The 67620-nt window shown below is 50.4% G+C and overlaps 6 protein-coding genes across 15 annotated transcripts; 5 read left to right on the top strand and 1 right to left on the bottom strand.

Moving 5' to 3' along the window:
• Nucleotides 1-14392: 14392 nt before the first annotated feature.
• On the top strand, nt 14393-26926 carry Alox12 (arachidonate 12-lipoxygenase, 12S type). The gene is made up of 14 exons (XM_028869537.2): nt 14393-14737; nt 15269-15470; nt 16457-16538; nt 16642-16764; nt 16859-16962; nt 17213-17373; nt 18236-18379; nt 19605-19814; nt 22253-22339; nt 22570-22739; nt 23178-23299; nt 25938-26038; nt 26154-26324; nt 26430-26926. Exons 1-14 carry the CDS (start codon nt 14603-14605, stop codon nt 26607-26609), a joined length of 1992 nt encoding a protein of 663 aa, XP_028725370.1. The 5' UTR covers nt 14393-14602; the 3' UTR covers nt 26610-26926.
• Nucleotides 26927-29164: 2238 nt separating this feature from the next.
• On the top strand, nt 29165-31129 carry Rnasek (ribonuclease K). Its single transcript, XM_028869536.2, has 3 exons — nt 29165-29350; nt 30006-30082; nt 30783-31129. Exons 1-3 carry the CDS (start codon nt 29273-29275, stop codon nt 30922-30924), a joined length of 297 nt encoding a protein of 98 aa, XP_028725369.1. The 5' UTR covers nt 29165-29272; the 3' UTR covers nt 30925-31129.
• A 109-nt stretch (nt 31130-31238) lies between these two features.
• Nucleotides 31239-34085, top strand: C8BH17orf49 (chromosome 8b C17orf49 homolog). Of its 7 annotated transcripts, none has more exons than XM_028869530.2 (6): nt 31335-31479; nt 31638-31732; nt 32304-32405; nt 33077-33264; nt 33478-33582; nt 33823-34085. In XM_028869530.2, exons 1-6 carry the CDS (start codon nt 31459-31461, stop codon nt 33825-33827), a joined length of 516 nt encoding a protein of 171 aa, XP_028725363.1. In that variant the 5' UTR covers nt 31335-31458; the 3' UTR covers nt 33828-34085. The 7 variants fall into 7 exon arrangements, with proteins under 7 accessions (XP_028725368.1, XP_037056451.1, XP_028725364.1 ...); XM_028869529.2 differs by having other exon boundaries at nt 33819-34085; XM_028869531.2 differs by lacking the exon at nt 32304-32405 and having other exon boundaries at nt 31322-31479; nt 33819-34085.
• Nucleotides 34086-39453: 5368 nt separating this feature from the next.
• Nucleotides 39454-45181, top strand: Bcl6b (BCL6B transcription repressor). 2 transcript variants are annotated; one of them, XM_028869527.2, is made up of 9 exons: nt 39454-39536; nt 40079-40269; nt 40548-40769; nt 40877-41230; nt 41584-41708; nt 42286-42450; nt 42526-42656; nt 42744-42881; nt 43216-45181. In XM_028869527.2, the coding sequence occupies exons 2-9, from the start codon at nt 40091-40093 to the stop codon at nt 43330-43332; spliced, it is 1431 nt and encodes a 476-aa protein (XP_028725360.1). In that variant the 5' UTR covers nt 39454-39536; nt 40079-40090; the 3' UTR covers nt 43333-45181. The 2 variants fall into 2 exon arrangements, with proteins under 2 accessions (XP_028725360.1, XP_028725361.1); XM_028869528.2 differs by having other exon boundaries at nt 39485-39536; nt 39992-40269.
• Nucleotides 45182-48988: 3807 nt separating this feature from the next.
• Nucleotides 48989-52273, top strand: Slc16a13 (solute carrier family 16 member 13). The gene is made up of 4 exons (XM_028869526.2): nt 48989-49208; nt 49360-49503; nt 50380-51117; nt 51783-52273. The coding sequence occupies exons 1-4, from the start codon at nt 49010-49012 to the stop codon at nt 51986-51988; spliced, it is 1287 nt and encodes a 428-aa protein (XP_028725359.1). The 5' UTR covers nt 48989-49009; the 3' UTR covers nt 51989-52273.
• A 1067-nt stretch (nt 52274-53340) lies between these two features.
• Slc16a11 (solute carrier family 16 member 11) lies at nt 53341-56123 on the bottom strand. Of its 3 annotated transcripts, none has more exons than XM_028869522.2 (5): nt 55513-56123; nt 55053-55263; nt 54665-54808; nt 53703-54470; nt 53341-53618 (listed from the first exon to the last, which is right to left on the bottom strand). In XM_028869522.2, the coding sequence occupies exons 1-5, from the start codon at nt 56026-56028 to the stop codon at nt 53389-53391; spliced, it is 1869 nt and encodes a 622-aa protein (XP_028725355.1). In that variant the 5' UTR covers nt 56029-56123; the 3' UTR covers nt 53341-53388. The 3 variants fall into 3 exon arrangements, with proteins under 3 accessions (XP_028725355.1, XP_037056792.1, XP_028725358.1); XM_037200897.1 differs by having other exon boundaries at nt 55053-55260; XM_028869525.2 differs by having other exon boundaries at nt 55053-55399; nt 55513-55966.
• Nucleotides 56124-67620: the final 11497 nt, after the last annotated feature.

Below are 67620 nucleotides of genomic sequence, written 5' to 3'. Positions count from 1 at the left end.
GAAGAGTCAGTTTTGATCAGAGAAGGGGCTCTTGTAGGACATTTATGCTCCCATAGATGGTCCTACACCCATGCACATAAAGATAATATCCATTGAACTCCGTAAAAAAGTCAACATGAAGTTGAGAGGAGAATGTGGGGGATTGTTGGGGAGAAGTTGGGGGAAGAACGGGGAGGGGGTGTTGGTATGATCAAAACATGTGTATGAAATTCTCAAAGAATAAAGATTTAAAAAACACAAAACCTTTTAGACAATAATCACCCTATGCCTGCAAATACCAGAAATCAACCATAGCCCTGTTACTTCATCAGCCAGTGGGGAATCAGACTCCTATCACCTACGACAAATCGTGTGTACAATTTTCTTGCCAGTGCAGTATCAGGTAAGACTGAGTGGAGATCCAGCACTTCGTCTCCACCTGGTAGTGATGAGAAACATCCTTCAAAATGTCTGGGAAACCATTTGGGGATCCTTGACTTCCATTCCCGTGAATCAGGAAGAAGGTAGTAGGCTCCCTTCTCAGAAAAGTCCGAGGAGGTCCAGTGGGAAGCTGACCCTTTCCTGTGTCCCAAGGCCTCTTCCAACCCTGTGCAGCATCCGTGGAGGCCGTGTGGGAGCAGTGACCAGGAACTGCTTTTCCATCTCCAGACAGAGCGGTTTCAGAGAGGCCGTTTGTGGAGTTGAGGGTATACAACATTTGCCTAGCATGCATGAAGCCATGGGGTGGGGTGGAGAGAGACAATAGACAGGGCATCTCAGCCAGAAATAAAGCATTTAAAATGTAAATTTCAGACCAAAACACATGATAACCAAAATCTAACATACAAAAAAAAAAAAAAAAAAAAAACAAAAAAACAACTTCCATAGAATAAACTCAAAGAAATCTACACCAAGACATATAATGATCTAATCCCTAAAAACTAAACATATGTTTAAAACAATGTGTGTGTGTGTGTGTGTGTGTGTGTGTGTGTGTGTGTGTGTGCGCACACGAGAGAGAGACAGAGAGAGACAGAGAGAGAATTACACATACAAAGAAAATCATTTGACAGTGGACCTTTTTTTCGTCAGCACCACAGGCATCAGGGAAAAAGTAGCACATTGTTTTTCCTATACTAAAATAAAGCAGCTAGGGAAATGAGTCGAGTGTTTGCTGCACAAGTGTGAGGTCCTAAGTTCAAATCCCTAGATCCCATGTAAAAGCCAAGTATGACAGAGCATGTTTGCAACTCTGGTGCTCCTATGGAGAGATGGGGGGTAGAATTGAGAGAATTCTCAGCTACTCGTGGGCCAGCTAGCCTGGCCTACACAGCAGCCAGCAACAAAGAAACCCTGTCTCAAACAAGAAGGCAAAGACCAACACCCAAGACGGCCTTGACTTTCACTCAGTGTGCTATGGGATAGGTGCATGCCCACACTCATACACAGCTGAACATGAACACACACATAGGTGCAAACCCATCACACATAGAAAGAAAAGAAAGAAGGTGTGGGTAGATGGTAGGAGAGTGACCTGAAATATCCTACCCAATAAAATTATCCTTTAGAAATTAAGGAGAAATTTAAAACAGTGTCGGAGAAATAAAAACAGTGCTAGAAAGAGGAGACAGAGTCTCATTACGTAGTCCTGGCTGGCCAGGAACCTGCTGTGTAAACCAGGCTGACCTCAGACTCAGAGACCTGCCTGCCTCTGCCCACGTGGGTGCACAAGCTCGGGTGCCCCAGCCTCGAGACCATCCCCCAGGGTTAGCACTCTACTTATGCACAGCTCTCACGCGTGTGTACCAGAGCGGACTCGAAGTGAATTTTTGTTTTAAAGTCATGCACTGGTTTCTATAACTTAAAAGGCTGGGGCTGACCTGAGTGCAGGTACAGCTAGACCAAGGGATTCAAATTACGTCATCTCCTCCCTCTCCCCGCCTTCTCTCTCCAACCTCTTTCCCCCCACCTCCCCTCCTTTAAATGTTAGGGGAAACCGCCTGGGGTCCCTTGACTTCCATTTCCACTAAAGCGGGGACAAGGTGCTGAAGTCAGGACAGGAAGCTAGAACTTGCCCTGTGCTCCTGACAGGCCTCCCTCTGGCTTCCCCTCTTCTTCCGGGTTTTCTGTCCTCTCTGGCAGGCTCTGAGCGGGGAGAGAGCCAACTGGACCCAACACAGCATAGTCTACAGGCTTGGCAGCTGTGGTGGGAACAAAGGCTTCATTCTATTTCCATCCAAGTTCCAGAAAATGCCGCTCTGGCTCTAGCGAACCCCTCCGGGCCACGTGTCCACCTTACACTATCCTAGAGGGGGTGGCACCTTCGTGGTCCAGTTTCTGTGGATTGCTGAGCAGGAGGTGGACAAACCCACCAAACAGCCAGAGTCAACAGCCATGCCAGTGTGAGCAAAGTTGACACCAAGAAGGGTTCTCTGCTGGCTGCGCGGGTCTTCAGACTTCACTCTCCCCAAGATAATAAGCACCTCTCCATTAAACCTCATGAGGCACCCTGAGGAACCTGTCGTGGGTTAATATTGTAAAAATCACTTAAAAGATTGTCCGACTTGGCCAGGAACGGTGGTCTACGCCTTTGATCGGATCTCTGCTGGCTTGAGGTCAATCCGGTGCCCATGTGAGTTCCAGGACAGCCAGGGCTACGGAGTGAGACGCTGTCTCAAACCAAGTCTGATTCCAAAATAATTGGCGTAGGTCTGGAGCTTGCAGGGTGCATGAAGGAGTCTGGAGAAAGAACGAGGCACAGCCCTTAAGGAGAGAGGAGGACAGAGCAGTTTTCAAAGAAGTGTGACCTGATCTGTACCAACCTGGTAAAACACGACCTACTGGTTGAACTACTTTTTGCTGTTTTGATTCATAGTTTAACAATCACAAGACTGTTTTGAAGTGTCTTCTTAATCAGGAATACCGATTTAAGTATAGAACACATCTTCAATACTGGTTACAAGACAACTGCTACACCAAATTCTAACTATAGAAACAACCAAGAGAGGCAGAGAGATGGCTCAGTGGTTAAGAGTACTTGCTGCTCTTGCAGAGGCCTGTGTTCGGTTCCTAGTCACCATGTCAGGTAGCCCACAAGTGCCTGTAACCCCAGCTTCAGGGGGTCCTATGGCCGCAGCAAGCACCTGAACACACGGTACACTCACAGACACAAATTTTAAAAAAAATCTTTAAAAAAATAATTAACAACAAAAAGAATATTATAAACTAGTCGAGAGTGTACTGCCAAATAGAGATGTTTCCTGGAATGCATCTCCATTAGGCTAACACAGGGAACCGAAGCCCAGCACAAAGGGAAGACAGAAGATTTCCTGTCCAGGTAGAAACAGGACTATGCCCTGGGGAACAGTAGCCACAGAGGCCCTGCCCACAGGGGAAAAGGGACATTTGCACCTGGCACACAAACTCCCCAAGTATCTCACAGCACAACCCACCCAGTCCCAGCTTTTGGTGGAAACAAAGATGGCGTCAACACCCGAAGGTAGGATCGCCCCCTCCACCCACGTGGACTGTGAAAAACAAGACAGTATTTAAAATTGCATCAGCCATGAAAAGGAGCACACACATACACACACACATAACACTACCTTAACTCCTTCCAGGAGACCCTATGTCCTCTTAGGCCTCTAGGCACTGCTCATATGTGGTACACAGACATACATGCAGGCTAAACACCCATATACATAAAATATTCAAACATCAAGCATTTGTACTCAGAACCAGGAATGCACGAACCATTAACCCTTGAAGGTGGGACTACCACTGTGCATCGTGGGGCTGGCTGAAAATGTGCCTGGAAATGAAATGTCCATCATCTCCCCATACCATCCCACCAGGTCAGCCAATTCCTCCTCCCCCTCAGAGGACTAGAAGTCTATCCTCTAATATAGAAGAGACTCTGGCCTATGTACATCAGCAGACATTGTCCTGTTGACCACAGAAAATCAAAGGAGAGCCACGCACTGATGGTCAAGCTTCTGTGACCCAAACAGGCATCTAGAAAGTTGACCTCTGGAGAAACCAAGTGTTCCAGTGAAAAAAGACCTGCTGATCCTGGCCACAAGTGATATCACACCAAATGACTGACTCCCTGCCCAGAACCCTCACCAGTGATCACAGCTACCTTTCTCAGTGACTCATTCTTAAATGCAAGGAGAAAGCTAAGGATCACCAAACAGTAAAAAAAGCCATTTCTCCAGCCGCCTCATAGGCAGATGTTTCTGACCCTACAGCCAGTTCCCAAATAACCGACACAGAGGCTTAATATTAATTATAAATGCTTGGCCGATAGCTCAGGCTTGTTACTAGCTAACTCTTACACTTAAATTAACCCATGTTTCTTTTTCTTTTCTTTTCTTTTTCTTTTTTTTTTTTTTCTTTTTTTTTTTTTTTTGGTTTTTCGAGACAGGGTTTCTCTGTATAGCTTTGCGCCTTTCCTGGATCTCGCTCTGTAGATCAGGCTGGCCTCGAACTCACAAAGATCTACCTGCCTCTGCCTCCTGAGTGCTGGGGTTGAAGGTGTGCACCACCAATGCCCGGCTAACCCATTATTTCTTATCTGTGCTTTGTCACATGGCTTGGTACCTTTTCTCAGTACAGCATGTCCATCTTGCTTCTCCCTGCATCTCCTGGCAACTCCTCTTGACTCTGCCCTTCTTCATCCCATCATTCTCAGTTTGGCTTTCCCACCTAACTTTATCCTATTCAGCTATTGGCCCGTCAGCTTGTTTATTAAACCAATCATAGCGACACATAGTCACATAGTGTATAGAAGGATTATTCCACAGCCGCCCCTGGCAAAGTGACTTTGAACAAGATCACCTAAAAAAAATTAAAAAGTTCCCATTGCTTTGTATGCTGGCCTGAAAAAATAATTTTAAAAATGAGCAACTTACAAACGAGCTTGGGAGTGGATTCATGACAGTGACGGGACAGACAACAGCAGTGAAGGGTCACAGACAGAATGAATGATGTGCACCGAACTCTCGACAGACTCTACGCTGTTCCGCCTTTGTGCTGTGGATTTTGACAGGAACCCCTCTTCAGCTCCGGTGTCTGGGTATACAGCTGGGATGGTAACTCGTCAGAAATTTGTAGGAGCAAATTAGACACACTGATTTTCTTCATTCAAATAAAACCTGTGTAGTTTTTTTTTTGTTTGTTTTTAAGCCATGGTCTCAAGCCAGGCTGGCCTTGAACTCCTGATCTTCCTGACTCTGCCTCCCAAATCCTGGGATTACAGGCATGTACCACCCCCCCACACCCTGTTCAGTTTATAGACACTGGGAGGAAACAGTTAACACCAGAGAACTTGATTTTGGAAAATCACTGGTTTTGCTGTTAATGAGGTAAGTAGATGGCCCATATTTAACTTGCCTTGAAGACCATCTTGGTTTTGGAAACATGGGAAGCAGGGCAGACCTTAAAATAGAAATAAGATTTTTTTTTTTTCAAGACAAGGTTTCTCTGTGCAGCTTTGCGCCTTTCCTGGAACTCACTTGGTAGCCCAGGCTGGCCTCGAATTCACAGAGATCTGCCTGCCTCTGCCTCCCAAGTGCTGGGATTAAAGGTGTGCGCCACCACCGCCCGGTGAAATAAGATTTTTTAAAAGGTAAAATGTTAAAAAACATTAAAATAATATTAGGACTTGGGTATAGTCCAGTGGTAGTGTATATGCTTAGCATCCATGAGGCCCTGGGTTTGGTTCCTGGCAGAGAGAGAGAGAGAGAGAATATTAATTGCCTTCAGTAATGCCATTCCTGAGGAGAAGACCTGGAAATAAGCAAGACAAAGTAAAGCGTCTTTAGGACAAGACATCTCTGGTGTGGGGAATGTGGGTGTGGTGAATCCAGTCAGCCAGAGGGATGTCCCTGGTTACAGGAATGCTTCAGAACATCCTAAGAATATGGATGGCAGCTGGGCATGGTGTGACGTTCTTCTGTCGGTCTCTCAGGAAACACAACCCAAGCCGCCGGACAGGTTACGAGTGCCTCCCTGATGTCCTGTCTACTGACACTCTTGGGTATTCTTTGTTTCGCTGTCACAGGGCAGGCCATTGTCTCCCCTGTCCTTTAGGACCCTGTCTCTCCACCTTCCTTCTATCATTGCCCTGCTCCAGGAGTCTTTAAGACATTTTCTAATTGTTACCTGTGCCTCCTCATAAATGTTTAATACCTTCACATACGTTTACATTCTGTGCTCTGGGGGGGGGCACAAACCACTGCAGCAGCTGTTTTTGTCCTGCCCCCCCCCATGAGAATGCAGCACAGGGAGCCCGTTTTCCACACAGTCTCAGAATTTTCTTTCCTCCTACAGCAGTGGTCTCAACCTGTGAGTCACAACCCCTTTGGGGTTGAACGACCCTTTCGCAGGGATTGCTTATCAGAGATCCTGAATATCATATGTACATTATGATTCCTAACAGTAGCAAAATGTCAGTTAGAAGGAGCAGTGAAAATAATTTTATGGTTGGGGTCACTACAACATGAGGAACTGTATTAAATTAAGGTCGCAGCATTGGAAGGTTGAGAACCACTGGACGACAGAATCTTCCACTCCTTCTCCAGCATCTCGGCCTCCGCCTCTTGCCAGCCTTCCTGATTGCTCTCTCCAGCTCTCCTCCCTTCTCCCCATCACAGAGTTACTTCCTGGAAGGCTTATGGTGCTTCTGGCCGCCTTTTGCCTCTGTCTCCACTGAACTGTCTTCCCCATGCAGAGAAGAGCTCAGAGTGCTGCATTGCCCATGCAGACTCGGCCATCTGCGCTCCCAGATGAAAGAATGGTAGCTGTGCTACCCAGGAGAAAGCAACACCAGGTGCCGAAGGAAACTTTGACCCTGCTCTGTGGAGGCATGATGGGAAAATGAAAGTTGTATGTTTTAATAGGGCATGTGTGATGGTTATGTATACGTTGTGAAATTATTGCTGTAATCAAAATAATTAATGCTTCTCCATCTCATCTAGTTACCATTTTATTCTACATATACCTGTTATTATTTATATTATGCTTATTTTATTGTGAATACTTATTCGTTATGAGAACACCTGAACTCTCTTAGTAAATTTTAGGTATACATTGTTATGAACTGTGCTGTGTCCTTGGTTCCTACTCATCTCATAAGTGAGGTCTTGTATACTGTGACCAATATTTCCCCTCTTCTTCCAAACCCTAGGTGCTGGTTAGTTTTTGTCAACATGACACAGAGTAGGGTCATCTGGGAAGGGAAAACTTTAATTGAGGAATTATCTCCATCAGATTGTTCTGGGGGTATTTCTCTGGGGCATTTTTTCTTCTCTCTCTCTCTCTCTCTCTCTCTCTCTCTCTCTCTCTCTCTCTCTCTCTTCCCCCTCCCCTTCTCTTTTTCTTTTTGGTTTTGGTTTTTTGAGACAGGGTCTCTCTGTGTAGCCCTGGCTGTCCTGTAACTCGGTCTGTAGACCAGGGTGGCCTCGAACTCACAGAGATCCACCTGCCTCTGGGGCATTTTTTTGATTGCTGAATCTGAAGGGAGGGCTTAGCCCACTCTAAGCAGTGCCGCCCCTAGTCAGGTGGCCATGGATTCTACAGGAAGACAAGCTGAGTGGGCCACAGAAAGCAACCAGCGAGCAGCTCTCCTCCGTGGTTCAGCCTCTGCTCCTACTTCAGTTCCTACCGGCTCCCTCAATGGCCGACTGTGATCAGGGCATAGAAGGAAAAAACAAACAAAAAACCCTTTCTTCCCCAAGTTGCTTTGGGTCAGTGTTCCATCAGAGCAACGTAAATCAAACAAGGACCTGCCAGCTCCCAGTGGCCACCATTTTACTGTTGGAAGTTCAACTTTTCTTAGGTTCCATATAAGGTGGAAAGCAACTAAGGGAGTCACCATGGTCTGTCTTTGGCCTACACACCACACACACACACACACACACACACACACACACACACACACACACACACACACACACACACACAACACACACACACACACCACACACAACACACACACACACCACACACACACACACACACACACACACACACACACACACACACACACACACACAAACCAATTTTAAAAAATAAATAAATAAGATGTGTAACTACAGAGCTCCAAAGATTTCTATAAAATGAGTCAGGTCACGCACAACCCTTTGTCTTTGAGACAAGGTTTTACTATATAGCCTAGGCTGGCCCTGAACTCACAGAGACATATCTGCCTCTGCTACCTAAGTACTGGAATTAAAACTTTGAACCAACCATGATCTCTAAGAAAGCTACAGAAAAAAAAATGCACACAGTATAGCACAGGGTTTTTTCTTTCCTTTCTCTTTTCTTCCCATGTTCATTATTTCATTTACCTCTCATATATTCCATCCTGACCACAGTTTCCCCTCCCTCCTCTCCTCCCCCCATCCGCTCCTCCTCCATTTCCCTTCAGAAAGGGCAGGCCTCCCTGGGATATCAACCAAACATTGCTCTACCAGGCTTATTTCTTCTGGTTACCAACCAGCTCCCAAATCATGACAGAGACTCTTCATTAGGTCTGAGTGCTCAGCCTAGCTTAGGCTCATTTCTGGCTAGCTCTTTCAACTTAAATTAACCTGTTTCTCTTCATCTACCTTTAGCCTCAGAGCTTATTACCTTTCTTACTTCTGTACATCTTACTTTAGCTGCGTCTCTATGTCTGTCTGTCTGGTATTTGCCTGGTTTCCCACCCTGGGCATGTCCTTCATTCTCTCCTCATTCTTTCTCTCTCTCTTCCTCCTCTCTCTTCACCTGAGCCTGGAGTTCTCCCATTTATTCTCTCTGCCTGGCAGCCTCGCCTGTCACTCTCCTGCCTAGCTATTGGCTGTTCAGCTTTTCCCTAGACCAATCAGGTGCCTTGGGCAGGAAAAATGAAACAGATGCGGCACATCTTTACATAGTTCAACAAACGCAGCATAAACAAAAGCAACCCACCTTTACACAGTTAAAGTAGTGTAACACATCTTTACCTAGTTAAAATTACACTCTACAACGCATGGCATACCAAGTCAAGAGTAGGCACCTCCTCTCGTACTGAGGCTGGGTGAGGCAACCCAGTGAGTGGAAAAGGGTCCCCAAATCAGACAAGCGTCAGAAGCCACTCCCCCTCCCACTTTAGGAGTCCCACAAGAAGACCGAGCTATACAGACATATAAAATAATTAAAACCATCCGTCCTGAACAAACCCCCCTGGTCTCTTCCCTGGGACTTGAGTGTCCCCCCTTGTACACCCTCCAAAGACAAACAGTCCCCTCCTTCCTGGTCTCTCTTTTCCATGCCTCCTTCTCCACTCCAACACTCCCGTCACATAGAGTTGAGGGCGGAGGACAAGGAGAGAAACCCTTTACATTGTGCAGTACTTAGTCCTCTATGAAAGGTTGAGAGGGTCTCAAGAGAAGACTGCGTCAGGAAAAGAACTCCCATAATCCCAAGGGAGAACCCTCCATGACTAGACCCTGCTCCAAGCCTCAGGGTCAGGACACTGAGGATGGACGGACAGAGCCTTGGCACAGCCACCTAGCACCACAGTCACGCTTGGGACCCTGTGTGAACCCAGGGTCCGGAAGCTCTAGCTTGCGTCACTGCTGGGACCTAGGCAAGACATCCCAGAAGCATTAGGAAATGACTTTCGTAGATTTCACAGGACAAAGCGTCTCCTGCCACACCACAAGACACCAATGACCACACTCAGAGAGGGAAATCCTGGCCAGCCTGCAAATAAAGACAGGTGGGTACCCAAATTAGTAATTAGAAAAGTAAATGTTACATTATCTGCCTTGAAATCATAACCTAAGATCACACACTTAAAATTACATGGTTAATAATGACTTTCTTATGAGTAAATGCCTCAAGAAACTAAGATGAGTTTATATAGCCCCATGCCATACATGAGCTCCAAGTAATAACGCAGCAGAGACAATAGAGGCATCATCCCCCCAAAAGTGGCTGCAGAATGAGGCACAGTGGCTTGGGAGAAACAGGGATGGGATTGTTGTGTTCAGAAAAAGTTTCAAGAAGCATCTTTGGCTAGGGGATCCAAGGGTCACCTTGCTCATCCACATCCCCGGGGCATAACCCAGTGAAGGGAGCTTTGATCAAGAACTTAAAAGTTGCAGAGACAGGTCATGGGAATGTAGGAGTTGGCTTTTGGCACAGACATCAGGCACTGGAAGTCTGGACTGAGAGAGTTTAACTTTGAAGTGTGCACCTGGGCCAATGTGAACTTCCCACTGCAAAGGGCTGGACAAAACAAGGCCTTGATCCTTCTTGTGCCGTACGTAGGGAGACTATAGCATCAGAGGACAGATTTAAGATACGGTGCTGAATTCTCTCCCTTAAAAAGCAAGGAAAGGAGCTGGCGTGGTGGTGCATGCCTATAATCCCAGCACTCTGGAGGCAGAGACAGGCGGATCTCTGTGAGTTGGAGGCCAGCCTAGTTTACAGAGCAAAATTGTCTCTCAAAAAAATAAAAAGAAGGGAGGGAGGGAGGGAGGGAGGGAGGGAGGGAGGGAGGGAGGGAGGGAGGGAGGAAGGAAGGAAGGAAGGAAGGAAGGAAGGAAGGAAGGAAGGAAGGAAGGAAGGATCTGGGAGGATGTGTTATGAAACTTGCAAGTTCTCCATCTCTGAGGAACTTGTGTGAATCTACGAACCTATACAAGCCTTGAGCCAACTTTATTGCCCAGGAACGTGCGTCTCCAGGCCCTGGGAGATTTGCAGCATGCGTGCGAAGGGAGACAGGGTCTCTAGTCTAAGCTTCAGTGCAAGGGTGAGATCCTAACTCAGATGGGCACTTTCTTTGAATTGAGAGCTAGTCTCCTTTCAGAAATATAGGAGGAGCTTGTTTGTTCCTCTGATTAAGCCATTTAAGCAAACACTGATGGTCACTCCAGTTCCCAAGTGGTCTAGGATGTACTATGTATGACTCAGGGCACCATCAAGTCCTCTTACCTGAGGCTTGGGGGGGTGGAGAAGGAGGTTCATTTGTTTTGTTTAGAATTTGTTGTTTGTTTTAAACTTTGTTTATATTTTATTTTATGTGTATGAGTGTTTTGCTTACATGAATATCTGTGTACCATGTACATGCCTGGTGTCCACAGAGGCCAGAAGAGGGCATCAGATTCCCTAGGACTTGAATTACAGATGATTATGAACCATCATGTGGGTGATGGGAATCGAACCCAGGTCCTCTGCAAGAGTATCCAGTGCTCCCAACCTCTGCGCTGTTTCTCCATTACTTGTTTGTTTCTGAATCAGGATCTCACTCTGTAACCCAGACCAGCTTGGAACTATGTAACTGGAGCTGACTTTTAAATTTTGACACTCTAACCAGGCGGTGGTGGCACACGCCTTTAATCCCAGCACTCGGGAGGCAGAGGCAGGCGGATCTCTGTGAGTTCGAGGCCAGCCTGGTCTCCAAAGCGAGTTCCAGGAAAGGCGCAAAGCTACACAGAGAAACCCTGTCTCGAAAAACCAAAAAAAAAAAAAAAAAAATTGACACTCTTTCTGCCTCAGCCTCTCAAATACTGGCATTATAAAAGGGAGCCACCATACCTGCCTTGAGATTAGTTATGATTTACTTTGGGGACTGCAGTGGGCTGTACCTGTGTGTCTGCCAGAAGGAGTTCCTCTTATCTTCACAATTTCTTTACGTGTGATATACATCACACTCTGCTTTAAGGCTCCTTCAGTGATAAAGTTGTTTTCTTTCTCTGCTACCATTGGGAAGAGGTTTTTAGGGTTGGGAGAAGATTTTTATTTTAAATATATCCTCCTTGACTTGGGGTGTAGCTCAGTGGTAGAATGCCTGCCTAGCATACTTGAGGTTCTGAGCTCAATACTCAGCACCTCAGAATACAATTAAAAATTGGATGTATCTTCCCAATGTACCACATGTGCTTAAAAAAAAAAAAAAAAAAAAAAAAAAAACAGCCAGGGCTGGAGAGATGGTACAGTGGTTAAGAGCACTGGCTGCTCTTCCAGAGGACCTGGGTTCAATTCCCAACACCCACATGGCAGCTCACAGCTGTCTGCAATCCACTTGCAGGGGATCTGACACCCTCACACAGACAAATGTACACGTAAGTAAATAAATAAAATATTTTTTAAAAAAACCAGTGAAAAATGAAGGCGGGAGCAGGTCTTGAGGATGAAGCCCCAAGTAGGATGTGGGGGCTTGTGGAGGAAGCAGTGGGTGGTAGGAACCGGGAGAGGAACTTCTAAGATTCCTACCTACTTCTAAGTTCCTACGGAACTTCATTCCGTCGTGAATAATAATCCGTTAAAACAGAGAGGGTAGCTATGTGTCAAACATCGTGCTAAGTGTTTGAACATGTTAACTCACCAAACTTATGCAGCAGCTCAGGTTCTTTTTCTTCATTATTCTCTCCCCCCCTCTCTCCCCCTCTCCCCCCTCCCCTCCTCTCTCTCCCTCTCCCTCTCTCTCCCCCCTCCCCCCCCTCTCCCTCTCTCTCCCTCTCCCTCTCCCTCTCTTCGCCCCTCTCTCTGTAACCCTGTAGCACACTAAATCAGCAGAAAACTAGTCACAAGGCACTAGAGAAGCAGTTTTGAATTAAGGAATCATCTAGCAGATGTGAACCAAACTCTTTGAGAATGCTGAACAGGACCTGTGAAAATGCACGTGGAGAGGGCCACTTCCTGCTGTCATGAACCATGGGGAGTGCACAGAAAAGGGTGACATCAAAACACTGAAAGAAAAGGGGACTGTCACCTGACAGACACCCAATCCAGAACACAGAACATATAGAGAGAAATGAGCCTAGGTGTGAAGTGGTAACCCACCAAAGACCGGACATGCCTCAAGTTTGGAGCCTAGAAACCCGACTTTCCCTACCAACAACCATCATACCAGCTCCAGAAAATGGATCTGTCTGGCCCTAGCCTACCCCAAACCACCATAACTTTAGCATCTAAGTTCATAAAAACCTAGACAGAGACTTGTACAGGTGACCAAGTCTGAGTCCTGGACCAGTTTTCAGTATTTACAAAGAATCCCTATCAAGCATCACTCTGAGTTCATGACTTTCCTATTCTGAGACCCAAGACCAGGAGATAGCCTGGGAAGAAAACCCAACCTGGGATCCACTGAAAAGGGGCTCACTTTCCTTCCCCGAGAGGAGTGAATTCAGGGGACCCACCCACATCTGCTGGATCCCTGATTCTACACTGCACCCCCATAGCCTGGTGTTCGTGGGCACCCTCCCTTTTCTGCACCCCCTGTGGGAGGTTGGACAAAATGCGGCATTCACTGTTTTTGGCCTCTCTCAAGATGTCTGGCCCATGACATTTGGTGTTTCTGAAATCTTAAAGTCTTGATATTCAGGTGAGTGGGAGGGAAGCTGAGGGTGGGGGGAGAAGGGGGGCTGGGTTGTAAGTCTGGAAATGCTGTCCTTTGGGGCTCAAGGCAGCCTGGGAACCCCTGGGGTTCTGTTGAAGGGCAGATTTCAAAAGCAGTACAAAGCAGCGAGTGGGGGTGTTGGAGGACCACAGCTGGCCCAGCATCTGGGCAGCCTTCAGACGCTCCCAGTCTCACCTTCTAGAAACACTCATCTGGTCTCAGCCCAGAAAGGTGTTTCCCTCCTCCATTTGAAAACCGGGTTTGGGCTGGAGAGACGGCCCAGAGGTTAAGAACACTGGCTGTTCTTCCAGAGGTCCTGAGTTCAATTCCCAGCACCCACATGGTAACCATCTGTAATGAAATCTGCCTCCCTCTTCTGGCATGCAGGGATACATGCAGACAGAACACTGTATACATAATAAGTAAATAAATATTAAAAGAAAGGAAGGAAGGAAGGACGAAATAAAGAAATAAAGAAAGGAAGGAAGGAAGAGAGAGAGAAAGAAAGAAAGAAAGAAAGAAAGAAGAAAGAAAGAAAGAAAGAAAGAAAGAAAGAAAGAAAAAGAAAACCGGGTCCAACCCTTCTGCAAGTTCTCCTAAAGACCCAGAGACCTTAGGGAGTCTCCTAAGCCTTCTTAGCTCCAGCCTGGATGGTCCTGCCCTGGGGGAATCCTCTGTAAATCGAGAACAGTGGGTTCTCAACCTATGAGTCACGACCCCTTTGAAGACCTTTTCACAGGGGTTGCCTAAAACCATCGGAAACAGAGATATTTACATTATGGTTCCTAACAGTAGTAAACTTGCCGTTATGAAGTAGCAACAAAAATAATTTTATGGTTGGGGGACACCACAACATGAGGACCTGTATTTAAATAAAGGGTCGCAGCATTGAGAAAGTTGAGAACCGCTGCTCTAGAGAGTCCTCTGTCATATCTAGCTCTAAGCCTACACACACACACACACACACACACACACACACACACACACACACACACACTGCCAGGGCACCTTTAGTTTCATCCACACCACAGCTAACCTAAAGGCAGAGAGCCCTTCCCCAAAGCCTGCTGGACTAGCAGGTTCAGGCTAGTCTAGGGCGGGGACTTGGGAGGAGTGTCTAGAAGTTGAGAGGGGAGGACACAGATCCATCTTTTAAAGCCTTGGGACTGGCCCTGAGGCGACGACGGTGGCCCTGGGCGGTCTTCGAATTGAGCTTTGCTTGGATCGCCTCCGAAGAGGCCAGAGGGCGCCATGGGCCGCTACCGCGTCCGTGTGGTCACTGGGGCCTGGCTCTTCTCGGGATCCCTCAACCGAGTGGGGCTGTGGCTGGTTGGGGCGCATCGGGAGGCGAAACTGGAGCTGCAGCTGAGGCCCGCGAGGGGCAAGGTTAGCGGGCTGTGTCCGGACTGGGCATGGGAGGTTGGCAAGGGACAGGAGGCTAGGGGCTGTGGCAGCACCACCGCAATGGAGTTTGGGGGAGGTGGGACCCAGGGAGTGAGGTCAATTACTGGCCTAGGCTGGCCTCCTTTCCCGGACCCTGGCCCAGGCAGCCCCTGACTCCTCCTGCAAAGAGAGCCCAGAGCGGATGTAAATACAGGACTTGTGATCAGTCCTGAAGCTCCTCGGAGTTCCAGGGTGGTGGGAGCTCAAGGACCAGAATGAGGCAGGTGATGCTGCTGCTGCTCCATCATCCGCTCAGATCTCTGGTCCGCGCGCTGTAGACTGGTCTCCCCCACAGAAACGGGACACCTTAGACCCACCAGACAGGTTAGGGGAGGAAGAGGGAGGGAGAGCGGGAGCGAGGGGTGGTGTTCTTGGACCGCTGCGGTAAACTGAGGCTCCACAGAGGACGGCTCCGTCTCCCCAAAGGCTTCCCCCAATTCCTGCCACTAAGTCTGGCGAGTCTGGTCCCCACAGGAGGAGGAGTTTGACTTCGATGTTGCCGAGGACTTGGGGCCACTGCAGTTTGTGAAACTCCACAAACAGCACTCAGTGGTGGACGACGCCTGGTTCTGCGACATCATCGCGATTCAGGCGCCCGGAACAAGCGCCGAGGCAGTGTTCCCCTGCTACCGCTGGGTGCAGGGAGAGGGAGTACTAAGCCTGCCCGAGGGGACAGGTGAGCTGGCAGCGTCTCACCCTGGGGAAGTGGGCGAAGGCCTGAGGGAAAGGGGAGTGCTGGAGGTGATGGGGGGCGGGGTAGGGCTAAAGAGAAAGGATGGACAGGCGCTGGGATGCAGGTGAGAAAATGGGAAGAAGTTATGAATTCTCCAGGCGTTTCCCAGAAGAAGTGATGTTGCGAATGAATTAAAGAGGGCAACCATCGATCTGGAGACCCTGTTTTCCTACATAGGAAGTAGGTCACGGAGCTGTGTACACAGAGAAGCAAAGAACAACAACAGGATGAGTTCTGTGATTCAGAACAAGTTAGGGCAGGGACAGGTGACAGGCTCACAGAACAGCAACCAGGCAGCCAGGAAGGGATGACGGGCAGCTGCTTTGATCGGAGTAGTGGGGACCACCTGGCAGGAGAGGGCATGCATAAGAGCTACAAAACTTCAAATAGTTACCATGGGAAACAAGAGAAAGGGATGAAAGGAAAGCCAGGTGGAAACACGAAACTGTGATGAGTGGATCCAATCTAAGCCACAGCGGGACAAAGTCAGTAACGGCGATGGACTCAGGAGAGTGAAACCAGGCAATGAATGTAAAGGTGAAGGTGTCCAGATGTTTAGGGTAACAGGGAGCAACAGATAGGTGTGGTGTCGGTGACCAAGACTTGGTCACCTTAATTAGGGTGATTTCCCCCCAACTTTACACGTTGATGAAATAAGATCGGTAGGGGATTATGAGCTTAAGGAACCAGGAAACGTGGCAGATATCTGGTCTGGAAGCAAGATTCGGGTTGAAGTCAGAGAAACTGTGAGCTCAGGCAAGAACCGGATGGATAGGTCAAGGGATCGGCAGTCAAGTGAGGTAAAGCCAGAGATAAGACAACAGAACCCAGCAGCAAACACAGCCTGGCTACAGAAAGAGCAGGGGCAGGAGGGACAAGAGTGTGCTCCAAACCAGACTAGAAGCGCAGCTAATTCTGACTCTCCCCAGCCCGCCTGGCAGGAGACAATGCCTTGGATGTCTTCCAGCAGCATCGAGAGAAGGAACTGAAGGAGAGGCAGCAGATCTACCGGTGACCGTCCACCCACAGGCCTCCCAACTGTCCCCCCCTCCCCCCGCCCCACCCCCACCACTCATCTCAACACTCTCCCTGAAGTGCTGTCCCCAACTTCTAGCTGGGCCACCTGGAAGGAAGGCTTACCTCAGACAATAGCGGCAGACTGTAAGGATGACCTGCCTCTCAATATGAGATTCCACGAGGAGAAGAGGCTGGACTTTGAATGGACGCTGAAGGCGGGGTAAGAAAAGGGAGCCCGGGAGAGCCAAGCACCGTGGTGCCTAGTGAGGAACTAAGGCTCAGACGGTGGGATCGTGTCTTAACACCTGTCCTAGGGTTCTGGAAATGGGTCTCAAACGTGTTTACACCCTCCTGAGAAGCTGGAACCGTCTGGAAGACTTTGATCAGATCTTCTGGGGCCAGAAGAGTGCCTTGGCTGGTGAGTGGCTTTCCCAGATCTCCATGACCTCCCAGGGGTCCCTTTTCATTACCATGCATGGTTCCTGCAGCTCCTTGACAAGTTAAAATATATCACGCCTGATATTCTCACTGAGGCCTCCAAAATGACAAGCATAAAAATGGGCGGGGCATAGGCTAGTCTAAATCCCCGAGGTCCAACGTGAAGAACAGAAACGTCTAGACCACCGTAAATCTCCTCCCCCTTTCTGTGCCTCACCCCTACACCACAGAGAAGGTTCACCGGTGCTGGCAGGATGATGAGCTTTTTGGCTACCAGTTCCTCAATGGTGCCAACCCCATGCTGTTGAGACGCTCCACCTCTCTGCCCTCCAGGCTGGTACTGCCCTCTGGGACAGAGGAGCTCCAAGCCCAGTTGGAGAAAGAACTCCAGGTACCTCCCTCCGCCTGGCCTTGTTTTCTCATTACTAGTGTGTAAGACCTGTTGAGGTTGGGACACCAACGTCAAGTGACAGAAAAGGAGGCACCCCTCGGTGCATGCCTTTTGCTAGAGGAAAAAAAAAATCTGAAAAATGGCAATGTCATGTAAAAGCTACAAGGAACTCCAGTATGAATGGGGGAAGAGGATGGATCGCTAGGGCACAGGCTGGGTCCAGAGACGTTAGAAGGAATTGTGATACTCTAGCTGCTGTCATTTTCCTGGATCCCAGTGATCTTGGCAGGTGAGAAGGTGACCCTGTGCTGTGGAGTGGGGCGATGCAGGAGGTCCTCTGGAAGATTGTAAAGAGCTGAGTTTGGGAAGGATGAACTGGTCACCAGGAGGATAGGCCTATGCACACTGTGTTCAGGGGCAACGGCTCAGCAGGCTCCGTGGAATATTCCTCAGAGTAGGTGAGATCCTTACAGAGCAGAGGAGGGGTTGCTGAGCTGATGGGAGCCAAGAGCAGAGAGAAGACCACTGGGAATGATACAGGACAGGGGACTGGCCACCTGGACCCAGAGTCAGGTTGCTAGTGCTTATGGTACAAACTGGATTGAGCAGGCCTATTCCGAACCCAGATCGGCTGCACATATCCCCACACGAGACACCTACCCTCATCGGCATGGTTTGTGTTTGGGGTTGTTATTTCACTTAAAGATGAGAGGAACTGGACCAGCCGGATACTGTGGCTCTGCCAATAGGACTCTGGGATTGATGGACGACAATGACAAGAAACTGGAAGCCATGTCTGTAAATGTCTTGGCCCCTCTGTGTGCACTTTGACCTCTAAAAACGGATGCATCCCTTTCTCCAGAATGGTTCCCTGTTTGAAGTTGACTTTATTCTGCTGGATGGGATTCCAGCCAACGTGATCGGAGGAGAGCAGCAGTACCTGGCCGCCCCTCTTGTCCTGCTGAGGATGGACCCCCGTGGGAAGCTGCTACCCATGGCTATCCAGGTAAGTCTCCCTACGCATCTCCTTCCTAACACTGTTCTCTGTCCCTTAGACCTCGGCACCCAGAACCCCAGTGTCTAGGCTTGGCTCCCAGGCCCTATCTCTTCTGAGAGCTACCCCACTGCACAGCCTAGTTCCCCCAGCTCACCCAAATGGAAGTGCTTGTTCATGAGTCACAGAAGCAGCTGGGTGTGGTGGTGCATACCTATAATCCCAGTTCTCTGGAGGCAGAAGGATCCTGAGTTCAAGACTACCCAAGGATACATGACAAGTTTTGGACCAGCCTGACCTACATATTAAGATCTTCAAACAAACAAACAATTCTCACCTATTACCAGCAATTTTCAAATACTAGTGTGCTTCTGAATCAGCTCACGTACTTGGTGGGTGTAGCTCCGTGCACAACACTTACTGAGCATGCACAAGGTCCTGCATGGGGCAGTCGGGGGTGAGGAAATGTATTAAGTCCCACCCCCAGACTTTCTGGTTCAGTGGATCTGAGGTGGATCTAAGAAAGTACTTTCTGGGTTGGGACTTTAGCTCAGTGGTAGAGCGCTTGCCTAGCAAGTGTAAAGTCCTGGGTTTGGTCCTCAACTCTGGGGGAAAAAAAAACAACAACAACAGAAAGTACTTTCCTTACAAGTTCCAAATTAATGCTGAAATTAAGTAGCTGAGGACCACACTGAGAGCCATATTTAACCTCTCAGTGTCCTTGCTTCTAGAAATCCATTGTTGACTAATTCTTTTCACCCACACTCACATCAGTCATTGACGAGCACTGTCCACAATCTTACACATCGTCCTTGTCCTGCTTTTGGTGTTCTCTGAGACAGAGTTTCACAACATAGTTGGCTGACCTGGAATTTACCATGTAAACCAGACTGGCCTTGAAACCACAGAGAGCCTCCTGCCTCTGCTCCCTGAGTAATTAGAGAGGATCACCACCACACCTGGCTCACAACCGAGCCGCTTTTGCTCTCCATTTCACCACCTGATCTCTCAGCCCCACCACATTTTTGCTGGACCCCTGCTTCCCATCACTCAGCCTGCATTCGGCCTGCCCAGTGTGGCATTCTAGCGAGGAAAGCAGAGGGACAGGTGTCTCATTCCTTCTACCTGAGTGTAAGCTGCTAGAAGGAAACAGTTTGCTTAGTCATGGAATCCCCAAGAACTGTCACCATGTCACAGAGGGGAAGTTCCATGAATACTCAATTTCGATTTCTCCCAGATTCAGCCTCCCAGTTCCAGCTCCCCAGCTCCAACATTGTTCCTGCCCTCAGATCCTCCTCTTGCCTGGCTCTTGGCTAAGATCTGGGTCCGAAGTTCAGATTTCCAGCTGCAGGAGCTCCAGTTCCATTTGCTGAACACTCATCTGGTGGCTGAGGTCATCGCTGTTGCCACCATGAGGTGCCTCCCAGGACTGCACCCTATCTTCAAGGTACAAACTCTGCCCTCTGTCCCATCTCCCTTAGAACCCAATGAGATGTTTTGAGACAAAGTCTCGAACTAGACCTGGAGCTCACCATTTTGGCTAGAGTAGCTGGCCAGCAAGTCCCTGGAATCTACCTGTCTTCACCCTCCACAACTCAAAGGAGGTAGATACAACAGCAAAAATCTTCATAGCAATCTGAGTGAAAATCTGGAACTTATTTTAATCAAACTGAGTCATTTAAGACCTCTTCAGGACCATTATGAGGAGAGCTCTGAAATTCTCAGAACATCTGACAGTGTCACGGTGGCCTTACAATACAGTTGAGACACTGTCACTTAGGAGTGGAGGGAGCATTACTCCCACCTCAGAAGACAAATGGCTAAGAACCAACTGGGGGTGGGGGAGATGGCCAGTGGATAAAATGCTCGCCACTGAAGCATGAGGGCCCGAGTTTGGGTCCCCGGCACCCACGCAAAATCCAAGCACAGTGGCTCATCTGTAGCCCCAGCAGCGTGATGGTGAGGGGACAGAGGGAACCAACTTCCAAAAGTTGTCCTCCGACCTCCACATGGGCACCATGACACACGCGTGCCCATACACACTCGCGTGCAAAAAAATAATGTAATAAAAATAAAAAGATTTGAAAAACCTTCATAACATTTCACATATAGAGAATATCCCAGACATCCCAAAACTGGTGCAAGCGTATAAAAGGGGGTGACTGTCAGGGCTAGTTTTGGGGCAAAATGAGGTGTCTGTTTTAGCTGCATGGTATGTAAAGCGTTGTTGGGGTATTCAAGTGAGGAATATGGTAAGGAGAACAATTAAATCCCTCCAGCTGGGTGCTTCCGTTTGACTGCCCAAGCCTGGCCAATATAGCTGGGACCCCTTTGGAATTACCTCTTTGGTAACACAGGCTGATTAATAGTGCCCTGGGTTTCATTTACCCCACGATGCCACCTGCATCTTCTACTCACTGTGTGTAGTTAAAGCCTATACTCACACTTGAAATTTTCTTTTCTGGCTCAGCCTCCTCCTGTCTCCACCCACCCTAACAACTCCATCACAGGACGACACCGGAGGGCTAAATGGGCCGATGTCCCAAGGGCTACCTTACTGTGCAGAATCTGGACTTGGATGGTCAGGGTCTAAATCCTAAATCTTATGATTTTTCCAAATGTCCACTTTTTTTTGTTTTGTTTTGCTTTTGAGACAGGGGTCTCATCCAACTGAGGCTGGCCTCAAACTCTAACTAAAGACATCCTTGAACTTCTCTGATCCTCCTTCATCCACCTCCCACATGCTTGGATCAGAGGCATGCACCACCACACCCAGTTTATGGAGCTCTGGAAACTGAACCTGGAGGCTTTGTACATGATACCCAAGCATTTTGCCACCCAAGATACATCTCCAGCCCAGATGTGCACATTTCAAAATTATGACGGGAGGTCTCTGTTAGGACTGTTAAAGGATGCACGATATAAACTGTAATATGATGCACATGAAATGCTATCTAATAAGTTCTTGCAATTGTTCTTCAGAGTTGTTTCCAGGCATCTTTTCTTCTCATATGACTTGGGGCTTTCTATGACATTCAGAATCTTGTGTGGTTTTTCCGAAAAAAAAAAAATCTCATGTGAGCTGCTTTGATATCTCAAGATCAAAGAGGTCAGTTAGCACTTCCTGTGTTTGGCATAAGCAATTCGGATAAACACCAAAATTAGGCGAAATATGAATATGTACTGTGTAAAAAAAAAAAAAAAAAAGAGCAAAAGGAATGTATGAGAATGAGGTGGATTTTTATACCAGCGAAGGAAAAGGAGAGAGGAAACCCAGCAGTACCATCAAGGCTGGGGAATAGATTGGATGCTGACATCTCTCTGTGTAAACAGATAGCTCCTTATGCCCTCCCCCACAAGCCAGTCCCAAAGAAACCCAATGAGCAAGTAACCAAAGAATGGAGGGGCACTCAAGGAATATGCAGGCTAATTTAAGCTATGAGGATATAAATGATAGAATATAAGAAAATCAAAAGGCGCTGAGAGCCCCTAAAAGACACCCACACTCAAGGTGGAAGTAAAGAGAATGATTGGGGGATCCTTTATGTAGACACTTCACCCACCTACGGAGGCACACACATCACTACAGCTCCCTCGGATAAGAGCCTATTATTGCCCCCTGTTGGCAGGTGGGGATATTGCACATTGAATAGTAATTAACTTGGTTAAGTATCAGAGTGCTAAGGTGTGGGTTGAAATCCCAGTCACCACGGCTCTACAGGACAACTGCTGAGGAATTTAGAAAGTGTGATGAGTGACCAGAGAACTAAGGGTCCAGCCTGTCAAGGAAGCAGCAGAGCGAAAGCATCAAGAGGGCAGTAGGGCATTGGTGTCAGGTCCTACAAGGCAGGTCTCAAGTACAGCCCCCTCCAATCTCCACCCCAGCTCCTAGTTCCCCACATCCGTTACACTATGGAAATCAACACACGAAGCCGGACCCAGCTCATCTCAGATGGCGGAATATTTGATCAGGTAAGGGGGGGGGGGGTATGGTGCTACCCAACCTCCCAGCTTCCATTGACAGTCTGAACACTTGGGGGTGCCAGGCCAACTTCCATGGAAATCTTAAGCCTTAACCTATGAATCCTGTTCATTCATATACATGACTTTAAATCTGACAACTCCATGCCTGGGCACCATATAGCCTGTGGTTCTCTAACCCTGCTTCCATCCATCAAGACCTGTCAACTTTCTCGTCCCAGGTAGTGAGCACAGGAGGAGGGGGCCATGTTCAGTTGCTCAATCGGGCAATGGCTCAGCTGACTTACTGCTCCCTCTGTCCTCCTGACGACCTGGCTGACCGAGGCCTGCTGAGACTCCCGAGTGCTCTCTATGCTCAGGATGCTTTGCAGCTCTGGGAAGTCACTGCCAGGTGAGTGAGAGGGAACGGGTGAGATCTGGCTTGGGGCAGGAAGTCTCTCCCCAGAGAGAGAGATAAGGAACAGGTGGAGTCAGTTGTCAGGTTTAAAAACAAAGAGACTAGAGTAGGCAAGGACAGCTGTTAGAGTGGAGGCTGGGGGATCTGGAAGAGCCAGGGCTTTGTCAGGAGTGACTAGCAGTCATGTGTAGATGTGTAGAATGACTAACATCTCTTTTCCTTACATGAATATCCCTGAGCCCTGGGGTGTAACTCAATCACAGGACGCTTGCTTAGCATGAGCAAAGCCTTCTTTTTGATCCCTAATGCTGCAATAAATTAATTTCAAAACACAAATCTGGTAGGATCCAACCCAGGCAGAGTGAGAGCCAGATGAGAGGTGACCCCAGAAAAGGAGCATCTGCTCTCGGCTCAGTTTCCTTCTCTGGGCAGGTACGTGGAAGGGATGGTCCACCTCTTCTACCAGAGTGACGACATTGTGAGGGGAGACCCAGAGCTGCAGGCCTGGTGTCGGGAGATCACTGAGGTGGGACTGTGCCATGCCCAGGACAGAGGTAAGATCTGTCCCAGAGACAAGCGTCCCTCCCCAGACCTCAGGAACAGAACTCCCTAATCACACCCGCCCTTCCATTCATGAAAGCATCCTCCATGCCTCCAAATACCCAGAACCATCCTATATACCCAGGTTGTCCTCCTCAGGAGGCCCTGACCATCATACTCAGGTCCTCAGTCATGTCTTAACTTGCCAGAGCATGGGATTCAGCGATCGCAGAACCACAACGAGTTCTGTCTAGTCCCTGCTGGGGTTTGTGGAGTTCTGTGCTCATGGTTCCCTATTTCTCTACCTGAAGACATAAATGGGAAAAATTTCCCACCAAAGCCCATCCTGTCCCACCATGCCTGCTACTGTCCACACACAGAGGGTTCTGGCATGCTGCACATTTGCCAGACTGCAATGTCATTTCTACACCTCAACACTCTCTGCACGCTATGGCTCAAATCTGAACTCAGTGTCCCGACCCCTGGGGCTTTGGTTAACCTGGTTCTCACTACCCAGCTCCCCCACCACCAGTCAGGGTACAGCCACTACTTCCAGTCAGCTTCCATCCTCCTCCCTTAACTCCAGAAAAAACTAGCCTTTCCTGGGCTATCTAAACACAACGCCTCCTCCTCTCCAGCTTTGAGGTTTCTTTCAGTCACTGCCCCTCTGACTTCCACCACCTTGAGTCCCATCCACTGCTTCTTTATGGCACAGCGGAGCCACCATGGCCAGACCCTGCAATGCAGCAAACCCCTGTATCCTGGAGAGAGCCTCTCAGTGAGGAGGCGAGGGTTCCCCACCTCCACTCCAGCACGACTGAGCTTCTCTAGTGTTTCTCGGTCCTGACCTTGTGGCTTCATGAGTCCAAAAAGACCTTCTTCTCCTAGGCTTCTCCCGAAGCAGTATCTACATCTTGAAATTTACAACAAATATTCAGTGTCTTAGTTTGTTTGGATCAAAATAATGAGACAGACAGTGTGGCTTAAATATCAGACGTTTATTTCTCACCATTCTGGAGGCTGAAGGTCTGAGGCAGAGTGCCTGCGTGTTTGGGTTCTGGTGGGCACTCTTCCGGGTGACCCAAGTGACTCTCATGGCACCACATGGCAGAGAGAGAACAAACTAGATGTCTGTCCTGTCTCATAAGGACACTGCCATCTCTCATGAGAGCTCCAACCTCATGACCTTATAAACTTCCAGGGACTCCTGTGTTCAAATACTATCACACTGGCAAATAATTTCAGAGTATTAAGTTGGGGGTAGAAATACAAGCATTCATTCCATACCATAAATATTACTTTAACCTCCACAAACAGCTTCTCAGCCCCTCTTCTCTCTATTCTTTCAACTCACAGAGCTCACTTTTGCCTAACTTTCCTGCTGCACTTAGAGGAAGTATGCTAAAATTAAAATGGGTAATAGAATAGCAGTCAGGAACCCGAGTTCAAAGTCAGCTTCTGTTTTTTCCCCACTGGGTAATCTTGACAAGCATTTACTCTCGCTGGTCTTTGATTTTCTTACCTGGAAAACAGGTGTGATTATCTATGCGCCAGCTCAACTCAAAGCTCCCACACGTACTGTAAAAAAAACTGGCATGAGGTAAATCAGGATTTGTTGTTTGGAGACAGGGTCATTTAGCCTAGCTGGGCCTCAAACTTACTACATAGTGAAAGCTGGCCTTGAATTTATGCTCTTCCCGCCTCAGCCTCCTAAGTGCTGGGGTTACAGGCATGTGCCACCAGGGCCAGCTCAGGACTTCTCTTATTCTCCATTGTGTAACTAAGAGACTATAATTCCCTGTCTAGAAATAGGAAGAAGCATCATTAATTCTTTTTTGTTTGTTTGTTTGTTTGTTTGTTTTTCAAGACAGGTTTTCTCTGTGTAGTTTTTGATTCGTGTCCTGGATCTTGCTCTGTAGACCAGGCTGGCCTCAAATACACAGAGTGCTGGGATTAAAGGCATGTGCCACCACTGCCCGGAACATCATTAATTCTTAATCAACTAGGGATAACTGATTGCCCAGCCCCTAATCCTTCCACAATAAGAGTATCTATTATTTGCTGAGCACTATTTAAAAACAGATGATTTTGATGCTTTTTTTTTTTTTTTTTTTTTTTAAAGACAGGCTCTCACTGTGTAGTCCAGACAATGGTGCAGACTGGCTTGGAACTTTACATGTAGGCTGGGCTGGCCAGGAACTCACAAGCCTCCTGCCTCTGAGCTGGGATTACATGCATGCACCACTACATCCACTGTGCAGATGGAAAAAAACTGTAATGTGGAGAGGTTAGGTAATTGGTCTAGAGCAGTGGTTCTCAACTTTCCTAATGCTTTAATGCAGTTCCTCATGTTGTGCGGACTTCCAACCTTTGAATTATTTTGTTGCTACTTCAGAACTGTAATTTTACAACTGTCATAAATCATAATTTAAATATCTGATATGCAGAACATCTGATATAGGACCCCTGTGGGGGGTCAAGACCCATAGGCTGAGAACCTCTGGTCTAAAGTAATAGGCCAGTATTGGAACCTATCTGATACAAATATATCTGCATAAATAAAAACCCCACACATCCGTTCTAAAACACAGAGTGTCCTTGCTTTCTCTCCTCTTATTCCGCAGCCTTTAGATCTTGCTCTTCTCCCTACAGGTTTCCCTGTCTCCTTCCAGACCCGGGCTCAGCTGGGACATTTCCTTACCATGTGTATCTTCACGTGCACTGCCCAGCATGCTGCCATCAATCAGGGCCAGGTACAGAGAACAGGGCCCAGGGCCCAGGAAGCAAGTGTTTGGACCTTGGGATAGCCAAGGGAGAGGTGGGGATTCAGATCCTCCTACCTGGTTCTGAGTCACTTTCCTTCCCCAGCTGGACTGGTTCGGTTGGGTACCTAATGCTCCATGCACAATGAGGATGCCCCCACCCACCAACAAGGAAGGCGTTACTATGGAGACGGTGATGGGCTCACTACCCGACGTTCACAAGTCCTGTCTTCAAATGACCATCACATGGCATCTGGGTCGCCTCCAGCCAGACATGGTGAGTACGGATCAAGGAGAGGGAAGTAACAATTGGGGGGGAAAGTATCAGTGTGAGGGGCTGGGTGTCTTCGGGCTGGAACCTGAATGATCTGTTCTGTCCCAGGTACCCCTAGGACAACACAAAGAAAAATATTTCTCAGATCCCAGGACCAAAACTGTGCTCAGCCGATTTCAAGCAGATTTGGGGAATTTGGAAAGAGAGATTATAGCCCGGAATGAGCAACTGGACCTGCCCTATGAATACCTCAAGCCCAGCCGCATAGAGAACAGTATCACTATCTGAGCCGGAAGTGGCAGCACCCAGAAGAATCCCATCAGCGCTAGGGCTGCCGCTGCTCTCTTGGTTCCGGGCCTTCTCACATCTGCTGCTAAGACTCTAATTCCTCTCCCGACTAAGCACGCTCCACATCAGGATTCTACCACGGGGCACTAAATGTTCTGCTGTAAAGAGGAACAGTCTTTGTAGGCCATATACTTTCTGCCACAATTACTTAACTCTCTCTGTACCACTAAAGCAGCCACCGAACATTAAGAGTGTGACTATGTTCCAATAAAACTTTATGTATGGACACTGAGATGTGAACTTCACATGTCACCACACAGGATTTTGGATTTTTTTTTTCCCCAGCCATTTAAAAACAAAAACAAGGGGTTGGGGATTTAGCTCAGTGGTAGAGCGCTTGCCTAGCAAGCACAAGGCCCTGGGTTCAGTCTTCAGCTCTGGAAAAAAAAAAAAAAAAAAAAAAAAAGCCAGGCAGTGGTGACACTCACCTTGAATCCCAGCACTTGGGAGGCAGAGGCAGGCAGAATTCTGAGTTCAAGGCCAGCCTGGTCTACAGAGTAAGTTCCAGGACAGCCAGAGCTATTACACAGAGAAAAACCCTGTCTCAAAAACAAAACAAACAAACTAAAAACAAGAAACAAGGGAAAGTGAAAGTGCTTTGAGGGCCATGCACAATTTCAGAATAGATTTGGTCTAACCTCATACAAGCCTCAGGCCTAAAATTCCAGTTTCTAGAAAAGCATCCAAGAGCCAGGGTTGTGGAGAGGAAAATAATATTTCTGAATGAAATCAGCTACTTCAGCTAGTTCCCCTTTGCCAGGAACCAGCCTCATGTTTGATAGCCAACTTGTAAATTCCTGACTCTCTTCCTTGACAATTCCCCCTCTACCCCCTCTTTTCCAATTTGAACACAAACCCTGGACAGCCCTAATAAAGGTGTTGCTGGCCCCAAGTAGAAAACATTTCCCCAGACAGCTTCCCTCCCAACAGTCAGAAACAAGAGAGGCAGAGAACCTTTGTTTCAACCCTGCTTACCACGCAGTAATCACAGGTTCTCTTTCACAACCATTTCGAAACCAATATCCACAAAATAATAATAATTTAAAAAAATGCCACAAGTTTCTAGTCGATGACAGGGTTCCTCTGTTTGGTGCTGGGGTCTTGAAATTAAAGCGTATTCTCCCAATCGTTCTGTGGCTATTGTCCTTGCGAGCATGGGTATACCCAACTCAGTGCAAAATTTTTCTTCATCCGTGGCCCCGAGCTTGAACCCCAGCCCTGGAGAGGAGGGGGTGTTCTTTAAACATATTTAATTACTACAAATATATTTCTCACTAGTGAAGTTACCAAATTTGTTTTGGAGAGGAAGGCCTATTCTTATTTTTACATCTTGTGGTGGTTTGATTGAGAATGGCCCATAGGATCATAGATTTGAATGCTTGGTTAACGGAGAGTGGACCTGTTCGAAAGGATTACAAGGATTAGGAGAGCTGAGGCCTTGTTAGAGGAAGTATGTCACTGGGAGTGGGCTTTGGTTTCAAAAGCCCATGCCAGGCCCAGTCAGTTCGGCCCTCCCCGCCACTGATCAGAATGTAGCTCTGCCTCGGGCCATGCCATGTCTGCCGCCATGCTCCCCGCTATGATGATAACGGACTAAACCCCTGCAACTGGAAGGGAGCCCCAATTAAATGCTTTCTTAGAGTTGCCTTGGTCGTGGTGTCTCCTCACAGCACTGTGACCACGACACATCTTACGTTCTGTCTTAAAGTGCCTGCAGCACTTTAAAGTGGAGAGAAGCAACAGCGACATTTCAGTGTATTTACTCCTTTCTCCGCCACACTTAGCTCGTCTGCTTGTCTTCATAACGTGTCCAATGAGTCTGCTTTCCTAGCCCCATATTTTCCCCTGAACGTGGCATTAGAACGATACTGTATTTCAAGTGAAGCATTTCCAGGGTCAAGAAGACTAACTATTTAAAGACCGTCCTCTAAGCAGGATGCTCAGCCTCAGGTAGGGGCTCTTCCTCTTTCCTCTGAAAGTGTCAGAGCATCTTTCGAAAGGGGTACCTGGATAGAAGTGATAGACCTCCACGCCGAGTAATCTCACCATCTATCTCGCTTACCGTTTCCCCTTCACAGAAGACCACTGGAGACTAAGGGATGCGTGTAGGGGGTGAGGAATTAGACGATCCCGAGCTTCTCGACCTAACCGAACAGTCCAATACTCAACTCAGCCGGCGCTCATTCCCACTAGAGTCTTCCCTGACGCCAGGTTAAAGCTAGTTCCTGGTCATGTGACCTGCCAAGTCGGTCACATGAAATGCCCGCTCCTTCCATTCCAAGACGGGGTAGGTGAAGGAGAAGAACCATCAGGCCCCAGTTCCTGCATCACTCACGTCCCTACTGTCTAGATCAGGGAGGACTTAGAGAGTCGCTACTTCGGATTCTGGCCCCCGTCCTCCGCCCGAGGCTGGGCCCTCCGCCTGGCTCAGCGCTCTCTGCCCGCCGCCCCTTCAGAGTGGTCCGCGCCCAAGGCCACGCCCCCGCCGCTCGACGCCGCGCAAGTCCCCAAATCCAGCTCCCTGTCCCCGGCGTCTCCAGGGTTCCCTGCCGCCGCTTCTGCGCCTCGATCTTCCGTCTCTAGCGACCCTCCCTCCTTCCTCCATGGCGTCGCTCCTGTGCTGTGGGCCGAAGCTGGCCGCCTGCGGCATCGTCCTCAGCGCCTGGGGAGTGATCATGTTGGTGAGAGGGCTGCCCCCCCGAGAATCGGAGGCCTGAGGGGCTCCGAGGTTGACGGGTTGGGAGGCCGGGAACCTCCAGGCCTTTGGAAGTAGCAGACAGATTAAGGGTCTGGCTAGCTAGTCGCTGGAAAACGAGACGGAACTTAGATCGGACAAAAAAAAAAAAAAAAAAAAAAAGGAACTAGAGCGACAGGGAGATGGGGGCAGGACCCTGGGAATGGGAGCCAACGCTGGTAAGTTTGCGGACCCCTCAAGGTAAACAAGAGCTAGGCCCCTGACACATGCTTGAGTTGGATGGAGGCGAGGAAGAAGTGTGCTTGCTCTTCTCCAGGGCGCTACCGGCCTTCACATTCAGAAATATGAAATGCTGGGATTCCCTCCTCTCTTCCGCCAGGTCCCATGATAATGACGCGTCTTGGAGAGCTGTTTGCTATCCCCCTTGTGCCCAGCCACTCTTCCCAGTGTCCTACCTCATGCCCTCCTCCAGATGGCTGAGTCCGAATCCAGCTACAACCACTCTGCTCCTAGTCCTTTCTGGTTATCTAAGGGGCAAGTGTTGGGCCAACATTAGAAATGGGAGGAGCTTAGGGAGCCACCAAGAGGTAGTAAGGTGCCGGAATTTGACAACCTACCTACCTATACCTTTGTTCTTCCAGATAATGCTCGGGATATTTTTCAATGTCCATTCCGCTGTGTTAATTGAGGACGTTCCCTTCACGGAGAAAGATTTTGAGTAAGTGGTCGGGGGCTTAGGCGAGCCTGGGCGCAGATGAGAAGTAGCAGGGCCTGGGCTCAGAATTATGTGGGAGACACCGCTGAAGGCTGGATGTTTATGGCCTTAAGTTGGGGGACTGCAAGAAGAGAGCTGCTGTCTATAAAGGAGTTCAGTGGCAAACGTGTGCTTAACATGCAAGGTCCTAGTTTCAGTCCCCAGCACTAAAAAATGTTTTTAAAAAATGCATTTTAGGCCGGGCAGTGGTGGCGCACGCCTTTAATCCCAGCACTCGGGAGGCAGAGCCAGGCCGATCTCTGTGAGTTCGAGGCCAGCCTGGACTACAAGTGAGTCCCAGGAAAGGCGCAAAGCTACACAGAGAAACCCTGTCTCGAAAAACCAAAAAAAAAAAAAAAAAAAAAAAAAGAAAAGAAAAGAAAGAAAAAGAAAAAATGCATTTTAGGAGCAGTCTTGCAAGCTAGGCTTCCGTGGCCACCCCAAGCCCACCAGCTTAGATGTGGCCTGTTCCAATGTTTGGCCTTCCTGAGCCTTCATCTATCTACTTCTGCAAAATGGATCCCATGATAGAGCTCATCCTGTATGACTGTCAGGAAGACTATTAGAGACGTCAAGGCGTTTAGCATGGTGTCTGGCGCACAGTACTGCGTGCGTATTGGATGCTGGGTGACTGACATGTCCCTGCTTACTCGCCACCCTCCAGGAACGGCCCTCAGAACATATACAGCCTGTACGAGCAGGTCAGCTACAACTGCTTCATCGCCGCCGGCCTCTACCTCCTCCTCGGCGGCTTCTCCTTCTGCCAAGTTCGGCTCAATAAGCGAAAGGAATACATGGTGCGCTAGAGCGCAGCCCGGCTCTCCCTCCCCACCCCACCCCACCGTCTCTATTTAAGGACTCCTCGGGCCCGTCTGTCCCCCCCCATCTGGCGTCCTCCGGGGCCGAGTTACCCCCGGCAGGACCGCATCCCGGGCCCTGCAAACCCCGGAGGGGGCCGGTGCTGACCGCGCCCTAGCCTGAACCACAATAAAAAAAAAAAAAGCAGCGGTTCTCCTGAGCTCGGTGTCTGTGCTTTCAGGGAGGGGGCGGGCCTGGGCTGGAAAGACTTGAGCCTAGCCTCTTCGAGGAGTCCCGTCCCTCCGACGGAAGTAGAATGAAGCCAGCCGGAAGTGAGGCGACGTCTTCCATCGCGTCTTCCTCCGCGCAGCGAGGCGACCGGAGTGCCTGGGAGGGAGGTCGGGTGTCAGCCAATCGGCGGCGAGGAAGGGCGGGACTTCCTGCGCGGGAGCCAGAGCGGCCGGCCGCCCGGCTCTCCGTGGTTTCCAGCTCGCGTGGTGGCGGCGGCGGCGGAGCGTCTCCGTGAGGAGGTGCGCGGGGCCATGACGTCAGCGTCCACCAAGGTTCGACCTCCCTCGCGGACTGCGCTCCCTGGCGGCCACGGGAGGGTGGGCCCCCTGCCTGGCTCCCGGCTGGTGCGCGCTGGGCGGGGGGCGGGCTGATCGGAGGCTGGGGTGGGACGGCGCGCTGCCGGCCCCCCGTAATGCCGCTCCGCCCCTAGGTTGGGGAGATCTTCTCCGCGGCCGGCGCCGCCTTCACGAAGCTCGGGGAGCTGACGATGCAGCTGCATCCAGTGTCGGACTCTTCCCCTGCCGGGTACGTGAGGCCAGCCTGGGACCTGGACGCCGAGAGCAGTCGCTTGGATCCGGTCACAGACACGACCCTCTCTAGCGCAGGGAGATCTTATGAATTCCTCTGTGCTGCTTGGCCCAGCGCAGTGTAGTTGTTGGATCATTGTTGAATTAGTGAATGACAGGTTGAAGATACTACCAGGTCCACAGTTCCCCCCCCCCCCCGCTGCAAACCGACATACTGTCTCCCACCCACCCCAAGCCTTGTGGAATCAATCCCTCAGAGTGTTGCTACACATAATTCAAGGGTTCTGTTTGTAAGCCCCCCCCCCCCGCTTGTTGCATTGGTTTCTGTGGGTTGTTTGTAGCAGCTGGTGCATGATGAAAAGAGATGATTTCAAGTGGCTCTGGATGCAGTTTCATGTGGCTAGCGGTTTGTCCCAGGGCTTTTCTTAAGGAGGTCCTCCTTACCAATCTTTGAAAGGTGCCCGGGAGACTAGGGGAGAGGCTGCTTGGCTGTGGACGGAATAGCCTGTGGGCTGGCTCCACACACCCCTCCTTCCATTTTTGCTATCACCCTTCTCCCCTTCCGACAGTGCCAAGTGGACGGAGACGGAGATAGAGATGCTGAGGGCTGCTGTGAAGCGATTTGGGGACGATCTTAATCACATCAGCTGTGTCATCAAGGAACGGACAGTGTGAGGGAGGGTGGCTGGCAGAGAAAGGGGAGGGGTGGGCACCTTTCTTCTCCTTACCCATTGTTCTTTCTCAGAACCCCCAGCTCAGCATCTTTCCTACTTTGTTGCTAGTTGTTTTTTTTTTTTTTTTTTTTTTAAAGCATTTCCTTGAAGACTGAAAGAATATAATAATTGTGGCAATTGGTCGGAAGTTCAGGAAATGCAGTGTTAATTAGGACCTTCAGAGAATTTTATTTTCAGGTGCCTAGATACTTAATGGGTGTATTTGATGATGAGGGTTCCCTAGCTCTTTATATAAATCCTTGAGACTAGTATTTCCAGAGATGCATTCTGGACTAGTTAGTTGATCGGGATCCATAAAAAAAAGTCTCAGTCTACCTTTCTGTCACCACAACATACCTGGTGGCCCTGTACATCCATACATCTCTCCTAGAGGATCATGAAAAGGGCCTTTCTGGCTGCTCTGTTCAGGGACTCCATTCTTCATAACCCATTAGCCCTAAGGGGGTGCAAAGCTGCTGAGTGGGGGGGGACGACCCTTATGTCACATGGATTAGGGCCTTGATCTGGATATTTGTGAAGAACTAGAATTCCTTCAGAGTGGTCCATTCCTCCCCTCTTCCCTCGGCTTCTCTGATGAGTCTCCCTAATCTGCCGTCTCTTATCTTCAGGGCTCAGATAAAGACCACTGTAAAGCGAAAAGTATATGAAGACTCTGGCATCCCTCTTCCAACTGAGTCACCTAAGAAAGGGCCCAAGAAGATGACATCTGGGGTCCTCTCACCTCCAACCGCCCCTCCACCCAGCAGCTCCAGTGTCCCCGAAGCTGCGGGTCCTCCCCTAAAGAAACAGAAGGCTGGTGAGGGCTGTGGAGTTGCTGCTTAGGGTAGGGGTTAAAGGTCCTATCTGAGACTCCCTGAGAGAATTGGGCCTGGGTCAAAGGACAGGTCGCTCCTCTGTACGCTGTGGTGATTCCAGACCGGGTAGAGGGGTGTGTAGAGCATGAGGCTTTGGAGAACCGGGAGGAGGGAAAGCAGTCAGGAAACCTAGAACCTAGCCTGTGCCCCCCCAGATGTGACACTCAGTGCTCTGAACGACTCGGACGCCAACAGTGACCTGGTGGATGTAGAAGGGCTGGGAGAAACTCCTCCAGCCAAGAAACTCAACTTTGACCAGGGTAGGAGTCCTCCTCCTCCTCCCACATGGCTGGGGTGGCGAAGAAGCACTCACCTGGATGGCAGGGGGGGGGGTCCCGGCAGAAGCCCCCCCTTTCTCGTGCAAGGGCTTCAGAAGGGAAGGCACTCAGCTCAGGGGGATGGGCCAGTTAGTAATATGAGGTTTGAGGAGGTGAGGCTTTCTTGGAACCATACTCCGGGCTTGCTCCATCTCGGTCCATTTGACTTCCTGTTCCAGACAGCCTGACCCTGGACTCTGGCCTTCTCTCGACCTCTGCTGATGCTCCTCTCCTCTCCTGCTGAGCCCGCCACCTCTGACCCTCACTGTTCACCTCACCGTGGACCTGTGGCTCACCTGGGACTCTAAGCAAGGACTGCGTGAGAGAGGGTCAGGAAGCCACTGGAGCTGTCCGCCTTGTTCCTGATAAACATGTGCCCTCACCCTCTGACCTCCGTCTGATGGACATTTTTATACAGAAAATTATAATAAAAACTTCTCTCAGCATGCCGCTGCCCTCCCTCCCTGCCCTGCCCTCCCCTCTCCTCCCCTCCGCCCTCGGGCCGGCCCCTTCTCAGTAGCTCTGGCCACCCTGCCAGGAGCAGCACAGCCAGTACTGGCAGACTCACTTCCCAGGGCCAATATTTCTGTGCTGCTAGAGCCAGGAGAGCCGGGTGTGGGCAACAAAGGCTCCACTCTGCTCCGTGGGGCCAGGACGGACTCCCAGGGCTGCTGACAACTGGTATTAGACCACCTGGGGACTTCAGAGGGGCTCTGTCCAGTGTTTCGGACTCCCCCGCCCCACCGTGCCAGAACTCCACGACAATAGCCCGGACAGGTTTTGTTGTTTTGTTTTTTGGTGTGGGCGCGCTGCTTCTCCAGGGTGGCCTCCCAGGGCCAGGCCTCGGCGGTGCGTCCCCCACCCTCGCTCTAACACCACAGTGTGGTTTGGACGTGGCCACAGTGCCGTACAAACCACAGTGTGCTGCTGGGGCGGGAGCAGGACTTGGGTGGGTTGAGAGGAAGAGAGCACAAGGCAGTGCCATGAAGACCACCCCCCCCAGGAGTGGGGGGATGGAGGAGGTGTGGATGGCAAACACGGCCCAGCAAGCGGAGTTCAGCAGGCAATAGGGAGGGCAGGGCCCTGGGAGATGGGGTCAGTGTGACAAGCTTGGCCCACTGTTCACCTCGGGAGGAGTTCAGCTCTGGGGGTCCTGAGGATAGGGACAGAGGGAACAGAATGACCAGGGAAGACCAACAGAACTGCCTCCCGACAGAGGCAGGGACCTGAGGCTTTCTGTGTCCATCCCTCCCTCCCTAGGTCAGAACCCAAGAGAAAATGCTGGAAGAGACAGGGGCCAAGGACGGCAGGGTTGGGAGCTGGCAGTCCAGAGGTGGTGGGGCTGGAACACGGTTGGGGGGGGCCGGAAGTCGCCCTGGGCCCTGGGCCTGCCACAAGATGGAGGCCAAAGGCAGGAAATGGAGGCCAGGGAGGAAGGGGAGCCACAGAGCCCAGGAAGAAGCCCATCTGGACCTCAGGGCCAAGTATTCCACCCCAAGTGCTGCTGCCATTCCCCATGGACCCCCAAGACCCACGCCCCACCCCTACAGCAACACTCATTAGCCCATTCACCAGGCCCAGGCAGGCAGGCCCACCCCTGAGAGCCACGTTTAAGCAGAGACAAACATGTCTCTCCCCACCCCCAACCCTAGGCCTTCCCTTAGCCTTTTCCTCCTGTCCAAGACTTGATTTTAAAAAGAATCTCCCAGAAGGCAAAAGTTTCTTCTGGAAATTAAAAACGAAAAACTCTGTAATACCCAAATATTAATCTTCCAACTCTCATCCCACCCTTAACCACCACCAAGCTTCCGACACACCCCCCAAAACTCTTAGCAATCAAAAAAAATCTAAGATGGTGTGTGTAAGCAGTCTTCTTAGGGCCCCCTGAGGATGTCAGACCCTCTCCAAGACTACTACCTGTTCTATATCAAGCCCTGCCAACGCCTCCTGCTCCTTAGACCCTCCAGAGCCCCCCAAAAAACTGCTGTACCCAGCTCCCATCTCAGCAAAGCTTTTGTGGGGGTAAAAATTATCAAACACTATCCTAATGTCTGGGGATATTGGGAGGCTCTCAAGTCTCAGGCTTTGGTTTCAATCTGGGGGGCTACATCTTAGGGGTACAAGAGAAAGGTTCTCTGGTCATCCCCCCAATTCCAAGAGTTACAGAGCCCAACCCCACCCCAGCACGCACCTCCAAGCCTCCCCCCCAACCGCCACGTCTCTCCTGAAAACAGGGGACACTTTCCTCCCCACTTACCTCAGCTACTTTCCCCTGAGATCCTGGTCCCCTATTTTGAAAGGAGCAAATTTGGGGGTGCATCCCTCACATTTGGGGTGCAGGAGAAAAGAGTCGCCCAGTCGCATCGCTGGCCTCCTTCCTCTCAGCTGGCTCAAGGACTGGGGGGTGCCCTGGGGACGGGGGACCCCCACAAGAGAGCTCTGGAGGGGTTCCTCCACTCCCAATCAGAACTGGGGACACCCCCCCCAAAACCCGTCCCAGCCCATCCGTCTCCAACTCGGCGGGAGAGGCAGCTGCAATGCCCCAGTCAGATTCCCCCAACTCTACATTCCTCACCCCATCTAGAGGGGTCCCGGGGCCCCCAAAAAATCCCAAAAAAATCTAGGATGTCGGGAAGACGGTCCTGGACTAGCTACCCAAATTTGGGGTCCTTAGATACCCCCGTTTTTTCAGGAAAATTCTGTCTTTCTCCTGCCTCCCGCCAGCCCTGCTCTGTCCCGATGCCAATTTTGGAAGTCACTCCCTCCCTCCTTCCTCCTCCCCGAGTCTCCAGGCCCCCCCGCTTGGGGGCTAGGGTCCAGGACACCTGGCTTCCAGACCGGGGGACACTCTTTAGAGGGCTAGGGGCCAAGAGGTCAAGCTCATTGCCCCTGTCTCAAGGAAGCAGGAAAGCCCGATCCTCCCCTCCCCTCCCCTCCCCCCTGGCTGGTCTCGGTGGTGGTTTAGGAAAGCCTGGAGGACTGGAATCTGCCATTGCTATTGCACAGGCAGGTTTTTTTTTTTTCCTTGGGTTGGGGGGTGGGCGGTGGGAGGGAGAGAGGGGAGGAGAGCCGAAGAGAACAGGGACCTAGGCGGGAATATCTGGCCTGGCTTACCCTCTAGCCCCTGCTGCCGTTGGGGACCCCTCCCCCTCAGCTCACCCTCTTTCCTAGTCTGCTTTCTGTTTGGGGCTTTTATCCTAAAAAATCAGGGTGCAAGAATCAGCTCCTTGTAGCCCACTTCAGCCGCTCCTTGTCAGTTTCAGCAACACTACCTTGGTCAGAAGCACCCACTTTAAACGAGTCACCTCGTTTTCCTCTAAACTGATTTTTTTTCTTCCATAAGAAATCGGGGTTCAGAGTGTGAAGTCAGTTCATCCCCCTCAGCTCAGTAAGCCATATACTAATAAGTCTATGATGAAACATACTGCTTTTTCCAGGCTTCTCCCTTCAATCCCTTGGCTTATTTGGGGGTTCACTAAAATAGAACTTTCTGGAATCTGGGGCAAGAGGGGGCCATCAGCAAAAGACAACCTAAACCAGAAATGTGCTCTAGAATAGGTGAGCTTCCAGACTGATCTCAGTTTAAGATCTATCTCCGCGTCACCAAAGGTGGCCAGTGACAAGACACCCCAAAATCAGACACCCCAAAACCATCCTCAGGGGGGGAGGGGTGTTCTCACAGTCTCTCCCCCTAGAAGAGTTTCATACCTAAACATGTACACAGGAATACCCTCAAAATGAGTTTCCACAAGATTCAGATATAAAACTGCCCCCAAAACAAGTCCTCAGCTACAAAAGCCTTCGAACTTGCTCCTGGCTTCCTGCTCTGCCTCTCCAACTCAATGTATGTTTTCTAAAAAACTCCAAATTGAATTTTATGTCCCCAAACAATCTCTTCTAAACCTTGAAACACAGAGCATTCGGAAGGATCTCCCAGGAAACCAAAACAACAGAGATGGACAGTCTCAAAATCATGGCCATCAGAATCCCACCCCCAACCTTTAAAACCAGTCCCACACTTCCAGCTTGCTATTAGCTCTCAGGACTAAAAAACAGGCCCCATGGACTATAATAACATCCTATGGCAAGCAGCACCCCAAAACTGACCACATACCTAACTCCATCCTGACATCAAAGGGAGGAGCCCTTGGTATTTTCACCTCGAATTTGGAGGTTAAAAATCGGATAGAGACCAAAATAACCCTGACAAAGTAAAGACACATCATCAGAATCCTTAGGTTATCCCCAATTGTCAGTTGATCTGCTGTTTTGTTTGTTGTGTGTCTGTCTGTTCAAAAACAACAAACAAAAAACGACGCCGCCGCCCCCCAACGGAAGGGAGAGGCCTCAGGCCTACTTCTGCAGCTCCATGGCCAGTGCTCTGTCATTCTTGGTCAGCTACATATGCCCCTGACGCCATAACCAAAGAGCTCCTGCTTTGCCCCTGGGCTCAGCTCTAGCCCCTCTTCTTCAGGCAAAACCTCATCCTCCCACCACAAGGCTCCCCAAACAAAATCTAAGGGTGTGGTCCCTGCCTGTCTCCTGGATGGAGTACTTAAAATAAGGTTACCGGGTTCTTCCTCCCTTTCTCCTCAACCCTGTCTTTGTTTACCACCCAACGTTCATATTAATGTTCACTAAAAATTCACGCCTATCTAATTAGAAAAGACAGTCCTGTGCTCCCAGGCTCAAGACCCCACTCCTCGTCCCAACCACTCCCCTCATTCCAAGGCCAATTCCACAAGAGTTCCAGCCTGAGTTTCCTTCGGAGACCCTAACTCTTCCGCCCTCGACCTAAGTGCCCCACTAAGAGACAGAGGTGCAGAATAAACTCTCGCAAAGAGAAGGCAGCGGAAGGTTTCGGTGGTGGCCCAGACTGAAGGCGTCCAGCTCCGTGGTCTGAGCACATCCCCAGCCGGGAGGAGACCTAGGGGCGAAGCGAGGCTAGTGCTCGTCCGCCCCCTCGTGGAAGGATGCAGACATTGCCGAGCTTTGCCTACTTGCCGCGCTGGACCCCGGCGTCCCGCCAGACTCTAAGCGCAGCCGACCGGCGGGGCTCGAGGCCCTCCCTAGTGAGCTAGGACTGACCGAGGCAGCAGGCTTTGGGAGGGAGTCTGTCTCTCCGGATCCCTAAAAGGGTTCAGGAGAGAGTCTGGAGTAAGAGGCCGGACGCCTAGGTCTCCCGAACGTCTCTGGGTCCCCACCCGGGGCTTTCCCCACCTCCTCGAGGGGAAGCAGCTGCAGGAGCCGTCCGGTCGCAGGACAATGGAAGGAAACGAACTAGAAATCATATCCGCCCTCTCCTTACCCCGCCTGGTCAGAGCCCCTCCTTTTGTGGACCCTGCCTGTCAATCACACCTCCTTTTCCCACTGTCTGAGCCCCCTCGGGAGTCCACTACCGCCTGCCCAAACCCGATACCTCTTGGGCTCTCTATTTTCTCCCTGATTCCAGTACATTCGAAAGGGGAGTTTTACGGTATTTCCTTTCTCCTTCAACAGGCTCTTGGCACCCTCTTCCAAAACCCAAAACTCAATTCTCGCTGTCCCCGGTCCTCCGACGACACAAGGCTCCCATATTACCACCTTCCACATCACTAACCTCCTCCCCAGTTCTAATATCCTCATCCTCGGGTGCTCGTTTAATAAACCAAAGCCCCCCACCCACCCACCCACGATACGACCACCCCACGATTCTGAGATACAGCGTTTAAGACAGAGACCCCGCCCCGGGCTCACCATCTGGAGAGCGAAAGAGGAAGGAAGGATACGGACCCACGGGTTCACCCCACCTCTACCCCCGCCCCCGACATCCCGGCCGGATAAAGGAGCCGAGGCCGAAAGAGAAGAGAGACCCCGCCCCCCTCGAGGAGAGAAGCCGCAGCCCCTGCAGGACAGGGGTAAGAACCAGACCTTGAAGAAATCAGACTTCTGGGTCCCCAAAGTGGGCTGGGGTTTGTTGATGGTAATAAGACTTGAATCCCAGAAAGTATGCTAAAAGGAGATGGGGGAGTATGGGATCTAGAGACAGGAGTCGCATGGGCGTGGAAGGGTGTGGGCTGCAGATCATATGTGGTCCCCAGGCAAGGTCTGGTACCTGGGACCCAGGCGCGCGGGACAGCAGAGAAAAGGAAGGTACTGGATGAGGTAGCTAGAGTCGAACCAACGCACTGCTGGCGGGGGTGCGGAAGTCCTCATGCTCGCCCTTCAGGCGGAGGTACGAGAATTTCTAACCTGCTTCAAGAGCTCTGCGATCCAGCAAAGGGAAAGAAGCGACCACTGAGGGCGAGATGAACGAGATGAATTAAGTGGGGCTGGTGATGCTGGGCCCGCTATCTGATGGCTTTGACTCTAGGGGCACCCCGGGAAGAAAGCACCAGCAGAAAAGAGCTTGTGTCTTAGGCATGCCTGGATCCCCTAACTTTCTCCGTGGCTGGCGCAGGCCTGGGTCGCTATGGGTTCCCCAGCGGCTCCAGAGGGAGCGCTGGGCTACGTCCGAGAGTTCACGCGCCACTCCTCCGACGTGCTTGGCAATCTGAATGAGCTGCGCCTGCGCGGGATCCTCACTGACGTCACGCTGCTGGTTGGCGGGCAACCCCTAAGAGCACACAAGGCAGTTCTTATCGCCTGCAGGTTCGAGGGGGTAGGGGTCCTGGGACTGACTGGGTAGAGAACAGAGTCACAAGGCCGTGGAGAGGCAATCCAACGCACGAGGGAAGTTAGGGATAGTGGCCCACACCTGTAATCCAGAATTGGGGAGGCAGAGGGGAGGGGATGCGAAGGAAAAGAGAAGCATGGAGGAGCATCCAGGACTTGGGGCAGCCGTGCTAGTGGGGAAGCAAGACTCTAAAGTGTCCTGTGTCACCTTTGGTCCCGCGGTTCCTAACATGGCCCAATCGTCCCTTCTCCAGTGGCTTCTTCTATTCGATTTTCCGAGGCCGAGCAGGAGTCGGAGTGGATGTACTCTCTCTGCCTGGGGGGCCAGAAGCCAGAGGCTTTGCTCCGCTTCTGGACTTCATGTACACTTCAAGGCTTCGCCTCTCTCCAGCCACTGCGCCAGCTGTCCTTGCGGCTGCCACTTATTTGCAGATGGAACATGTGGTCCAAGCATGTCACCGCTTCATCCAAGCCAGGTGAATGAACCATGGGGTTTGTGTTCTCTGCGGAAGCGGTGCTCCGGGGATTATGGGCAAAAGCAATGGTTAGGAAACGGTGTTAATGGCCATCATACCTTTTCTAGCTATGAACCTCTAGGCATATCCCTGCGACCCCTGGAGGCAGAACCCCCAAGCCCGCCGACAGCCCCTCCACCAGGTAGTCCCAGGCGCTCAGAAGGACACCCAGACCCCCCTACTGAGTCTCGAAGCTGCAGCCAAGGCTCCCCGAGTCCAGCCAGCCCAGACCCTAAGGCCTGCAACTGGAAAAAGTACAAATTTATTGTGCTAAATTCTCAGACTTCACAAGCAGGGAGCCCGGTTGGGGAGAGCTCTGGTCAACCTTGCCCCCAAGCCAGGCTCCCTAGTGGAGACGAAGCCTCCAGCAACAGCAGCAGCAGCAGCAGCGAAGAAGGACCCATGCCTGGTCTCCAGAGCAGGTAGGAATCTGCAGCTCTCAAGAGTTTTAGAGGCTGGCCTACTCTAGGAGGCAGAGCATTGAGGGTGTCATTGAGGTGCAATCTGGGGGGTGGGTTTCAGAGAAACTTAGCCCACCTCAGGGAGCTGGCAGAGGCCAGAGGGGATGTGGCTTATTGATTAACATTAGCTCCCTTCCAGAAGATATAGGTCCATATTTTCCAGGAAAAAAGCAGCATTCTCCCCCCATCCCCACCTCCGAGCGCGCGTGCGTGCGTGCGTGCGTGCGTGCGTGCGTGCGTGTGTGTGTGTGTGTGTGTGTGTGTGTGTGTAGGTTAATCCCTAACCTTTTCTATGGCCCCTACCATCTGCCTAGGCTATCTCTAGCCACTGCCACTGCGCGATTCAAATGTGGAGCTCCAGCAAATACCCGCTGCCTCTTCACACCCGGGGCTCAAGAGACTTCTGGATCAACTTCTAAGCAGCCTCACCCACCACCAGGTAAGATCCCTTCTTTCTCTTCTGGCTTCTCTCCTGTGGCTGTTCCAGGTCCATCTGGACCAAAAGACCTCAGAAAAGACCTGTTTAACAGTTCCCAAATTTGACTGCAAATTGGACCCTTCTGTGAAGTTTTCACCTCATCAGTCAGAATATCTGAGTGGCGACCAATCATAAAAAAAAAAATTAAGTTCTGCATGTACTTCCAAGGAGCAGCATAGTTTGGGAAGTTCTGGCCTAGCCCAATCCAGGACTGAACAATCTGCCCAGAGTTTGGCAGGGCCTCTCTGGCAGTCTGTCACCCAGAGTGAGGCAAGAAAGGAGAGGAACAGAAACCTCCACCCACTTGCAAGAACCTCCACATACTGTCACTACCATCGAAAAATTATAAGCATGCTACTAACTATCTCACAGACTATACGGCCGTGAGCAAGCCAAGTGAGTCCCCAGTACCTTCACAGTAAATTAGGGGTTACAGAGGCAAACAGATCCTATTAGTGTTCTGTTGTGGATCCACTGGTACCTGGGGAGTCCTCAATGAATAAAAACTCAGGTTATCATTGCTCTCCACCCTTCCCAGGAGGTGAGTTTTTCAGCTGCCAGAACTGTGAGACTGTGGCTGGTTGCTCATCGGGGCTGGACGCCTTAGCTCCGGGGGACGAGGACAAGCCCTATAAATGCCAGCTGTGCCGCTCTGCCTTCCGCTATAAGGGCAACCTGGCTAGTCACCGCACGGTGCACACAGGTAGGAGGGCCCTTGGTCTTCATGCCCACCGTTCTCTTAAGGCGATGATCTGACTGTCTTCCTCCCTGCTTGCAGGAGAAAAGCCCTACCGCTGCTCCATCTGCGGAGCACGTTTTAACCGACCAGCTAACCTAAAAACGCACAGCCGCATCCATTCTGGAGAGAAGCCATACAAGTGTGAGACCTGCGGCTCGCGATTCGTCCAGGTTGAGAGAGGGCTGGCAGGCAAGTGGGAGGAGCGTTGAGGGTCCCGCCCCTCCCGGAGGCGATCTCAAGGCTCCGCCCCTCCTCAGGTGGCGCACCTGCGCGCACACGTGCTGATCCACACCGGAGAGAAGCCCTATCCGTGCCCCACCTGCGGAACCCGCTTCCGCCACCTACAGACCCTCAAAAGCCACGTGCGCATCCACACGGGGGAGAAGCCGTACCACGTGGGTACCCTACACGGCCCCGCCGTTATCCCCCACGTACGCAGGCAGGGGCCTGGTCTGGCCACCAGGGCTAGATTCCTTGGAAAAGCGTCCGAGTGAATCAGGGGCTTGGACTGCGGGAGGGAGGTGGGGTAATTGTTGTCCCAAGGGGCTAACAGGTGTTGATGCGTTTGTTCAGAAAGGCAAGGCCCTATCTCCTGGGCGCCCCGGGGGAACTCTGGGTGTGAATGCTCAAGGACTGATTGTCCGCAGAGAGCTGGACAGTTCCCCTTCCCGCCCCAACCAAAAGGTGGTTGTGGAAGGGCGGGGACCTAACAGACCTGTCCTCCCACAGTGCGACCCCTGCGGCCTGCATTTTCGGCACAAGAGTCAACTACGGCTGCACCTGCGTCAGAAACACGGGGCCGCTACCAACACGAAAGTGCGCTACCACATCCTCGGGGGGCCATAGCTGAGTCGTCCCCCCCCCAACCACGCTTGCTGCCTGGGGGCTGCCAAAGCTCCAGGCCCAGGCTTGGCTTCCCTGACGGGCTTAATATGGGAGTGTGCCAGGCCACTCTGGTGTCAGAAACTTCTGTCACCTTAATTTCTTACTGGGGAGAGCAGGGGTGGCAGATCCTGGCTAGATCTGTCTCCGTTTTGCTGGTCAAAACCTCTTCCTCACAATCCAGATTGGGTAGCTAGGGGCTGGGGAAAAAGAGAGACACAGCGGACTTGCTCTCTTCAAGGGAACTGTTGCCCCCCCATCCCCATTTCAAATGGTTTGTCTGTAAATATAATTTATTAAGGCCTGTGGGCGGCACAGGGCCTTTGTTCTGTTTGCATTTCTGACTTGCCTCTTCCCCAAGTGTGATCAAAAGTGACCCGAAACACAGAGGGTGAGGGGCCGCTCTGCTGGCAGGGTGTCTTTGCACTTGGCTCTCTCCTTTGTTTTTGTGGTGACTTTTCTCTCTGGAATTGTCCCTTTTCTGTCTGTCTGCCTGTTGGTTTGTCCGTCAGTTCTAGGACTGCAACCTTCAGCTTTCCTGGGGCAAACCCTGAGAACATGGAAGGTTGGGTAAGGAATCCTCTCTGGTATTCCGATGGTGCAACTCCTGTCGCAGGCTAGTCATAAAAAAGAAACCTTCCAGGTCTGGGAGGGAGATGGGAAGCTTTTTTGATGAACACAAAATAGAGATGATAAATTCCTCCTGAAGGTTGGGGAAGTGGGGGCTGGATTCCTCCTCCTCCTCATTCTAAATGGATGTGGGTAGTCTTTCTTGCAACAAGGCATACCATCTAAACTGCTCCATTGAGCTATCCACCTGGGTTTGAATGCACTGTGTCCATCTCAGACAGAGCCTGCCTCAGGGTCTGAGCTGAGCCCAGGATCCTCCACTGTGGCTGAGTTAGGATCTCCATGGGGAGAGAGCTGAAGATCTGTACCAGAGATTTTACGACCTGTTCTTATCTGTCCAGTTTCTAAGAATGTTATGACCTCCAGAGAATTAATGACATTCCTTGCCTTGAATGCAAGTCTGACCCATCCTTTAGTGCATGAGCAGCTGGGTTGGAATGTTCCTTAGGGTTCAATATGCCCCTTTGTCTTTGAATGTGTTTTTGGACAGCTTCTGGAAAGTGTCCAGATTACAAAACTTTCCTCTTTCATGGGTGCTTGGTAGTTTTCTTACCTGGGAACCTGAGTCTGTGACTCAGTCTTCTCCCACTACATTCCTGTCTGCCACCAGTGAATGTATTGGACTTTACAAGGGAAGAGAAAGGGGGCTGAGTTCCATGCTGGATGTGTTGTCAGTGGAGGATTTGTGTTTGGAATTACATGCTTCGAGGCTTTAAGGGACTGGTTGATGATTGGCCAAAGGCCCCCTCTATGTGAACAGATTGCCAGCTAGTGGATGAGGTTGGCTGGGGCTGCAGTTCCTGGTGTAGACCATATAGATTAAAGTGTTAGGGATGGAGTTCCCTGGTTAGATGGAGCGTCTGGAATGTTAGACGATATTTGGGAGCCTTGATTTATAGTCCTGCTTCTTGCTGCCCTGGGACCTATCTGATGATAGGACTTGGGTAAGAAGACTTGAATTTGTAAGGCGGAGCTTCCAGAATTAAGTCAGCCCAGGGCTGGTGAGAAGGCCATTCTCTCTCTTTCCTGTCACCTGAATGTAGAATTGAAGGTGGGTGGGAACAGAGGAGAGATTGAGAAGGTATTATGGTTTCTGTGTGGCGGACTGGATGGGCATGTGGGAAGTGCCGGGGTGAGATGTTAGCTTCTGTGAGATCCTTGGAATAAAGAAGCCTCTCGTGCCCTCTGTGTGTCCTGGGCTTCTGTTTGTGGGGGAAGGGGGGGGGCTGGGGACTTGGATTCTGTGTTCAGGTCACTGTTGGTCCCACCAGTCCTCTTCAATGGTCCTGGTTCTCCCCTCCCTGCCCTAGCCTTCCGGCTCATTGTGTAGGAACCAGTGACTTCATGAAGCTTATCCGGAGCCACCTGCATCCTGCTGGTCTGAAGTCACTTCCTGACTGAGGTGTGGAGGCTGCAGGGAGAAAGTAGGAAGCACCAAGAAGCGGGGAAATGCATCTGTGCAAGCAGGGTTCTTAACACTTGTGACCTACCCACCCGTCACACATGGCCAAAGAAAATGGGTAGGGCTTGGGTCCCATAAGAACAACAGAGGTGCCGGGCGGCAGTGGCACACCCCTTTAATCCCGGCATTCGGGAGGCAGAAACAGGCGGATCTCTGTGAGTTCGAGGCCAGCCTGGTCTACAGAGTGAGTTCCAGGACAGGCTCCAAAGCTACACAGAGAAACCCTGTTTTGAAAACAAAGACAAAAAGAACAACCGAGGTGCGCTAGAACAAGCAGGAGAAGGCCGAGTATATCACTCTGTACCCGTTCCACCCCCGAGCCCTAATGTCTTGTCTAATATCTAATGTCCAATGCATGTGTCTTTTTTCCCCTGACCCGTGTGTCCTGGGTGCACAGGTGTGTTCTAGCCCAAGGCCAGAAGTCACTAACTCTCAGGTTACCTCTCTCTGGACTTTCCTCAGCTGTGACAAAGATGAATGTGGTTATGTTTCTTCTTCAGTCTAGTGTTTTCCCTGATCATCTATTTTAGGGACTGCTTGGATTTCTTCTTGTTCTTCTTCTTCTTTTTTTTTTTTTAACAAGTTCATAACCTAGGTAATATTTGAAAAACAAAAAAGCGGCAAAATACTAAGCAAAAGTTTCTGTCGCCTTCCATTCCTGCTTGTCCCCTTTTTGAAAATAAGACCAGCTACTTACCATCTATTAAATCTTAAATAAAGCATTTTAGTGCACAAGACTTACTAATTTAGCCCCCTGGTGGCCCTAAAAGGTAGGGAGTGTTCTCCCAAGTTTACAGGTGAGGAAGAACTGAGAAGTTACCTACCTTGACCAAGTAATAAGTGATAAAGTCAAGACTGGGGCTGTACCCTGAATCTAGAGATCTCCAGACTGGACTCCCGACTCCTGAGATTCAACTGTTTCCTATACCATCGATGTACTCCTACTTAGGACTACTTACAACAAGATCGCAGACCCATGACGTTTTGGCATAGTTATTTTATTTTCCATATATGCAACTGAGAAAGTTAATATGGTTTGGTTTTGGTTTTGCTTGGTGCAAGGGTTTGAACCTGTTAAGCCAAAACCCCCTTGGGTTTAGGGAAGGGGCTTTTAGTTTCACAAATTTTATTAACATATCTATTACTGTGCATGTGTGTATGATGTTTTTGTGTGCATACACCATGGCATGTGTACATGTGGAGGTCAGAGGACAACTCTGTGGAGTCAGTTCTCCCCTTCCATGTTTCTGTGGGTTCCAGGGATTGAACTCAGGTCACCAGCACTTTCCCTACGAAGCCATCTATCTCCCTAGCCCCTTTGGGTTTTTTATTTGTCTGTTTGGGTTTTGTTTTTGTTTTGTTTGTTTGGTTGGTTGGTTTGGTTTGGTTTGGTTTGGTTTGGTTTTGGTTTTGGTTTTTCGAGACAGGGTTTCTCTGTGTAGTTTTGGTGCCTGTCCTGGAACTCACTCTGTAGCCCAGGCTGGCCTCTAACTCGTAGAGATCCACCTGCCTCTGCCTCCCGAGTGCTGGGACTAAAGGAGTGCGCCACCACCATCCAGCTCCCTCCTTGGGTTTTTGGGACAGTCTTCTGTCGCTCAGGCTGGCTTTTCCTTCACTCTGTAGTCCAGGCAGGCCTTGAGCTTGCCATCCTCTTACCTCCGCCCCTTGAACAGCTGGGGTTGCAGACAGGCCTGTGCAATCAAACTTGGTTTATATATTTATTTTTATGCAGATGAGTTTTCTCCCCTCTGTGAATTTAAGTGACCCACATGGGTTCAGTGCCCGTGGAGGCTAGAAGAGGGTGTCAGATCTCCTGGAAGAGGAGTTACAGGCCACTGTGTTGACTAGTGTCAACCCTGCCGCTCTGTAAGGACAGCAAGTGCTCTTAACTGCTGAGACTCCTTAAAAGCATAGCTCCTCATCCCAGCCCCCTCGTTTGCCTCTTTCCCCACTGGTCTGGGTATGAATTCTGAGCCCAAGGTTTCAAGGTCAGAGTCCTGGGGAGCCTGAGGTATAATAATGGAACAGAAAAGCCCGAGTCGTTGCTGTCATGAGGTGAGGGAGTGCTCGCTAGAGACCCGGCTAGATGAACGGGCTGACTGCTCCAGTGACCAGGGTTATGGCTTGTCTCTTGTGTAACACTTCAGCACGAGATCAAAAACCGGTCAGGAAATGGCCATCACTACAAGGCAAAGGGAAAGCTTCCAGCACCGCGAAGGGAGGAAAAGGTAGGTGGTCCTGGGCAACTCTGATGGTCTGACGGCCGCCCTTCCTCTCCTCAGTTATTTTTGGTCTCACCGACCTGCAAGTTTCCTGTCAGTGGGTCTGGAAACTGCAGGAACAAATTCTCATTACTGAAAATGAATGCCAGGAGTCCAACAAGTCCGTCTGTCTGTCCACTCCCCTCCCCTTAACACAGCAGCACTAGGGAATTGAACCAGGAACTGCACAAAACTGTATGCCGCCTGTAATTATTTTAATTTTTGTTTTTTATTTATTTGTCTATTTATTTATTTATAGTTTTTCGAGACAGGGTTTCTCTGTGTAGTTTTGGTGCCTGTCCTGGATCTCGCTCTATAGCCCAGGCTGGCCTCGAACTCACTGAGATCCGCCTGCCTCTGCCTCCCAAGTGCTGGGATTAAAGGCGTGCGCCACCGCCGCCTGGCTCTTTAATTCTTTTAAAATTTTGAGACAGGGTTTGCTAAGTTGCCCACGCTGACCATGAGTTTGCCTCTGCCTCGGGAGCAGCTAGAATCACAGGCTGGGCTCTCCTGTCTTCCCCTCTGCCTCTGCCCCTCTCGGACCCAGCGGTCTAGAATTTGCAAGGCTTTTCTAAAAACCCGCCCCAGGTGCTCTCTGTTTAACTCTTACCTCACAACCTATCCCTTCGTACCCACGCTGCCGGGCAATTCTCGGATCTCTCACTAAGCAAGTGAGGTCCTGCCTGGCCAGGACCAGTTGATCCACCACCAGCTCTTAGATGCACGGCTTGAAAAGCGAACGACCCTAGCACCCCCAGAACCCTCGCGGGAGGTCCCTGGTCACGTGGGATCTATCTTCCTCATGTCCCTCCTTACGCATGCGCCCCCTCACTACAGGTTCGGAACAATGCTGTAAGCCCCGCCCACCCCCTCCGGGCACACCCCCTGCTCCAGAGACCTGCATCCTAATTGGCGCGCTTCGGGGTTGGATGTTGGCCCACTTAGGCAGGTGCTGAATCCTCAAAGATAACACAATCCACACCCAGACTCTCCTCGGGGTTGTGGCCCGAGCCCAGTTTTGTTCTCTGGCTTCTAAAGAAATCCTCTGGGCCTGGATTCCCAGCTGTGGGCTAACCGGTCCCAGTCTCCGTGGCAGGTCCCGGCTCGTAGGCCTCCTTCCTGTCGCGGGGGAAAGGCGCAGGCGCCCCACGCTTTATCAGAAACTTCCTAGCGACCAGCCCCAGCTTAGCGCCGAGCGTCCTGCGGGGTGGGTGGGTTCAAGTGGGCGGTCTAAAGCCCTGATCAGGCACGGGCTCTTGGGGGCTGCAGCGGCTTTGTTCCTTCCCGAATGGCGCGCAGGGCTGAGCCCCCCGACGGGGGCTGGGGGTGGATGGTGGTGCTATCAGCGTTCATCCAGTCGGCGCTCGTGTTTGGGGTGCTCCGTTCCTTCGGTGTCTTCTTCGTGGAATTTGTGGCGGCGTTTGAGGAGCAGGCAGCCAGAGTCTCCTGGATCGCTTCCATAGGGATCGCGGTGCAGCAGTTCGGGAGTGAGTGCTGTGCCTGGGTGCCGTGGCCTTCCACCCTCAGAAAAAAAGAGAGAGGGGATCTGGGGACCAGAAAAGGGGAAGGCGAAGGGTCGGGAGGATGCTGAGGGAGGACGGCGGAGACCACCTCGCAGAACCCCTTCCAATTCCCCAGGCCCAATAGGCAGTGCCCTGAGCACGAAGCTGGGGCCCAGGCCTGTGGTGATGACTGGAGGCATCTTGGCCGCGCTGGGGATGCTGCTTGCTTCATTTGCTACCTCCTTGACCCACCTCTACCTGAGTATTGGGCTGCTATCAGGTGAGACCCTGGGCAAGGGCAGAAGTCCAAGGCCTGGATCTTAAGCCTCTGCATTTTCACCTTCTTCCACCTCTTTGCAAAAAGGCTTAGGAAGAACCTGTGCCCTGCAGGGAATTCTTAAGCTGAATGACTAAACCAGAGATAATGAATCCTGAAAATACAAGCCCAAACCCATCAGACTGGAGTGGAGAAGGGAGAATGTCTTTAAGATTGTGCTAGATATTAACTGAAATAGACATCATTGGCCTATTTAAAAATAATAATAATAATAATAAGGCTTTCAATGCTTATCAATGTTTATACACCTGGGCAAAAGAAGATTAACGTAGCCAGAAACCATAGAGATGGGGCTCTAATTACAAAGTTCTGTTTTAGTTACTTTAGGAACACCATCTCTTGTCTTCCCAGGTCCCATAAAGCAGCGATTCTCAACCTGTCAGTTGTACCCCCTTAGGAACTGAACGATCCTTTCACAGGGGTCGCATTCAGATATCCTGCATATCGGATATTTACATTACCATTCATAACAGTAGCAAAATTGCAGTTATGAAGTAACAACGAAAATAATTTTATGATGTGGGGGGAGGGGGTCACCACCACATGAACTGTGTTGAAGGGTCGCAGCATCAGGAAGGCTGTGAACCAACGCCATAAAGTGTGTTAACCCCATTTTGTGGATGAGATAATTGAGCCTGGGAGGGTAAGCAGAACACTCAAGGTCACAGAGCTAGAAAGTGTCAAAGCCAGCACTAAGATAACCCAGAGCTGTGGGAGTCCAGAGCAGGCGCTGGTCTTCTGCTAGGTAGAACTGGGATTACTGGGAGTTCTGAGCACCCCCAGAGTCCACAGCCTCTCCCCTGATTTCCTTTTTGACAGGCTCTGGCTGGGCCCTGACCTTCACTCCGACCCTGGCCTGCCTCTCCCGGTACTTCTCTCGACGCCGATCTCTGGCCATGGGGCTGGCGCTGACTGGAGTGGGCCTCTCCTCTTTTGCGTTTGCTCCCCTCTTCCAGTGGCTGATCAGCCGCTATGCCTGGCGCGGAGCCCTCTTGCTCGTGTCTGCCCTCTCCCTACACCTGATGGCCTGTGGTGCTCTCCTCCGCCCACTCTCCCTGACTGAAGACACTTCTGTGGGTGGCCCTGGGTCCCAGCTCACCTCCCTCCTCCGTGACGGCCCCTTCGTCCGGTACACTCTTGCCCTTACTCTGATTAATACTGGCTACTTCATCCCCTACGTCCATTTGGTGGCCCATCTGCAGGACCTGGGTTGGGACCCACTACCTGCTGCCTTCCTGCTATCAGTGGCCGCCATTTCTGACCTCGTGGGCCGGGTGGCATCTGGTTGGCTGGGAGATGCCGTCCCGGGACCCGTGGCTCGGCTGCTGATGCTTTGGACCACCCTGACGGGGGGGTCACTAGTCCTCTTCCCCGTGGCTCAGTCTCCCACAACCCTGGTGGTTCTGGCTGTGACCTATGGCTTCACATCAGGGGCCCTGACCCCAGTGGCCTTCTCTGTGATTCCTGAACTGGTGGGGACTGGAAGGATTTACTGTGGCCTGGGACTGGTGCAGATGATCGAGAGCATCGGAGGGCTGTTGGGAGCTCCTCTATCAGGTAAGGGGAATGGGGTCGCCAACTGGGCCAGCGATGTCATGTTGCGTAATTGGAGGAACTACTCTCACGATTGGTCTATGTGAATGTTGCCCTCTGGTGTGTTACAGTACACAGCCTGTGTAGCCAGTCATAACGGTCCTGAGGTAGGGTCACAGAAGGACAGAACTTGGGTCTGAGAAGGTCTGGGTGGGAAGAGGAGCCCAGTGAAACTGCAGACTGGGTTTTTAGAAGACCTAGCTTGACCTGACATCGTCTTCTTTTCCTTTGGCCCACTGGGCCCCTGCCCAAATGTCTGAAACATCTGGTTAAAGTTCTCCATGTTCAAGATGCCAGAACCTCCTGATCTTTAAACACCTTCCTCTTAACTATTAACCGAAGGCTCAGAAGGGCCACTGTTGCCAGAACAAAACACACAGATACGCTTGACTTAGTATGGCTCACCAGATACCCACAGGCTGGTTTGCAGGTCTTCTCCAGGGAGGGCGGTGGCTGAAATGACATTTGAGGCTGTTTAAGAGACTAGAGGCTCATATTCATTCAGTCCTACCTTGGGAATCCCATCTCTTCTAAGATAATGGGCCTTTCTTGGCCCCCACACGGATCTAGGCCATTAGCCCCAGTGTGCAGATCACCCATGTGTATTTGTTTTTCTCTCTTGGACCCAGGCTACCTCCGGGATGTGACAGGCAACTACATGGTTTCCTTCATGGTGGCTGGGGCCTTCCTTCTGGCAGGAAGTGGAGTTCTTACCACCTTGCCCCATTTCTTCTCCTGCATCTCATCTTCTACCTCCAGACCCCAGGACCTTGGAATAGAGGCACTGGATACCAAAATTCCCCTGCCCAAGGAGGAGGGGTTGGGAGAGGACTGAACTCCACCAGGAGACGGTGGCCATGGAGAGCCAGAGCTTGGCAGGTCTTCTGCCCCATCAAGGCATCCACAGAAGCACAGTGCCTTAGGATTCTTGATCTGCCTCCACCAGAGCAGACCTGGGGTTCCTGCAATTTATGTGCCAACCCTTTGTATTTTGTGGACGACTCTCATATCACCTCCTTTGTTCTCCCAAGATTTTTCTGAAGGATCCAGGAGATCTCTCAACCCACTGAGTTCTGAATCAAATCTGAAAATCAAAGGTCGAGAGCCTTCTCATGTTTCATACGTGATTTCTGGTGTCCCTCGGATATAAAACAAATAAGGAAACTGGACAACAATTGTAACCTCACAAAGAGCTAGAGGCCCAGGTGCTTGGGCTGCTAATAGGGTCATGGCGGAGCAGAGGGGTGGAGGCGCCCATGAGCTCTGGTGACCCAGAGTTCTTCTCTCCATCCACTTACCTCCCTCTTCTCCACTGTCCCTGTGATACAGAAGGAAGAAAATGAAGAGAAACATCTATGTGTGGAGAAGGGTGGCTTGGGGCGCCAGCTGCAACCTAAGATCTTTGTACTTTTAAGACAAGAGCCTCACCGTGTGGCCCAGGCTGTTCTTGAACTTGAGACCTAGCCTCCTCCCAAGTGCTGAGATTACAGGTGCTCACAATCACACCCGGATGGATTTTTGTTTCTCTTAGGCTAACAAAGGCAGATCAGAATGCAAGAAAAAGTATGAAGCTTGGGAGCTGGAGAGAAAGCTCAGCAGTTAAAAGCACTTCCTGCTCTTCCAGAGGGCCAGAGACACCCACACCTGGTGGTTCACAACCACCTATTAATCCAGATCCTGGGGATCCGATGTCCTCTTCTGGCTTCCGTAGACACCCACACACATGTGGCATACATTCACACACACACACACACACACACACACACACACACACACACACACACACACCATAAATAAAAATCAATCTTTTTTAAAGCAGGCCTGGAGAGATTGCTCAGCAGAGGCCTTGCTGCACCTCCTGGTGACCTGTTTGGCTCAGGGCATCCACCCCAGGCAGCTCACAACTGCCTGTAAGTCCAGCTCCAAGAGATCTGGCCTCCACAAACCCACACAAAAAATATTTAAAGTATGAGGTTTAGATATGCTCCCTAACAAATTGAAACTGACTAGCTCACAACTTCTCAAAGGCCCACTTAAGGTAAGGATTTGAGCCAAGGAAAACTGACTAGACAGGCATCCTTCCTCACCGCCGCCAGGGCCCCTGGGGTCCTGTTGCTTTCAGCTAGATTTTTATTTATTTATTCATTCATGCATGCATGCATTCATTCACTTATTTTTCTCGAGAGAGTCAGATAAAAATCCTTTATTAGGGAAGGGGCTCAAACACGGAAATAATCAACAAGTGGTATCCCGGGTGGAGTCAGCGCCCCCTGCCGAGCGCAGGGGCACCTGCGCAACTGGGAGCAGCTCCCCTCTCTCAGGGGGAGGGGTAGCTGGAGGTGAGACTGGACGGCAAGTTGGGAGAGCCCTGGGCAGCCCCATGTAGATGAAGCTGCCAGAGAGGATGAAAGAGCTGCACACCACGAAAGAGGCACTGAAGTCTCCTGTCTTATCCCTTAGGAAACCTGGGGAAAGGGGGAAAGGAATTTAGAGGCCTGGCACCCCAGGGGCGGAAGTCTGGAGCGAGAATCGGCAGTCTCAGCCCTTACCTGACAGGGGAGGGCCCAGGAGTCCCCCGAGGCTCATCAGCATCATCACCAGCCCTGTAGCCTGCACCACACCGCCAATGCCCACCAGCCCCGGGAGCACACCGAAAACCAGCGGGGCGTAACTCCCGGCGCTCAGGCCGTAGGCCCCAGCCGCGGCTAGCAGGGGCACCCCCCATCCGTCCTCCGTCCCCTCAGTGGGCACTAGCCCCACGGCCAGCACCCCTAACCCAGTCAGAGACCCAAACACCACCAGAAGCCGCGGAAGGGGCACCCAGCCCTGGTCTGCTAGCCATCCGCTGACCAGTCGGGCACTTGCATCTCCCACGGCAGCGACAGCCACCACCAACGCTGCCCCGTAGCCCCCCATGCCCTGGTCTAAAGCGTGCGGACCCAAGTGCACGTAGGGGACGAAGTATCCGCCCCCGATCAAGGCGGTGCCCAAAGCAAAGATGGAAAAGGCTCGGCGCCTGAAGAGACCCAGGCCAAGGGCAGCTAGCGGGGTGCGAGGTGGGGCCAGGGGGTCACCGGAGAGAGCTAAGGGTCGTAGCAAGGCGCCACAGGGCGTGAGGTGGAGGGTGACAGCGCCAAGGAGGAGCAAGGCACCCCGCCAGCCGAAAGTATCAAGGAGGAACTGCAAGGCAGGTGCCAGGAGCAGCGAGGATGCCCCATTACCGGTGAGCGCCAACCCTACCGCCAAGACCCGGCGGCGGGAGAAGTACCGAGAGAGGGTACCCAGGGCAGGGGCGAACACCAGGGCCCAGCCGGAGCCTGCAAACGGATAGGACAGAATGAGGGTGCGAGGATGGTTTTTCTAACATTCCTTAGCCCTGCTTCTAACAAGTGCGCGCGCGCGCGGACACACGGAGACACACACACACACACCCCGCCTGGTTCCGTGTCCTACCCCACAAGAAGCTCCCCATTATCACCCCTGAAGCATACGAGCATCCCACTCTTCTTACCAGCGAGGAGGCCCAGGCCGAGGTAGAGGTGCAGGAGGCTTCGGGCGAAAGCCGAGAAGACCAAGCCAAGCGAGGTTAGGACGCCCCCAACCATCACCACGGGCCGTGCCCCCCAGCGAGTGCTCAGGGCGCTGCCCACTGGGCCTAGAAGGGGGCGGAGTCAACGAAGACATGCCCCGGGACCCCCAAACTATCTCCAACACTTCTCATTGGCTCTTTTTGCCTGGCCTGGTAACTCCTCCCTTTGACCTCAAGACCCACTCTTCTAGAACTTGGTTCCACCAGTAGCTCTCAGGTTGTCTGGTAATCAAGTCTGCTGTCTCCCATCACTACATTCACGGCCTCTCCACCCGGTTCCCGCCTCCCACCTCGGGGGGCCCCCCCTCACTGGCTGCCTGCTGCACGGCCAAGGCCAGGGCGCTGACCCACGCAGTGTCCTGGGCGCTTCGTTCAAAGTGCTCCGCGAGGTCGGGGAGGGCAAGGCCCAGGGAGCGTAAGAGCCCGTAGGAGAGCCCGTTCACGGCGAAGGCTGCGGCCGCCACCACCCAGCCCCAGCCCCCGTCCGGGGGTCCGGCCGGCTTGGGGGTCATCGCCGTCTGCTGGGGTGGGGAAACACCTGTGAATGAAGTCTCCACGCCTGGGCCTCCGCCAGGGAGCTGACGTCCCTGAGATCCAGCCTCGGGCTGCTCGCCCAGGGTGGGCACGTCGCCCCGAGCATGGGCGCGGGAACCAGGCCTAGGGATAGAAGTCCTGGGTGCGCGTGACGTCCTGGAATGGGCCGGGGGGGGGGGGCGCAGCAGGATCCCCCAGGTCAGGGGCTCCTCCTTCCCAAACCCGCTTTCTCTTACCCGACCTCTCCCGGCGGTGGGGGTAGGGAAAGGGCGAAGGTGGGTTCGGCCGGATTTTCTCTGCGCGTTCCAGGCCGGCAGGGTTCTGCCGAGCAGCCAGCCAGGGCAGAGATGGAGCCCAACTTGGACCCGCTCTCCCGGTAAACAGAGATCACCACAGGGGCCCGAGCCACCTGGGACGCGGGGTGGGGGTGGGGGTGTGAGTTGCGAGGGCGGGGGTAAGCGAGACAGCCAATCCACCAAGCCTGGGCCCAGGCCTGACGCCGAGTCCCACGGGGATTGAATTATCCACACACAACCCCCAGTCCTGGAGAGGGAACCGCGGGGAATGAGTGTGCCTGGTGGCCGCGCCCCGCCCCTCCCCGCGCCGCTCGGCGCCGCGGGGCTCACGCCCACGCACCTGCAGCCGGCTGCGCACGCAAGACGAGCCGGGTTGCAATCCCTGCTCGGCCGGCTGCCCACGCGTGAAAATAGCGGTGGTCTCCAAAGCCTAAAAGAGTTCTTCGATTCTCGCATTTGTTGCCGAGGATCCTGTAAACCTCCGACATCAAATCACTGGCCTCCAATACTAGCAAGCCCTCACGGGGAAGATGACTTCCCAGTACCAAGACATGTGATGTTCCAAGCTGTCTTCACACACACACACACACACACACACACACACACACACACACACACACACACACACTTGGTCATTTCGTCTTCACACTACCCCTATGACGATGGCGCTATCCCCATTTTAGAAATGGAGTAACTGATGCTTAAAGAGGTTAGGTGACCTACCCCCAAATCATTCAGCTTAAAAAAAGAAAGTGGAAATATTTGAATTTAGGTTTAGCCTACTGTGGGAGGATACAGGCTGAACAGACCTGGGAGTGAAAACAGAGCCGGCCACAGACGAGCGAAATAGCTTGGAGACAGATTGATGTGGACTGCCCTGGAACGGGGCAGCATCTATGCAGAGCCGCAATACCTGGGGTTCCAAACCAAGGGTGGCTGGGGATAGATGTCATCTTTGCCACCAGAATCGCTAAAGGCTTAGGCTAGATTTTTTTTAAAAGCAAAGTAAGAGTTCAGAGAAAAGAACCAGATATTTTTGTCTGTTGTTGTTGTTGTTGTTCGTTTGAAGATTCTAGTGAGCATCCCTCTTTAAAGGTCGCTATTGCTTTCCTTCGGCGGTTTGACTCAATAGGTGTGTTCTTTGGTTTAATCATTAAACAATGCCATTGAAATTGCAGCAGTTCGCAGGTTGGAGCGTGTATCCACCCACAGCCACAGGATGGCAGTGTTTCCTTACTGATGAGAAAGCATCTGGCTAGAAAAAAAAGAAGAAAAACAAGTTCAAAAGTTGTGAAACTGAAGAACGAAAAAAGAAGAAAAACAAGTTCAAAAGTTGTGAAACTGAAGAACGCAGACAGACATTCAGCGGCAGACCACGGTGGGTACGGCCCCACAACCATCAAAGGCAAGCCAGGCTACCTTTCCAGCCCACCCTCCCGCCCTGGGGAATTAGCTTCTGGCCCACTCCAGTCCGTCTGTTCTTTTGTCAATTCTAGGTTTTGGCATACGTCACTTTTCTCTGCTGCAATGTCCTATTACAGGAGACCTTGAAGGCTTAAGGCCCTGCTACATACGCTTTAGGAAAGTGGCCTCACCAGTTTCACCAGCCAGGGGTTGTCTTTGTAAAAGCCACTGGGGTGGTGGAGCCTGCAGGTACTCAGTCACCAGGGAGGCAGGGAACTGGTTTCCCCAGAAGGCTGGTAAGGACTCTGCTGTAAGTTGAACCAGGTCAACCGAAAGAAATCGCTCTCTCCATGGTGAAGTAGAAATACAGCCAGGGAGGAGACTGGGGCCTCTGGGTCTGGGTTGTACCAAGCAATGCTGTGCACCTTGGCAGTGTGCAAACCCCGGAAGCCTGGGGTGACCGGTTGTGAAAGGGCACATTCCTCTTCTACCTTACGTTCTTAGCCAGAATTGGTGTGTGTTGTTCTTGGAGGTAACATAGCATTGGAGAAATGGACCCCCAACGAGACTTACGGAGCCTGACTTTCGGCTCCGTCGCTTATCGGACTGCAAACAAGTGTCTGCTTCCTCATTTTTAAAAATGGTTATAATAATAGTTACCTGATAGGGTTGTTATAAGGATTAAATTTGACGCGGTGTGTGCATGTGCAAGTAAGAGCCTGAGAACAGTGTCTGAATACGGCCTGTGCGAGCTCCATGGCCACCGCTGTAACTCAGGGCAGCTTGACGAGACTCTAAGCATTGTTTCCCTTGGCCAGGTGGCTGCTTCCGACTCAAAACGGAGCTAGCAAATTCAAGGTCGGTGAACCACATCAATCCGGCGAGTTTTAGCAGAACCACGTGGGTTATAATAAAGTATGAATATTTATAAGAAATTTAAACGGAAATTGTGACACCTTTCCTTTTTGCAGGGGAGGCAGGGGCGCATGAAGCCCAGGCTGATCCCAAAGTTCACTGTGTAGCCAAGGATGACTTTGAACTTCTGCTTCGTGCTGGGACCGCAGGTAATCCCTTTGAATGAATATATAATCCCACATCTGGCCGTTTCTCCTTTCAAGCAAAATGTATGGCGTGTGCATTGTCAGAAGTTCTGACCACTGTAAGGAGTCCCTTCTTGCGCCTTTTAAGGTTCTCTAGTCCCAGACAGAGACTGGATGGCTGCAGCGGTTCAGTGTCTGCACAGCGTGCAGAACATTTGTAAAACAGGACCTAGTCTTCTCTTCCTTAGTCATCACACCATGAGGCACACCCCATAAAGCTGTAGGTGTGTGCTTGGGGACAGAAAGCATGGTAAAAGGGGCAGAAATCAGAGGCATTTGGGCAGCTAATTCATATAACTTGCTTTTCTCGGGCCCAGTTACATACATACCACTTCCATTTGACAACAGGTTGCAGCTGTGTATGTACAGCTTTGTGACTTGGAGGGTCAGATAACACCCAGCTCATAATGGGCAGCTCACGTCACATGGTAACCTGGCAATCCATTATCAAAAGTTTAGTTTCTAGGACTGGAGAGATGGCTTAGCAGTTAAGAGCACTGGCTGCTCTTCCAGAGGACATAGGTTCAATTCCCAAAAAACACATAGCAGCTCACCACTGTCTGTAATGGCAATTCCAGGAGTTCTGACACCTTCACACACAGACACACGTGCAGGCCACACCAATGCACATAAAATAGAAAATAAAATCAATATTTTTTTGTAAAAGTTCAGTTTCCACTAAGGCCTAGTGTCTAACTACTAACTTTCATTTCTTTATATCCTAATAGTTGGTAATAATAACATTCAAGGATCAGAAAATTGCATTACATTGTTAAATGAATGGTATAAATACAATTAGAAATACATATATATAGCATTTTCTAACAATATCAATTTCAAATTTGTATACAATATAAAACAATACAATCCAATGTAAAGTATTTAAAACTAGTAATTGTCTTTTTCTTTTCTTTTCTTTTTTAAACAAGAACCTTAAATCTAATCTCCTTTGCTTAGCCTTTTTCCTAACCCTTGACAACAACTTGTAACCAACCCCCCTAAACAATAAAAATTATCCCAGACCCAAAACCCATTAAAAAGACCAAAAAACCACCTGCCCCACACCACCTCTTTGGGAACGTGGGTGTCGTATTCTTAAAATTGCTTCCTGGTGGGCATGGGCGAAGTTATCTTTATCCTGAAAGAAAAATTTTAGGTTAATTGTTAAATTCTAGGAAAGGTAACTATATTCTTCATTATCCAGTCTGTGTATAATGCAAAGTTCAGGGTTTATCTCAAGTCATTATTTAAGTAGTCTTTGAGACTGGATCATCTCAGCTAGTCATCTCAAAATTGCTCTGAGCACCTTGTAGTTCAAAGCTGATCTGTAGATGATGTTTGTCAGCTTAGTGATATTATTATTGTCCACGTGGAATTGTTGTTGTTGTTGTGGGGCCCCATCTTCTTCCTGGAGACTTCAGTTGATGTTAGGCCTGGCCATGATTTCCTGCAGAAAACTGATAAGAGACTCGAACACAAAGACATATATATGCAGCTAATTGAAGCCTTTTTTGTAGAATTAGTTAGTACTCTATATGACCATTCATATTTTAACAAAGTTTAAAATGTATATATATCTACATATATATTAATCTTGTAAATTTTGATATAAAATTTATACTTTAAGAAAAGTTTAAAGAATCAGAATAGAATCAAAGAGTTGAGATTAGTAATAGAATAGTCCCTTAATTAATTTGGCTTTTGTCCTGTCCCACAGCAGAGGATGGCTCTTTTATTTTGGCATGATACAGGGAGTTTGCATTTTCCTTTTAACAACTAATTGCAACCCCAGGAGTTCTGACATCTTCACACAGACACACGTACAGGCCACACCAATGCACATAAAATAGAAAATAAAATCAATATATTTTTTAAAAGTTCAGTTTCCACTAAGGCCTAGTAGCAGGCCAACAATTGTCTGCAGATGGTGGAGAGCCATGCTACAAAATCCCAAGGGCCTCCACTGTGGTTCACCTATAGCGGCCTGCCAGAGACTCCACACAGCATCCCTATCTGCCACTGCCACTTGGAGTACCATCGGGTCCGCTGGGTCATATAGTCCAAGTGGTAGATCAGCCTGCATAGCAGCCTGGACCTACTGTGAAGAGCCTTCTCCTTTCCAGGCCCCACACAAAGCTAGCAGCTTTCCGAGTCACTTGGTATATGGGCCAGAGTAACACACCCAAGTGAGGAATGTGCTGTCTCCCGAATCCAAACAGGCCAACCAAACATTATGCTTCTTTCTTGGTGATAGGAGGGGCCAGGTGTGATAATTTACCCTTCACCTTAGATAGAAGGACTCTCCCTGCATGCCCCACACCATTGAACTCCTAAGAATTTCACTGAAGTAGAAGACCCTTGAATTTTGGTTGGATTTATTTCCCATCTTCTGATTTGCATGTGTCTTACCAATGAGTTCAGAATGGTTGCTATGCTCTGCTCACTCGGTCCAATCAGCATAATGTTGTCAATACAGCGGACTGGTGTGATAATTTGTGGAAGGAAAATGTGATCAAGGTCGCTTTGAACAAGGCTGGAGAATCAATATACCTTTGAGGTATAACTGTAAAGGTGTGCTACCGGCCTCGTTAGGTGAAAGCAGCTTGTCTCTGGCGGTCCTTAGGTACATGTGCTAAGAAGAAAATCATCTTCAAGGTCACTCACTGCATACTAGGTGCTAGGAGATGTGTTAATCTGCTCAAATAAGAACATCACATCGAACAGCAACACGATGGGAATCTCTGCTTGATTAGGTTTGTGACATTCAACTGTCCATGATCCGTCTGTCTTCTGCACAGACCAAATGGAAGAGTTAAAGGGAGCTGTAAGGACCGCCACCCCTGCATCTTTGAAGTCCTTGATGGTGGCACTCATTTCTGTCACCCCTTCAGGAAGTGCCGTTGGTTTTGGTTGGTTTTTGCAGGGCTGAGGATGAAGCCTGAGACCTCCTGCACATACAAAGCAAACATTTTCTCAACTCATCTTCAGCTCCAGCCCACAGAATCTTTGTTACACACACATATGTATCAATACATGTATTTATTCTGTTCCTCCAGAGACCCTGCTCTGGTACAGAGAATTTTGTTTTTATCATCTTGGCGTTTTTGTTTTTCCTGTGCTTTCCAAGTTTGTGAGAACATGCCAACTTCCTTATCTTGACTCCAAAACCAAAAGAGGAATCAAAATAAGTCGTATTCATTTTTATATATTTACCGAGTGGTAATATACACCTATAATCCTAGCACTCAGGTGGTAGGAACAGAGGGGTCACAAGGTCCAGGCCAGCCTGAGCTACATAATAGTACATAATAGAGCTACATCCACAGTTCCAGGTCAGCTGTATTGCTGTGGAACTCTGTCCTTAAGGGATGACGTGGCCATTGCCATCTTGACACCAGAGTTGCTGTGGCTACCTGTGTGTGAGATGCACACTAACAGTTTCTTATGGATGGGAGAGGACTCACAAAGCTGTGTGGAGACACAGGGGTAGATCACCAGGAGGCACGAAGACAGTCAGTGCATGAGGTGCTCCCAAGGCCTCACCACCTCTTGAGAATACACAAGCACCCAGTAACCGCTGCAGAAAAAGATCCTCTGCGGGAACAGCTGGCGGGACGTGGCCCTGCCACCCCTTCAGGCACAGCTGGCGGGACATAGCCCCGCTACCCTTCAGGGACAGCTGGTTGGACGTGGCCCCTCCACCCTTCAGGGACAGCTGGTGGGACGTGGCCCCGCCACCCCTTCAGGGATGTGTGGCAGGTTCGGGTTTGGTTTTTTTTTGTACTGATGAGGATGAAACTCAAGCTTTCTTAAATTCTTCCTCACCCATGCTTCTGTAAGTAATCCCAGTTAAATTCATTGACTCACCAAGCTAGATTTCAGTGGCACCTTTTTACAGGGGGATGGGGACAACAACAGAATCTCACCATGAACTCTGACTGGCCTGAACCTGTTATGCAGTAGACCAAGCTGGCCTCAAACTCACAGAGATCCATCTGACTCTGAGGAAACTGGGGCTCAAGTGCAGGGGTTAAAGATGTTCACTGCCAGGCCTGGCTGAAAGCATTTCTTTCGTCTGTCCTCAGTGCCCCATCTGGGGTGGACAGACTTTTTTTTTTTTTTTTTTTAAACATCTCCCCTGGAAAATTATGTACCTGTTGGCAGCCAAACAACCATACAACAAAACCAAAGATGATTTTGGGAGAAGCAGCTGCCTTGTCCCCGACTCTGGATGATAAGACATGCAGCTGAAGATGATCTATTTGAAGGTGGAGTATCTTCAGAGGGGATCCTGAGATAAGCACCTTTCCTTTGTTGTTGGATTTTCTTTCACTCTAGCCCCATGTTGGCATGCCATAAGGTTGTTGGTTGTTTTTACTCTTTTGGGGGCCTGCCACCCAGCTCCCAAATAAATACACACAGACGGAGGCTTATTATTACTTATCAGTGCCCACCCTTAGCTTGGCTTGTTGCTTACCAGCTTTTCTTAAATTATCCCATCTATCTTTTGCCTTTGGGCTTTTTCCTTTTCTTACTTCTGTAATCTTACTTTCACTCTTATTCTATGGCTGACTGTGTGGCTGTGTGGCTGTGTGGCTGTGTGGCTGTGTGGCTGTGGGGCTGTGGGGCTGTGTGACTGTGTGACTGTGGGGCTGAGGGGCTGAGGGGCTGTGTGGCTGTGTGGCTGTGTGACTGTGTGGCTGAGTGGCTGTGTGGCTGTGTGACTGTGTGGCTGGGTGGCTGGGTGGCTGGGTGGCTGTGTGACTGTGTGGCTGGGTGGCTGGGTGGCTGTGTGGCTGTGTGACTGTGTGGCTGGGTGGCTGTGGGGCTGTGGGGCTGTGGGGCGGTGGGGCTGGCTCCTAGCATCCTCCTCTCCTTGTTCTCTTGCTCCTTCTTCCTTTTCTTCCCAGATTTTCTCCTATTTATTCTCTCTGCCTGCCAGCCCCACCTGTCCTTTCTCCTGCCTCACTACTGGCCATTCAGTTCTTTATTAGACCATCAGGTGTTTTAGACAGGCAAAGCATCACAGCTTCACAGAGTTAAACAAATGCAACATAAAGGAATGCAGCACATCTTTGCATCATTAAGCAAATGTTCCACAGCATCAACAAATGTCACCATCTTAAAACAATATTCTACAACATTCCCTGCTTGTACGTCCTAGTATCCTTCTTGCTGTGGTAGCAGTCGTGGTGTCGCTTCTATTCAAGCAAGGCTGTGTCATCTGAAGGTGAAACGTCTGTGGAAGGGATCCCAGCATGACCATCCTCTTCTATGTGTTGGAAATGACACACCTCCTTGATGAGAGGGGGTCTGCCATGTAAGCGTGAGGATCATTGCCCAAGCCCACCAAATGGCTGACGGGTAGAAAATACTTTGCAGTCCCCTAAAGGAGCACATATGGGACAAGTTCCTACGAAGGCTTTGGTACCAGTTGTGTGACGTTTGCTATGATGATCCTGAAAGACGGCTCAGTGGATAACACTTGTCACCATGCATGATGACCTGAGCTTGATCTGCTACACCCACATGGTAGAAGGAGAAAACTGACTCCCACAGGCTCTCCTCTGACTACATATGTGTGCATGCACACGCAAATGTGTGTGGTGAAGGGAAGGCATACAACTGTAGCTCAACTGTCTGCCCAGAAAGAACCTGCTCATCTAAGGGACAAACTGCAACATGAAAAATACGTTTGGAGTCTGTCCTTTTCAATAGCCTCTTAATTGGTAGGAAATGTGGAAAAACAAGAGGAAGAAAGGGAAGGCGCTGATTTGCTGTTCCGTAGGATGGGACATGTGAAGAATAAGGGAAAGAGAATACCAATTAGATGTGTGTTAAATAGCCCCTCCTGAGATCCAAAAACCACAGAACCCATAGGGAAAAATCTGACAGTGAAGAAGGGTGGGGGACAGGAGATACCCTTCTGTTATACAGAGGAAGGGAGACCTGAGCAGGTAGAGACCTTGATAGTGGTCCAGAGCAGAAAACCATGATAATCAGAGGCTACTCTGAACTGCTTTAGCTGGAAAAGACCAAAAAATTATACAGTGCCTCCAGCCCTGGCTGGTGAGAATATGAGACATGCGGGGGGTGGGGGGGCGTCTGGATGCTGTGGAAGCAAAGAGACTGAGTAATTCAGCTGCTCCTTCATCCTTGACTCAAAGATTGTGTATCTGGCCGGGCGGTGGTGGTGCACGCCTTTAATCCCAGCACTCGGGAGGCAGAGCCAGGCGGATCTCTGTGAGTTCGAGGCCAGCCTGGTCTCCAAAGCTAGTGCCAGGAAAAGCACAAAGCTACGCAGAGAAACCCTGTCTCGAAAAAACCCCACGGGGGGGTGGGGGTGGGGGTGGGGGCAGTGTTTGTCATCAAGTTCCCTGACCTGATAGGGCTGTGTGCACAGGAGAGCCAGGAAAGAAGCTACTGAGGTGGGGACCTCAGGCCTGACATCAGTGCTTAGTGGTTTGGCTGAGCCCTGTGGTGGGCTATTTTCTTTACAAGATAGGAGAAGTGCTGGAGGATCTGAGTGATGGTTGCTGGCATGTAAATCATGTTCATAAAGTGCCGAAGCAAGCAATACAGGATCAGAAAAAGAAAAAGCAGACACGGGACTTTTCCAGGTCACTCAAAAGCAAATGTAGCAGTTTTTTGTGGAGTTGGAGTCCCTAGGGGGAAAAGCTGTCAGAAAGCCAAAGTCATTGCTCGTGAGCCTCCGTGGGGGCAAAAGGAGTGAATGACAGACCAGTACATGTGGAACAGAGTAAGGTGTTCCCAAGGGAGGGCAATTATCCCACCAGAGGATGCTGAATGTATTTCTTTTCCAATGGAGGTTGTTCACGGAGCCCAGGCAAACGTGACCAGCAGAACGGCAGCGACAACCCTAGAACCCATCAGAGTCAGGAAGCCGGACTGTGTGTGGCAAACAGCAGTACAGCCCCGATCCTGGGCTGGCCTCACAGCAGATGGAACGGTGTGAGCCAGACTTCCGGGACCCTTCTGGAGTGAAGACGTGTGGAGACAGTGCAGCAGCACCCAGGGTGGGGAAATGGAATGGCTGTGGAGAATGACCGCGGGATACAGAAACCTGAATCAGATCACGCTTCTCATCCGTGATGCTGTAACCAGCATTGCTCTTTTGAGGAAACAGCTGCTGCAAAGTGATGGAATATTTTCATGCTGCCTTGGACCTTACTGACATTATTTTCTAACATCACTTTAGCTGAGAAATCCCAAGATCAACCGGCACTTGCTTGAAGTGGTTGTTGTTGGTGGGACCTCTGAGATCCTGCCCACCCTTTGCGAAAAGGTTTCATTATCGGATGCTAATCTCCAAGTGTTTTACAGGTTTAGACAAGCATGGAAAGAGATGCAGGCACCTGACGGAGACAGGGTGGGAAACAGTCCACACAGGGGCAAGGGCCGGGTCCAGGGGTGGTATTGGGGGGGTTTATGGTTGCCTAAGGTGTAAGTGACACCCAACAAGATGATTGACAAGAATCCTACAACAGCTAGTGCCTGTAAGTTGAAATAATGGTTAAAGACTTTGAATTAAGCTACCTTGTCTGGGTGGGAAAAGGCATTCCAGAAACCGTAAGCGTTTTTTTGTTTTGTTTTGTTTTGTTTTTTGTTTTTTGTTTTTTTGAGACAGGATTTCTCTGTGTATCCCTGGCTATCCTGGAACTTACTCTGTAGATCAGGCTGCCCTCAAACTTGGTGATCTGCCTGCCTCTGCCTCCTAAGTGCTGGGATTAAAGGTGTTCACTGCCACCACCCAGTGCCATAAGGTTATTGAATGAAAATCTCAGTGCCAGAAATGGGCCTCCATCTTAGGAGATGCTGGTCAGAGATGCCCCCTACACAAGACTGGCTATTGCCACTGTCTTTGGGTGCATGCCAGCACTAGACTTCAAGACCCTGTTGTTGAAGACACCACACACTTTTAGTTGCAAGAAATGGGGAAATCAGATTGGAATTGAACTCAGAGAGTCTTCTTTGCTCACTGGCTTGTATGGGGCCAGAAAGTATTCTACAGACTTCTGGGGGAGGATTGTCATCTACAATCTTGTTTGGTTAGGGACCCTGCATGCTACACTATGACATGCCAGGCAAGATGTGCCCATGGGTCCAGTAGTGGCACAGCTGTCATGAGTGCAACCAACGGCATTCTAGTTGAACTTAAGGCCCCTTTACAGGAAAGGACACGCGTTTGGTATTGTAAGACATAAATCTTTAGTAGAGAAGTTATTGCTGTTCTTGCCCGAAATGGATATGATATGCCTGTCAAATTGCCTTGTAAACATTATGTTTAGATCCCTAGGTTATTGCTCCTGTGGGTCTTGGCTCTAGATGCCTCTTTATAGAGTGGGTGGAGGTTACTATTGAAAGTGTAAACGGCGATTGCTGTGGTAGAAGTAGAAACAGTGTTCAGCCCTAAGTGGGGAGAAATCATCATATGTCCATATCATCCCCTCCAAGGCTCAGGAAACATGGCAGGAGAGAGAGAGACAGAGAGAGAGAGAGAGAGAGAGAGAGAGAGAGAGAGAGAGAGAGAGAGAGAGAGAGCGAGCAAAGAATAGAAGAGCTGGAGAAAAGAGTGGAATGTTGTGGAACTGTGTGCTCTGGACATGACAGGGCTGTTTCTATCTTGGAATCATGTGGCTGTCTGCATGAGATACTCACATGACCGGCCTACTAATATCCCCCATGTGGAAGTGGGCAGAGCTCCCAAAGCTCACATGGTGGCATGAGTGGTGTTTGAGGGACTCGTGAGACATCTCAGGCTCCCATCCTTCCTTGGGGATACACAAGTGGCTAATAATTGCTGAGAAGGGAGGCATGTCTTCCGTGGTGTGAATATCCTGTAAATAACTCCAATTAAATTCATCATTTCACCAAGCTAGACTGTTTTCTTTATTCTGTCATTATTGCACTAGTTTGGGGGTGAATAGGAGTGTGTTCACACTTCCCCAGGAAAAGTCACACACCGCTACATACAGAAGGCCCTGTCTGAAAAACCGTGTGTGTGTGTGTGTGTGTGTGTGTGTGTGTGTGTGTGTTTATAGACATCTGTCATATCCATCACTGGGTTAGGAGTAAGGAGACATGCATGAATAATAATTAAGTCTTCCTTCTCCTAACCCCCACAATCAAGTCAGAGAAACAGTCACAGAAAAGAAATCTCAGCACAAGGACAAAGAAAACTACTCTGGAGTGGCACATGAAAGGAAACTGACTCATTTAGTCTGGGCCTCCTTGCAGGCTTCACAGAAGAGGATCCCTTAAGCAAGGCCTTGAAGGATGAGTAGGAGTTCGCCAGATGAATGTGGCGGGTAGGAGGCATTCCAGGCAAATGGCAAAACTTGGAGAAAATTGAGAAGGCATGAAGTAGCTTGGCGTATTGCCTCCTGTTTGCAGAGCTGGAAAAAGTGACTGGGTAGGGCAGTGGTGGGGGGACCTTTTGGGGTAGGGAGGCCTGTCTGGAAGGCCTTGAGGCCAAGCAAAAGAGCGGAAATGTTTTCCAGGAGATATGTCCCCCGAGTTTCTG

Source organism: Peromyscus leucopus, chromosome 8b (genome assembly GCF_004664715.2).
Source record: "Peromyscus leucopus breed LL Stock chromosome 8b, UCI_PerLeu_2.1, whole genome shotgun sequence".
In the NCBI taxonomy this organism is placed as follows: Eukaryota; Metazoa; Chordata; class Mammalia; order Rodentia; family Cricetidae; genus Peromyscus; species Peromyscus leucopus.
Note: the sequence above shows the minus strand (reverse complement) of the source record. Positions and strands in the feature narration are given on the sequence as shown.

Coding starts and splice junctions, on each gene's coding strand:
- C8BH17orf49 (XM_028869529.2), top strand. CDS start 31,459: ATGACGTCAGCGTCCACCAAG. Junction 31,480..31,637: donor TGACGTCAGCGTCCACCAAG/GTTCGACCTCCC, acceptor CTCCGCCCCTAG/GTTGGGGAGATCTTCTCCGC. Junction 32,406..33,076: donor GTCATCAAGGAACGGACAGT/GTGAGGGAGGGT, acceptor TCTTATCTTCAG/GGCTCAGATAAAGACCACTG.
- Alox12 (XM_028869537.2), top strand. CDS start 14,603: ATGGGCCGCTACCGCGTCCGTGTGGTCACTGGGGCCTGGCTCTTCTCG. Junction 17,374..18,235: donor AGTTGGAGAAAGAACTCCAG/GTACCTCCCTCC, acceptor CCCTTTCTCCAG/AATGGTTCCCTGTTTGAAGT. Junction 22,740..23,177: donor CTCTGGGAAGTCACTGCCAG/GTGAGTGAGAGG, acceptor TTCTCTGGGCAG/GTACGTGGAAGGGATGGTCC.
- Bcl6b (XM_028869527.2), top strand. CDS start 40,091: ATGGGTTCCCCAGCGGCTCCAGAGGGAGCGCTGGGCTACGTCCGAGAG. Junction 40,770..40,876: donor CACCGCTTCATCCAAGCCAG/GTGAATGAACCA, acceptor TACCTTTTCTAG/CTATGAACCTCTAGGCATAT. Junction 42,657..42,743: donor GCGGCTCGCGATTCGTCCAG/GTTGAGAGAGGG, acceptor GCCCCTCCTCAG/GTGGCGCACCTGCGCGCACA.
- Slc16a13 (XM_028869526.2), top strand. CDS start 49,010: ATGGCGCGCAGGGCTGAGCCCCCCGACGGGGGCTGGGGGTGGATGGTG. Junction 49,209..49,359: donor CGCGGTGCAGCAGTTCGGGA/GTGAGTGCTGTG, acceptor CCAATTCCCCAG/GCCCAATAGGCAGTGCCCTG. Junction 49,504..50,379: donor GAGTATTGGGCTGCTATCAG/GTGAGACCCTGG, acceptor CCTTTTTGACAG/GCTCTGGCTGGGCCCTGACC.
- Rnasek (XM_028869536.2), top strand. CDS start 29,273: ATGGCGTCGCTCCTGTGCTGTGGGCCGAAGCTGGCCGCCTGCGGCATC. Junction 29,351..30,005: donor CCTGGGGAGTGATCATGTTG/GTGAGAGGGCTG, acceptor TTGTTCTTCCAG/ATAATGCTCGGGATATTTTT. Junction 30,083..30,782: donor TTCACGGAGAAAGATTTTGA/GTAAGTGGTCGG, acceptor GCCACCCTCCAG/GAACGGCCCTCAGAACATAT.
- Slc16a11 (XM_028869522.2), bottom strand. CDS start 56,028: ATGCGAGAATCGAAGAACTCTTTTAGGCTTTGGAGACCACCGCTATTT. Junction 55,264..55,512: donor CCACCGCCGGGAGAGGTCGG/GTAAGAGAAAGC, acceptor TCCCCACCCCAG/CAGACGGCGATGACCCCCAA. Junction 53,619..53,702: donor CCTGGGCCCTCCCCTGTCAG/GTAAGGGCTGAG, acceptor CCCTTTCCCCAG/GTTTCCTAAGGGATAAGACA.